This window comes from Rhinolophus ferrumequinum, chromosome 18 (assembly GCF_004115265.2).
Source record: "Rhinolophus ferrumequinum isolate MPI-CBG mRhiFer1 chromosome 18, mRhiFer1_v1.p, whole genome shotgun sequence".
NCBI lineage: Eukaryota > Metazoa > Chordata > Mammalia > Chiroptera > Rhinolophidae > Rhinolophus > Rhinolophus ferrumequinum.
Genome location: NC_046301.1, coordinates 4,395,159 through 4,467,247, shown reverse-complemented (window position 1 = coordinate 4,467,247; position 72,089 = coordinate 4,395,159). Strand labels below are relative to the sequence as shown.

At 43.4% G+C, this 72,089-nt stretch overlaps 1 protein-coding gene and 1 pseudogene across 1 annotated transcript; one reads left to right on the top strand and one right to left on the bottom strand.

Moving 5' to 3' along the window:
- Nucleotides 1-13,476: 13,476 nt before the first annotated feature.
- On the bottom strand, nt 13,477-14,956 carry LOC117037490 (programmed cell death protein 4-like; annotated as a pseudogene).
- Nucleotides 14,957-33,751: 18,795 nt separating this feature from the next.
- On the top strand, nt 33,752-70,033 carry QRFPR (pyroglutamylated RFamide peptide receptor). Its single transcript, XM_033133505.1, has 6 exons — nt 33,752-34,471; nt 58,790-58,948; nt 61,535-61,596; nt 65,348-65,583; nt 67,289-67,386; nt 68,117-70,033. The coding sequence occupies exons 1-6, from the start codon at nt 33,769-33,771 to the stop codon at nt 68,455-68,457; spliced, it is 1,599 nt and encodes a 532-aa protein (XP_032989396.1). The 5' UTR covers nt 33,752-33,768; the 3' UTR covers nt 68,458-70,033.
- The last annotated feature ends 2,056 nt before the right edge of the window (nt 70,034-72,089 follow it).

Below are 72,089 nucleotides of genomic sequence, written 5' to 3'. Positions count from 1 at the left end.
GAAATGGAGTAAACAGAGCCGTGGAAAGGAAAACACACAGTACAACGTCACTGCCAGCCATAGGCGGGGGGTTGGGGGGTAGGGGAGGCGGGGAGCAGCTTCACCACCGGCCCCACCGTGGACAGTAAGAGAAATTCTCTACCACTGTCATCAGAATAAGCAAACTGAAGCCATGAAGGTTTCTTTCTACCCTCTAGGATTTCTAGTGATTCTACGACAAGACATGGCCACCGCACAGAAAGCAGAGGCAAGCTGGCATCATGGAATCCTCCTTCTGGAGAAGAGAAATAGGAAGAGAAGCTTGTTCTACCAGAGAGAACTGAGGCAAGGCACAGGCTCCAAGAGGCCCACAGCCACGTCGTCAGTGAGTGGCAGGGCAGACAGTGGCTTTGGCTTCTTGATATTCTCCCTAACGGGCCACAACAGAAGCCCACTCAGATTTTTTTTGGTATTGAGCAAGTATACAAAGCTAAAGATAAGCTGGCCTCTTGTTTTTACTCTAAACAATTAAAAGACCTCCCCTAATGTATACATGGCTTTCAACCTGATAGAAACAACTCATAGCTACACAGGTAGGTGTTGGCAGTCTTGTCTATTTCCGTCATACTCTTCAGTCATCTCACCTCATACCACTTTCTCCCTCTATATTTTTGTTTCCTTCAGGTTGCTACTGAGAGCTCACTGTATATATTTCATTTAAAAGCTTCCTCTTTTTTATTTTGTTTTTGTTTTTAGGGACTTACATATTTTCCCTTCCAATCTTTAATATGAATCTTCTAATGATTTCATTTACCTGCTACTTTTGTACCATAGTAATGGCCATTTTGTCTTTGGGTCTCCTTCCAGGGAAGAAGATGGTCCCAGATACCCCAGTATAAGCTCCTACACTACCAAAGAGCCTGCGTGTACCCTGCAATGTCAAAGTCACACTCTCAGAGTCCCCACTTACTAAGCTGTAGTGAAGCTGGGACTGTCATAGCCACAGATAATTAAGATGGCACATCTTGCATATTTCTAGCATTTAGAATAATACCTACACCAAAACGGTGCTTGTTAGTTGTTTGCCATCCAGATGCCGCCTCTCATGAAGATTCATTTCGCGTCCTCGTCTGCCTATTTGGCACTGGCTAATTCTTTACTTTCCCAGGACTCGCTGTCATCCTCAAGCCCCTGGCCCTCATGTTCTTCCTGGGTTTTTCTTCTTCTAGACCATTTACACAAACGCTTGGTGGGAATGGCGCAGATGGAACTGGCAGACTCTGCTATTAACATTACAGCATTTAGAAAATTCTCATTTGTTCCTTTTGTATTCGATTTCTTAGACAATGAGAATTCCTGATTAAAACAGCCCAATGCTGATTTTTAAAGGCCTCAATTAGGGAAACTTATCAGATTTTTGAAAGCCTAAATACAATACATAGTCTAGAAGTCACTTGCCCACGTGGATGTTCTTCACATCTCCGCCATGTTAGAATAAGTATGGTGGGAAAATTCCATTGTCACTCACTTGTTACTTTAGATAAGTGAATGACTACTCACAGAAACAACTGAAGAGCAGAGGGACAACATAGCAGGTGTCATATTTTGGGGGGTGACAATTCAATACCATTGCTGTTGATAATTCTTCAGGGAGAATAATCCCAAAGTGTACCATTTTACACAGATTGAGTAGCAACCACTACAGAAATCTACAGAGTTGAGTTATTCAAAGGCATCAAGTACAAAAAAAAAAAAAAAGATATTGTTAAATAAATGCCAAATGATAAAATATAACCACTGTGCCATTTTGAAAGAGCTGTGTGTTTTGATTTTTGAAACTTATAAAAATGAGCCTCTAAATAGAATGCCCCAATGCTCCTACCTTGTATTCAGGGGAAGACAAGACAAGTTCAAAGATAAGAGGAATTATTTTCTCTCTCACTGATAATCATTCAGGCCATAGGTTTGCATCCGTAAGCCCTCTGTGGCTCGTTCTCTCCCTCCCTCATTCCCTCTGTGTCTTTCTTCCTCTCTCTCTCTCTCTCCTTCCCTCTCTCATGCGCATGAATTCACGCACATGTGACCAACATGCTCACACCGTCCCCTCTGCACATAGACACTCTGCCTGTCATTTGATCCCCAAGCCCATCCAGCCAATCCTATTTGATCAATGTGAACCCTGTAACTTGGTCATTTTTTCTGTCAGGAAATCTAACGTCATTTACTTTCCAAAGCTTTCCTAGACCCAAATCACTAGTGTGTGTGAATCAGTGTTTTGAGGCTACACATGTCGTGTATCCCCAAATCATCTCATTCACCCCAATAGGTAGATGTTCCCCAACAATTCTTTGGGAAACATCACCATATTCTGTTTACTCACACATCTCTTAAATTGTGTCTTTCCTGTGAGTTTTAGTGACAAGTAAGGCCCCCCTCAGCTGTTACACCACTGAACCCAGTATTGCCTTCTGGCTCCTTGCCTGCGCTGTTGTCTCACACATTTCTAGGCACGTGCAGGAATGGCCATGGTAACCAGCTGATGCAGTTTCTAACCCGGCACTAAGCAAGTACTCTTTGTGGACACTTTCTAATTATTTAGCATATTTTCCAGCTGCTAGAGGAAACCAAGCAATACAACAACATGGTTAGGCTTAAATAGGATATTCTTTTAAGAATTGCTCTACTTTTAGAAATTAGGTTTTATAGCAATTACCGGGTATCTTTTGTAAAAAAAAAAAAAATTAAGAGCTTGTAATAAACTAAAGACACTATTCGATATCCTTTCGGTAGAATGCTGGGGCCTCCAGGAGATTACTGATGGTGTAAAGGTCTCTGCACCTCCCGTTGCCTTTGAATTATCTTACAGCCCTCTAAACTGTACACAGCTAATAGCAATGCAGCAATTCTTGTAACTGTATCTGGTGGAGCGAGCGGCTCGGGTCCATCTGTAAGTTCATTCCAACACTCCCTTACGTGTTCTTTGAACAGGCTGCAACACTGATCTGCTTACCTCTTTATTTAATGAGTTAAATCAAATCTTTGATATGTTCATTTTACAACTCTGTGAGAGACATGATTTTAGTATCCGCTTTTAAAATTTCTCCTTTAACTGTAGTATGGAAATTTGAAATCGAAGTTTAATATTTTACAAGACTTCCACTGGTGTGGGTGTTTTCTCATCTTAAACTGTAACACTATGAAAACACAGCTGCTAATATCTACTTATTGCCACTATAATTATTACTGTGATTAAACACACCCCCAACACTGTTTTGACCTGCTGGGAATCAAACAAAGAGCCTGATTATTACAATAGCATATAGTGTTTTTCTGAGGAATGTACTGGGTGAGGTGATTCTATCTGTCTTTGTTGTTATTTTACGTGTAGAGACCCTACTCAGAGCAAACTGTTCCCAGGATGTCTGCCACATAAGGCTTCTGTCACACAAGGTGCCCGTCACATGAGCTGTCTGCCACGTGAGGGGCACGTAAGGCAAAGTCACGAGGTGGCGAAGGTTAACTTCACACCCGTTGTTTTCATGCAGCTCCTACCGATACCACCTCTCGCCAAGTAGGGATCTTTTCCTTTCTTTCACTGAAGCCACTTCTCCCAGGCTGATATCTATTAATACCTGCCTGGGAAAAGCGGAAATCAGAAAGAGTTTGTGCTTTCAGGATGCATGGACCGGTTCAAATTCCGGCTATGTCACAGTCATGTGACTCGCAGCTGACAGGGCGGTAGCCTTCAGAGGAGGGGGGTTAGGTTCTGCTCACGGGGTGCCAGCTCAGTCTGGGTGCATCCTCATTCCGCACCCGTGATGCTCACAGTTTATGTTGGAGGGCGCAGCGCCAAGTCCAGTAAGCATGGTTTTGCATATGCAAACTCATCTGGAAATTCCTGTGCACATTCGAGTTAAAAAAACCCTGAAGCAGCAGAGAACGGAATAATAGGGAAACCTACGTGCAGGTTTATGAGGTGCTGAGTGTGACAGGCTCGCCTTGCTAGTGACCACACAGATGATGATGCACACAGATGGTCCAGGGCCACCTGCCCCTCAGCAGGAAGGGGTTGCACAGGTCTCGTGTTCTCTCAGGTCTCCAGATGTTGGGTTGTTGGCACCTAAACCTGCATCGTTCATCCCCCATCTACGCGGCCATCCCCTGCCCATCTTATGAAATGGGAGGATAACAGAGTAGGTTCCTTCCTGGAGCTCTGCTCCTGAGGTGACCTTCTGCTCCCAGCTCGGGCAGACCTCTCTGCATAGTGGGAGGACGGGAGCTCGTGTACCTGCGATTTTTCTGTTCTGGGTTCTGTCCTGTGGTTGTGCAGATATGTCCATGTCCGCTGCAGGACCTCTGGGACGTCTCACCTTCCAGCTTTAAGAGAAGATCGAATTCCGGATTTGTTTGCAGTTTTATCCCATTCTGCTGGGCTGCCACCTCTGTTGCCTTCGTACATGTTCAGTTATTTCTTTTTATAAGAATTCAGTGGGATGATGTATTGGAAAGCACAAGCGCAGGGCCTGGCCCATGGAAAGTGTTCAATAAATATTTGTTGGCAGTAAAACTAAATCTCTTTTTCTTCTTTTTTTTTTTTTTTTAAGATTTTATTGGGGAAGGGGAACAGGACTTTATTGGGGAACAGTGTGTACTTCCAGGCCTTTTTTCCAAGTCAAGTTGTCCTTTCAGTCTTAGGTGGGGAGGGCGCAGCTCAGCTCCAGGTCCAGTTGCCGTTTCTAGTTGCAGGGGGCACAGCTCACCATCCCTTGCGGGAGTTGAACCAGCAACCTTGTAGTTGAGAGGACACGCTCCAACCAACTGAGCCATCTGGGAGCTCAGCAGCAGCTCAGCTCAAGGTGCCGTGTTCAATCTTAGTTGCAGGAGGCGAAGCCCACCATCCCTTGCGGGACTCAAGGAGTTGAGCCGGCAACCTTGTGGTTGAGAGCCCACTGGCCCATGTGGGAATCGAACCGGCAGCCTTCGGAGTTAGGAGCATGGAGCTCTAACCGCCTGAGCCACTGGGCCGGCTCTCTTTTTCTTTATTAGATCCACAAAGCCACGATTTTTTGAAACAGTGGAGTAAAACGGCCACAGCCTTCCTGAATTTGTAGCGTGGCTGTTTTCCATCACTGCCCCTCTGAACAGCTGTCAGTCACACAAGTGGCTCCTCTCTGGGCCCCTGACTGCTCCCAGCCTCCCGCTGCCCAACCCCTGCTGTGCTCCTACCTAGTCTGGAAGGTGTTAAAATCAGTGCTGATAGGTGCCCTGCAAGGTTCTCTGCTCTTAAGTGGAGAAAAAGGCAGGTCTTGCCATTTGTCTTCCCTGGAGAGCCCTAGGAGTTGGCAGTGTTTCCCTCCCACCTCACCCCTGTCACCTGCTATGGGGACAGAGCCAGGAGTGCAGTTTCCAGGCTCTCAGCCTCAGGTGGAAAGGTGCTGGCTCAGGTAGTAAATGGCCATCAACTGTGATTGGATGGCCATCAGCTGTGGCTAGTTGGCCGTCAGCTGTAACCGGTGAGCCATTGGCCTCTAATATAACTGCCTTGGCTATGCTAGCAGCAAATGGGGGCTAGCAAGAAGATGGTGGCTGGCAAGCACGGATTGCAGTTAGCACGGCGGATTGCAGCTAGCAAGAAGAGTTGGTCGGTTGGCAGAAAAGTGGACAGCAGGTCGCATGTCGTGTGAATCCAGCCTCCAGTGAGACTATAGTGGTATGACTACCCTACCTATGGCTCCGTGGGTGTTCCTTTTTGACCTCACCATATCCTGTGTTTTTGTGTGGGGAGCGGGATCACAGACCCTGCATGCTGCCCCGCGTGACACCTGCCTCTTAAGTTAGTAATAGAAAGGTGGACAAAACACAAAAAAATAAACTGGAAAGAGGTAAAGATCCCAGATAGTAGTGAGCTGCTAGTGGATGGAAGTTGGATTCTTCTTCTTTTATTGTTTTTTGAGGCAAAAATACTGAAAACACTCTAAGTTTAAATTATTACCTCAAACACTTATGATTTTTATGGAACATTCAAAACATCTCGCAGATCAGATAGAGAGAGGAATAGGAATATATAATTATTGCTGTTTTTAGATAAAAATGACCCAAACTGAGGAATGACATGTTGCTTTAAAGATGTTTTTGCTTTGACTTTAAAAAATTTTTCATATCTTTAAAGCCATGCATAGCAATGAATGAAAAACCATGAGTTTTTCACCAAAGTATGGATTAATGTGCCAGCTATTCCTTTGGTCTTGAATCTCGATAGAAGTGAATTGTTCCTACAAGAATTCAGGGAGAGAGGGTTTTGACAGACTTCATTTTAGTGTTGTGTCTTTGGATTCTCAAGCATACTTAGCTGTGAATCACATTTTGTCAAACCTGAGTCCCCTTGTGAGAGAAATCAGAGATGATGTAATCATGGCAGTAAATTTCTTCCCACTGAGCCCAAACAAGCCTTTTATTTAATTTCTGATTGCTCTTTTAATAGTCCTTTGCTTTAATAATCTGATTGCTCCTTTAATAGTGCACAGCTTTAAGTACGTTGGAAATACAGTGGAACCCTGATTAACAGCTCTTTTAGGAATAAAATTCATTTATCAAAAAAGTTTAAAAAATAGTTGAACTCAATACATCATTTAAGCAAAGCTGCAGCATCCACAGGCCTGAAAGGCCAAGCTTCCGTGGGTTCTGGTAGCCACACCCAACTGAGGGCTCACGTTTGAACTAGACTGAGTTGTAATTTTCAGATTTTATCTTCTATTTGTACATTTTCTTATCTCAAATTAAAAAAAAAATCATTGCCTGTTTTATGATTTCCTCCACTTTTCTATGGTAAAATACCATTCATTCAAATACTGGCCTTGATTTTCCTCTTGTGTCTGTACAATGCGTGTTGGACATCTACCAGCCAGGAGGGAGGTATTGGATGGGACCGGCGAGATCTACTGTGTCACATTTGTACTGTTAGAGAGCCAGTCCCGGCGGGATAGGTAGCAAATTGCCTGGGATTTGAAATTTGGAGACTTTATTCCCCACCACAGGTCTTTGTTCCCTGCTTCTAGATCTTTTTCACGTCACCTGTGAGCAGGAAGGCTGTGCGGTGAGGTGGGAAGCGCTTTGGGGGCTTGAGCTGGTTATGAGAATCGGTGTTCTCAGCTGAAGAGGAAACCATGCTTTCTAGTTTGAGAGACGGGGAATGTGTGCAAAAACTCTGACATGTTAGAGACACTCAATAAACATCAGCTGTTAGAATTGCACATAACACAGACACTCCTGTACATAACATAACCCATTTCTCCACCCCAAGATTGCCAGCTCACTCTTTGTTTCCGACACTTGATATTAATTCAGTTAGTATTTAGTGCAACTTTTCTGAACCCCTAGAATGTAGTACAAGCTAGTAACATTTTACTTGTAGTAATTAAATTCCTCATCAATAAATGTACTTTTGGGATTATCTTTTCCATGAATAGAGACATGGATGTCTTCACTATTCTTAAACATCGATTGATTATATGAATTCAGTAAACAATAGAGCTTGCTGTCCTGAGCCAGAAAAAGATGATAAAGTATCTTTTGGGAAGAGAGATGAGAAGAGGTTTTTCTTCTCTCGTCCTAGACTGTAGAGCTGGAAGAGATGTTCTACAAACACACATTTTCCCCAGGTGTAGAAATGCAGGTCCCAGGAGCTGAGCTGCCTTCGCTTACAGACCTAGCTGGCAGCAGGCACTGCTCAAGCCGGGCGACCTGACCTTCACTTTGGTCCCAGTAGTAGGGCGACCACAGGCGTCGCCCCGCCTACTGCACAAGGTTCTTTCCCCTGGTTAGCTGCTGGAAGAAAGTTACCAAGTGTGACCTAGAGATCAAGGTGAAGGTTATCTGTAGTCCATCTCTGACCCTGATCTTGGTGGTCTGCCCCCAAATTGCACGTGGTCACCCTTCACCTCTTGGAGAATCGGAGATTAATTTCTCTATTTGGGAAACCTAAGAACTCACTGGTGTCCATTTGCTCCTGCAGAGCTGTTTGTTTTTACCTTCTCTCATCCCTGGTTGCCTTGATTATTCTTTTAGCCAAATGTCATGGCACGTGTGGTTACTTGTGAGTGCGAGAATGTTCTTTACTGTTTTGGCCAAGAATGGTGATATTTGCTTTAGTATTTTGACATTTATTAGTGGGCTGCCAGATCGAAACTGAGCTCACTATTGCACCTACAAATCTTCCAGAGAAAACACAACTGTTTCTTAGGGTAAATGTAGCTGGATATGTAGTTTCCCTTTTTCTGTTCACAAAAGGCTAACTGTAAGTCTCACATCTAGCATAAGACATAAAAATCTCTGGAGTCCACAGAAATATCAAGAGCAATGACAGAAACAGATTCCTATGAGGTGGAAGACCCAGGTTCTAGTAGTCTTATCTTTTTTTCTGTGATCTTATTCTGTGTAATATCTGGGTTTCATCAGAAAACAAGGTGACTACACTTAGTAAGTTATTGTCAAACTTGTTCAGACAGCCACGTTTCTGGAAATTGGTGTAATTTTGTGGAATAAGAATCTATTTAACAACAGGTAACACATTTACAATTAGGTTATAGAATAATAAATCATGACCACTAAAAGCAGTTTTATGCATCCAATTAATCATAGCATAAACACTTAATAGTAGATGAAGAAACGATAACTTGACCAAAGGTTTATGAAAAAATGATTGAAAAAAAGCTTAACATTCCAAATATTTTATCCTCTAAGTATTTTCTTTACCTTGAAGGAATTGCAGTGCCCAACGCTCGACGTAAACCCCTAGGTCTGCCCAACGTGTTGAGTACGGGGGTGCTAAAAAAGCACCTCAGGGCTGTCTCTCAAAGCCCTGAAATGTCTGAAATGCATCCTGATCAGATTTTACTTGTTCTGATTCTAATCAGATATCTGCAGTTTGCAGATACCAAGTAGCATTTTTATAGCTTTCTGTAAACACTAATTGAAAGCTTTGAATGGAATAACCGTTCAGAGTGGAAATTCAGGTTCAAATTATGCTCTGGACCAAAGCTTCTGGAACACAGTGCTATCTTCTCTGCTGCTCAGATGTCTCCATGGAAACACTGCTTCCCACACAGGCTAGTAAAGGTGCACCCCAGGGTCTGGGTATTCTGAAGCCCATTACAGATGCATAGTATCTTCAGAATTTGGATACCATTTTTGGGAATTATGTAAAAACTTATAAAAATTGTTTAATGCTTATCACCAGGAAAAGTGCCCTGCAGACGGAACTGAATTCAGCTGGCTGTACTCCTCCCGAGACTGTTCCTCTGGGTGTGTGTGTGGGGGGGAGGTGCACATCTCAGATGTACCAGCCGCCTCGGGGCTCAGGGCCCCCTTTTCTCCGTCTAGAATGGACCTGCCATCAAAATACTGCTTCAAGGACAGAGAACTTCAGTTCACCTCCAATAAGAAAAACAGTAGCTACTGACTGATTTTTGGGAGCAGGGAAAATGAAAAATAAAATTTTGATAAATGTTAGGTTTTGTGTCCAAATGAAACACTTAGTTGCCTGTAACCAAGCATTGACTCGGTTCCTAAGTGACTGATTATATGCATAACCCCAGGCTGCCATTTTCAGTGGCAATGGAAATATAAAGTTATTTTTCCAAATCAGGAGAAGCCTCTGTTTTATGATGCCTGAGCCCTGGGTGAAAGGAAACTGGTAAAAGACACAAAAAGGGAGACGTGGGGGGAAGTGCATGTAAATGTGTGTTCTCTTTTCCGAGGTAGGACATATAAGGCAACCTGAGCCACTACTGAAATATATTAAACCTCCCTAAGACATTTCTGAGTATTCAGGTAGTTGAAGTGACAGCTACACCTATATTTTGAATTAGTTAATTACCTCGTTTTCATTTTGCTTTCATTGTTCAGATCACCATCAGCTGTCTAAGATATATTGTCTTATTTACAACAAAAGGAGAAGGGGAAATGAAGGAGGAAATCCCCTATTTATCTGTTTTGCAAGTTAAGATTAAATTAACAGACATATAAGGAAATGTATGTCCTAGATTAATATACCTCTATCATCACCCAAAATCTCTCGCCTCTTTGGCCTTTTAAGGGAACTATTCTTTCATTATTTATACAGGTCTATAAGATGAAGCCCCATCCCTCTGGAAGTGAACATACCTGGGTGGGAAAGAGCACACACAACGCCAGGTAGTGGTTGTGCTACGTACAAACAGGGCAGGATAAGGTGATGGAGAGTGCCAGGTGAGGGTGTAGAAAGAGAAGTCCAAGAGCATCTCTTTAAGGCATGCAACCCTCAACGTTGGTTTTGGCAATGAGTTCATAGATTTGACACCAAAACTAAAGGAAATGAATGCCAATGTAAACAAGTGGGGCCACACCAAACCAGAAAGCTCTGTACAGCAAAGGAAGCCGCTGACAAAATGAAAAGGCAACCAATGGAACATGAGAAATACTTGCAAATCACACTTGATAGAGAGTTAATGTTCAAAATATATGAAGAACTCCCACAACTCTAGCAAAAAAAAAAATCTGTATTTAAAAATAGGCAGAAGATCTGAATAGATATTTTCCCAAGTATAGATACTTTGGGAAAATATCTATATCTTGACATATATATGGTCAAGAGGTACATGAAAAGATGCTCAACATCACTAATCAAGAGGAAAATGCAAATCAAAACCACAGTGAGACACCACCTCACACCAGTCAGAATGGCTATTATCAAAAAGACAAGAAATAACTTGTGTTGGCAAGATGTGGAGAAAAGGGAACGCTTATGCACTGCTGTTGGGAATGTAATTGGTACAGCCACTATGGAAAACCATGTGGAGGTTCCTTGAAACATTAAAAATAGAACCACCATATAATCTAGCAATTCTACTGGCTATTTATATTAAGAAAATAAAATCACTATCTAGAAAAAATATCTGCACCCCTGAGTTCATTGTAGTATTATTCACAGTAGCCAAGACATGGAGACAAGTGTCCACTGAGAGATGAATGGATAAAGATGGATACATATACAATGGAATATTATTCGTCATAAAAGAGAAGGAAACCTGCCATTGTGACACCAGGGATGGGCTTTGAAGCTGAGATGTCAGACAGAGAAAGATAAATAGTATATGATCTCACTTTTATGTGGAATCTAAAACAAAAACACAAAATCCCACCAAACTCAGAGATGGCTGCCAGAAATGGTGGTGGAGGAAAGATAGAGTGGGGGCAAAACGGGTGAAGGTGATCCAAAGAAACAAACTTCCAGTTGCCATTCCTGGGGATGTAATGTAAACCAATGAAGACATGCTACTTGAGAGCAACCAGGAAGGGAGGGGAGAACCTGGTGGAGATCTGGAGGGTGGGAGGATGTTTCTGGCTCCGGAGACACACCTGGTGAGGTAGGAAGAGCGAGACAGTGCTGTGACAGCAACAGAACGAGCCCAAGGCTTGGGGAAGGAGCTGAGCATGAGGGGTGGGCAGGCCTCGAATTTGTTGTAAGTGCAATGGGAAAAGATGGGAGAAAACCGCGGTGGGAGCAGATGTGGTCCTACCTGCATCTTCAGAGACCACCTTGGTCACTGTGTAGACAATAGACCGTGGAGAAGCAGAAGCAGGGGACTGTTATGCAGCTGTGCGGAGTCTGGACAGGATCTGATGGTAGTGTGAGCTGGACTGGAAGCGGTGAGCATGGTGATTTGGGATATATTTGAAAGTAGAGGCCACAGAGGAGTTGTGGGGATTGAATGGTGGCCCCTAAAAAAGCTATGTCTCCATCCTAGCCCTGGAACCTGTGAATATGACCTTATTTGGGAAGGGGTCTTTGCAGACGTGTTTAGTTAGTATCTCTAGGTGAGATCATTCTGGATTCTCCGGGCATGCCCGAAATCTGCTGACAAGTGGGACAGAAGCCACAGACACAGGCGAGAAGAGGGGAGGCCCAGTGAGGGGGGGAGCAGAGCCCCAAGCCCAGGGACACCTGCAGTCAGCAGATGCTGGAGGAGACCTGGAAGGATGTCCCCCAGGCCTTCAGAGGGCATGTGGCTGGCCAGCACCCTGATGTCAGACTTCTGGCCTCCACACCTGGGAGGCAATTTCTGCGGTGTTCAGCCAGCAAGTGAGTGGTCATTTGGTCGAGCAGCCTTCGAAACAGGCTGGTGAGTTGAATGCAGTGTGTAGGTGAGTCTAGCTCAGCACTGGAGATGGATGCCTGATGACGGCCTGTGTATCATCATCGAAGGCCACGGCTCTGAAAGCAGTCAGCAGGGAATTACTGCAGACACGAGAGGGGAGGGCAGCACGCCCGTTCCTGGGGCACTTCCACGTGCAGCAGCCAGGAGAGCAGCAGCCCTCCCAGGAGTTGGTGGGGGGACCACCCAGGGAAGGAGCCATGTCACTGAAGCTAGAGTGCCAGGGGTAGATGGGCCAGCTTTGTAAAATGCTGCCGACAGGCTGAGAGGCATGAGGACCGACACTTGACCACTGGGTTTGCTGAGGTGGAGATGGGCCATGACCTTGCCAAGGATGGCTTCAGTGGCGAGGCAGAAAAGCATTTTAAGAGACTTCCCAAGGTCACCCAGCGAGAGGAGTTGCAGAGCTCAGAGAGAGAGAAACGTTTAAACATTGATCGCTTCCTTCTGCTTTGTTACGTGGCTTGAAAAGGGGCGTTCACAAGTAGAATTGGGATAAATGCTACTTAACGCCGTTTATTGATACAATAGTAATCATTGTCATAGCTGCACTTTATTGAATATTTATGTGCTAAGCCGTGTTTTTAATGATATAAACATATGCGTATGTAATTTTCTTTTTCTTTAAAGAATCAACACTGCTTCACATGTTTTATTTTGTCATACGTTCTTCTAGAACCAGGTTCATTTTCCCAGTTTTGTAGAACAGATGTTCCAGCCACCATTCACTTAACTGTCTAGTCTTTAAGACCAATCAGTATGTTGCCTGGAAAGATGAATAAGTCTCATGACTGGCTCATTTTCTTAAAATTCTTTAAGACAAAGCAATTACTTTTTTTTCTTTTACTCCCAAAGCACAGTATTTCAACAGCAGCAGCCAACATGGGGTTTTAGCAGCTTAACTTTACCCCCTAAATAAAGCTTTGTATCAACCAGTGATTTTTCTACAAAAACACTGTCCTTGAAAGGAAGGAGTGGCAGTCAGACATCAATGCAAAACTGGGAATGATTAGGTCATAAACAGGGCACTTACAAAATGTAGCTTATGAGACTATTCCACTTAAGAAGTGGTTACTTTTCTGTTTTCTGTCCCTCTTTTATACCCTCAAAAAAAAAAAAAAAAAAAAAAGAAAAGAAAAGAAAAGAAAAGAAAAGAAAGAAAGAAAACAAAAACACTTCCTTTAAAAATTCCCCTTAAATGTAAGTCTATAAAACTTCAGAAATGCCTTGTACCCAAAACAAGTGCTTTAAAAAAGAACAAACAAAATAAAACACCTGTGCTAACAACTCTTACATTTCAGATAAATGTATTTTTTTTATAACATCTAAGACTGCAAGAGTTCTTATAATCAGTAGCTCTCTGGTTTAAGATGACCTCCATCTCCTTCACTTACAAAAACGTTTTCTGCCCCTTGAAGGACAAAGATCTCTGAGGTGTTTGGAAACTGTTCCAGCCTGAAAACATTCTTCTACAAACCGCTCAAGCACAGAGTATGAACGTGGGACATCCAGATTAAAGTCCATAATTTCACTATAAATTCTCTCATAATGTCTTTTCATTTGGTCTAAAGTAATGGTAGAAGATTTCCAAAGGGATTTTAATAAATCCAAAATCATCTTAAATGTATTTTCTCCGGTTGACTCCAAAACCATTACAGTGGCTTCATATACTAGCTTATGGTGAAAATGAGGTATTTCCAGTTCCTTAAGGCAATGTTCAGCTTCAGATATGTCTCCAGAGAGTAAATACTCTTTCAGCAGCATGTCAGTCTCTTTAAGAAGGTGATTAACAGATTGCTGCTCCCCTCCGGAGCCCCACACGCTTGCTGTCTTTCCCCTTCCCACCTTTAGACACACTCAGGAGCACAGTAACTTGTGCAGAGCAGCTCTAGCCTGTACACAATCTACAGTTCCTTTGTGACTATCAATATAGGTCTTACATAAAATTCAGTCTCCGACAGCTCTAGCAATAAACTCGCCCACCAACTGTGGTGCTCTACGAGTATCCAATGCTAATTCACATAGATCTTTCAACAATTTATCAAATGATTTCTCTACATCATTTGTGCTCATTACTGTCTGACAAAGGTCAGAAAGCAGCTTAGATGTCATTGCTCTGAGACTAGCCTTTCCCTCCAATGCTAAGGACACTGTCAACACTGGTATTCCACCTTTCATTTCACCGAGGTTTGAATCTCTTAGCATTTCCGCAACTTCGTGAATATCTCCATGCTCAAAATATTCCTGTATGATTGGTGTTAAACAGTCTTCTCCAATGCCGTTTCGTCCAAAGGCAAAACTATGGTTCCCTAAACACAGTTCTCCTGGTCATCTTCGTACTTAGGATCTTTCACGTCCACCTCCTCCACATCATACACAAGCCCAGGTGTGCCCCAGACACCTTTGTCTCCTGCACCACCTTTCTTTGGTAGTCCCCCTCCTTTCCCAGGTCTGGACCGCCTATCTAGCAACCTTCCCTTTGGACGGGTTGGTACAGTTACTCCACTTCTAAGGGCTTCGCTTCCATTATCATTGACTGAATCGTCTCTGCCAGAGTCCTGGGATGAGTTTTTCTGTAGTCACCTTTTTGCCTTGGCATCAATTCAAGCTTCATTAATGGAGGATGCTGAAATCCAGTTTCCATTTATCTCATTCTTTATACCCTCAGTCGCAGCATTTTCTTCATCGCCAGAAAAGAGGGAGTCGCTTAAGTTATCAGGATCTGTGGAGTTTACATTCAGTATCTGCTCATTTTCTACATCCATTGCTTCTTAATTTCACTTGCACTGATTAAATTACCAAACATAAGTCTTCCTTTGGTGTCTATTTCCCTTGGACAGCCACCGCCGCGTGGCTGGACAATGGCCTAACCCCAGTCCTTAGCCTCTGCGCTGCCTCTGAGAGTCTCCGGCCTATAATTTTATTTTTCCATCAGCTTTGAGAAGTAGGCTTCATTTGAATTTTACAGTTAAGGAAAAAAAATTATCTTTGGGGATTCATGCTTTATCATAGTCAGAACCTCAACCATCAAATGACTCCATACTGGTATTTAGGATGTAGACACTTCACATTACTTTGGGTTAGGAAACTGTTACAGTATCTCTTGTTGGAGAGACAGAGAGATGCTTTACTTCTTTTACGTTTACACCTGGGATTTCTGTAACTGCAGAACAAAGACACTGCAGGTCAAGGCATACCTGAAATTTGTGCTGCTCTCCTGGTAGGTGACACGTTGACAAGATGCCAAAACCCACCAGGAGAAAAAAATGTTATGGAGTCCTTCTATGCCAGGCCTTGTGACAGACATTTACATGCATGAATTAATATTAGATTGGTGCAAAAGTAATTGCAGATTTTGCAATTCTTTTTAACCTTTTCAACCACAGTTACTTTGCACCAGCTTAATAGGTGTAACCAATGCTCAGAGAGGCTCAGGGTACTTAAGTGGTGCAGCCAAGAACCCATCTTTAATAGCCAAGACGAAGATTTGAATCGACATGGCTCTAGTTTTAAAATCTGTCCCCTTAACCACAACTACTTAAATATGCTACCCGTGGGAATATTGCTTGTTACCATGGGAAGAGTGCACGCATTGGTGGGGAACCTATATCTGGTCTTATCTTACCTTCCTAGCTTTGTGTGTAGGTTCCCTGAATGTTCCCCGTGTTTTAGAGAAATGCCTCACATTTTCCTGCCTGTTAAGGTTCTGCTCACCGTCATTCTTTTTGTTTTAAAATTCGATGTATCTTTGAAAAACTAGTACCAACTCCTGTATGTAGCAGTCTGTGACCTCTGAGCGGCCCTCCCTTGGTGGTCCTACTTCTCGTGCAGACATCATCCCTAACTGCCTATTAGTGGGGTCATAACCCATGTGTTTTTCTTTCTTGTTCTGGTTTGTAGTGTTCCTTAGAAGCAAAGGCTGTCTTCTTCATCTGTATATTGCCACCAACCATGTCTTCCATTTAAACGATAATTTGTAAACTTTTAGTTTCAAAAAGAATTCTGACTCTTTCATAAGTTGTAATTAAATGTACTCATGCTTCAACAGACACAGTTTTTATGGAGTTAACCATGCAGTCCGCTCTTTCAAGAACAGATTACACCAGCGACCTGCAGATTTGAACTTGCGTAGCAGTGCACTGTGGATCTTGTTAAAAATGCAGATTCTGATGCTGGGACTTGAGGTTTTGTATTTTCAACAAACTCTCAGATGATGTCAAGGCTGCTGATTTACAGACCCCCATTTGAATAATGAAGGATTTCATCCTAACGAAGCACAATAAACCACTGCTGACAATTCAGGATGCTGCAGCTACCTGACTAGGTAATAAATACCCAACGTCCAGACAGGCTACTAACCAAATTCCGTTTTGCTTCCATGGCGACCTATACCTAGATAAGGAAAAAAAAAAGAAAAAAGAAAAAAAAACCAAAACAGGTCATTATTTATTTATTTTTTTAAATTAAAGTTTATTGAGGTGACAATTGTTAGTAAAGTTACATAAATTTCAGGTATACAATTCTGTATTACATCCTCTATAAATCACATTGTGTGTTCACCCCCCAGAGTTAGTTCTCCTTCCATAACCATATATTTGATCCCCTTTACCCTCATCTACCAACCCTCTGGTAACTACTAAAGTACTGTCTGTGTCTATGAGTTTTTGTTTCTCATTTGCTTGTCTTGTTCTTTTGTTTTTGGTTTATATCCCACATATCAGTGAAATCATATGGTTGTCTACTTTTTCTGTCTGACTTATTTAGCTTAGCATTATAATCTCAAGATCCATCCATGTTGTCACAAATGGTCCTATTTCATCTTTTCTTACTGCCGAATAGTATTCCATTGTGTATATATACCACAACTTCTTTATCCATTCATTCATCGAAGGACACTTTGGTTGTTTCCATGTCTTGGCCACCGTAAATAAAGCTGCAATGAACATTGGAGCACACTTGTCTTTATGGATAAATGTTTTCAGATTTTTGGGGTAGATACCCAGGAGAGGGATTACTGGGTCATATGGTAATTCTTTTCGTAATTTTTTGAGTAATCTCCACACTGCCTTCCATAGTGGCTACACCAGTCTGCATTCCCACCAACATTGTTTGAGGGTTCCTTTTTCTCCACAGCCTCTCCAACACTTGTTACTATTTGTCTTGTTGATGATAGCCATTCTAACTGGGGTGAAGTGATATCTCATTGTGGTTTTTATTTGCATTTCTCTGATGATTAGTGATGTTGAGCATTTTTTCATATGTCTATTTGCCCCTTGTATGTTCTCTTTGGAGAAATGTCTCTTCAGATCCTCTGCCCATTTTTCAATTGGGTTGTTTGTTTTTTTGTTGTTGAGTTATATGAATTCCTTGTATATTTTGGATATTAACCCCTTATAGGAGGCACTGTTTGTAAAAATCTTCTCCCATTCAGTTGGTTGCCTCTTTATTTTGTCGATGGTTTCTTTTGCTGTGCAGAAGCTTTTTAGTTTGATATAGTCCCATTCATTTATTTTAGCTTTTACTTTCCTTGCCTTTGGAGTCAAATTCATAAAATGCTCTTTGAATCCAAGGTCCATAAGTTTAGTACCTATGTTTTCTTCTATGCAGTTTATTGTTTCAGGTCTTATGCTTAAGTCTTTAATCCATTTTGAATTAATTTTGGTACATGGTGACAGATAGCAGTCCAGTATCATTCTTTTGCACATGGCCTTCCAATTCTCCCAGCAGCATTTATTGAAAAGATTGTCTTTTCTCCATTGTATGTTTTTTGCTTCTTTGTCAAAAATTATCTGTCCAGATTTATGTGGGTTTATTTCTGGGTTTTCCAATTCTATTCCATTGGTTTATGTGTCTGTTTTTCTGCCGATACCATGCTGTTTTGATTATTGTTGCCCTGTAGTACAAGCTAAAGTCAGGGAGTATGATACCTCCAGCATTGTTCTTTTTTCTTAGGATTGCTTTGGCTATTCGGGGTCTTTTGTGGTTCCAAACAAATCTGATGATTTTTTGTTCTATTTCTTTTAAAAATGCCATTGGCATTTTGATAGGGATCACATTAAATCTGTATATTGCTTTGGGTAATATGGCCATTTGAACTATGTTGATTCTTCCAATCCATTAGCATGGACTGTCTTTCCATTTCTTTGTGTCTTCTTCAATTTCTTTGAAAAATGTCTTATAGTTTCAGCATATAGGTCCTTCACATCCTTGGTTAAGTTTATTCACAGGTATTTTATTCTTTTTGCTGCAATTGCAAAAGGAATTTTTTTTTTTTATTTCTTTTTCTGAGATTTCATTGTTAGTATATAGGAATGCAATGGACTTTTGTATGTTGATTTTGTAGCCAGCAACTTTACTGTATTCATTTACTGTTTCTAAGAGCTTTTCGGTGGAGTCTTTAGGGTTTTCTATATATAACATCATGTCATCTGCAAAGAGTGACAATTCAACTTCTTCATTCCCAGCTTGGATGCCTTTTATTTCTTTCTCTTGCCTGATTGCTCTGGCAAGGACTTCCAACACTATGTTGAAAAGCAGAGGTGATAGGGGACAGCCCTGTCTTGTTCCTGAACGTAGAGCAAAGGGCTGCAGTTTTTCACCAAAACAGGTCATTATTAATCCACTGAGTAGATGTTCAGTAACTACATGGAGGACTTTAATAGGGGAAAAAAAAATCCTTTCTCCCCTGACTTAGGACCTCTTAATTTGTGTGTCCACTGTATTTTCATCTTTGGAATAAGAACAATTAATTCACCTTAGAAAATTTTTTAAATCTTGGATTAAGGTAACTAATAAAGTTTTATGAGTTAAAAGGATTTGAAATTTAAAAATTTATATAGTGTTTAATGATAGATACTAGGTATTATATGTTTCTCAATTTTAACATTAGAAAGGCATAATTGAAGTTTTCTAAAAGTTTACCTGAATCCTAAAATGCTTGTAAGACTGTCCTTTCTTTCAGGTCTGCTATCCTGGCAAATGACAGCCTTCTCAGGAATCTCGCAGATTTCTTTTCCCTGGCATGATGGTCCTAGTGACTGACAAAGACTGGCAAGGCATTTTGTGCTGTTCAGTGCAATGAAGTAAAATGGCGATACGTACGATGAACAAAAACCTAGACAACATTCAGTCAAACTGTATCTCTTCTATTTTAATTTTCTCTAATTAAAAAAGTTATCCCTAGGGGCCTCTAAACCAACTATATTCTGGGAATACTGCACATAATTTTGCTTAGTTCTTAAATGTAATAGCTTTTAAATATATTTTTAATATATAAGAGTGTTTAAGATAGCACTTCCATATCAAACGTGCAATGTTTTAAAAGATACATAGAATTGCAGTGTTTCTATCTCATATTTGTAACTGAGGGTAAGATAAAATAGGATTCATGGCAGATGCCGAAACGTGAATCTTCCTCCTCGTGCTCTCTCATTCTGAAGACAGCCTATAGCCTCATAAATAGGTCACTTGCAGCATAATTAAGAAAAAAATTTTAAAACTTGATATTTAAAGGGGAAATAATGGTCCAAGAGCAGCCGAGCTGGCTGTGGAGCTGAGAGCACTGTGAAGTCGAGTGGGAAATGCACAGAAGAGAGAATGCAGGGGAACGGGTCATGGTGGCAGTGGGATAAAGATAGCATCCATTAGGGGTCGCCTCCAACAGGACAAGGTCCACCTCAAGCTGGGAGAGCCTGGAAACAGATGTAAGCCCCGGGGATGTGAGAAAGGACTGCTTAGGAGTCAGAAGGAGGGAGCTTGGGAACTGCGTGCGTGGAACCAGAGCAGCAGCCCTGAGAAGCACTTGCAGTGCATTTCCAGGGGTGGCCATAACCACTCTCCCAGGCCCCATGCCTTTTTTTTTTTTTTTTTTTTGCAATGTGACTTTGACATTCCTCTTATTAAAGGATGGTGTCCTGCGTCTGGGTTCCCACAGTGACTTACTTTGAGAAACAGAATGTGGAGGAAGTGAGACTATGTAACTTCTGAGGCTTGGCCTGGAGAGACCCTGACACTCGCATCTGTGCCCTGGTGGAGCTGTGAGCCCTTGTACAGAAGTCCAGCTACCCTATTGGAAACTGCATGAGGACAAGAAGGGCCTGAAGTTGGAAGGTCATTAGAGGAGAGAATTTCTGGAAGATAAAGTGTCACAAGGGGAAATAGTCGCCAGCATTCCAGTGATCCTAGCTGCTGCCTCTGGTTCCATGCCAAAGAAAAAGACATGTCTTACTCAGCAGGCCACGTACGTACTGTGTGCATGGTTTATTAGTAGTGTTTATTGCCAATGAGACTGGCTGGTTCTGATGGGTCACTCCACTCTATCATGAAAACAAGACTATGGGAATTGTATGCTAAAGAAACTTAAAGTTCAATGTATGGAGATTCCTCAAAAAATTAAAAATAAAGCTCTAATACAACCCAGAAATATCACTTCTGCGTATTTATCCTAAGAAAACAAAAATGCTAATTTGAAAAGACATCTGTACCCCTTTGTTCATGCAGCATTATTTACAATAGCAAAGACATGGAAACAACCTGAGTGTCCATCGACAGGCATTTGGATAACAAAGATGTGGTACATGTACAGTGGTACCTTGGTTTTTGAACGTCTCCACTGACGAACATTTCGGTTTACGAATGCCATAAATTTTATGGATCTATGGTATTATTAGATAGTAAAAGTCATGCTAAATTTGCAGTTTTAGGGGTCGATTTTAAAGGTTTAGAACAGATTAATCCATTTTGCGATACTTTTTATGGGGAAACCGTGCCTCAGTTTTCGAATGTTTCAGAACTTGAACGGTCTTCCAGAATGGATTACATTAGAAAACCGAGGTACCACCGTATATACACAATGGAACATAACTCAGCAATAAAAAGCAATTAAATCTTGCATTTGTGACAACATGGATGGACCTAGAAGGTATGAGACTGAGTGAAATAAATCAGACAAAGACAAATACTGTGTGATTTCACTTACGTGTGGAATCTAAAAAACACAAATGAACAAGCAAAACAGGAACAGATCCCATAGATACAGAGAGCCAGCTCATTGTTGCCAAAGGGGCGGGGGTGATGAGTTAAAAAAAAAGAAAAAGGAAAAAAAAACTTCCTTCAGCAGCAAAAAATTAAATACATGAATAATAAACATGCTCAGTACCATTCTCTGAGTGTTCATCAGAGCCCACAGAGCACTCTCCTAATTCTCTTAAATTAGGAGGAAAAAAATAATGTCCAGGTGGACTATAAAAGGAAGTAGGAAATCTTTGTGCCTAAGACATTGCCACAGGTGCTCTCTGAAATCCAATCAGGAAGGAAGCGTCTGTCTGCAGTTGGATGTGTGCAGGATCGAGATGCAAAAACAGATGGAACAAGTCTCGGAACTGCGGGACTGAAGTCTCCAAACTCTGCCTCCTACCCCAAGGTGACAACCCTGCCAGGTTCAGAAGTTTTACACTGTATCCAATTAAACTCTAAAGTCTTCATTCTTTCAGGAGCCCTGAAAGCAAATAGAAGTGGGTTCACCTGAGGCTGCTTCGAAATGTAACAAAGGCCGGAAGTGTTTGAAAACTTTCTGTTTCTCTGCAATCTTTATTCTCCTCTTGCTCCTGACAGTTACTCAGAACAACCTTCCCAAATTAGAAATCTATGTCTTCAGATTCAGTTTCAACCAGGAGCAGGTTTGGACAGCAGTGGAGCCTGAAAGAGCTCTCTGTCCAAGCCACCTGGTCCCTCCTCTGCCTACAGAGAACCCCTTGGAGGCAGGGAGCAGGCACAGAGCAGCTCCTGTGGAAGTTACAGGGTGTGATCCGTGCTTTCCCACTCCGAGAACCCAACAGTGATGAGCAGAACCAGCCCAGGGGATTCTAAAGCCCAGGACAACAAGCAGCCAATTGGCGTCACTACAAAAGACCAGTCTTAGGTGGGAACCTGGAAATGGGAGAAGGAGGGCAAGTGGAGAGAGGAAGTGGAGAAGCCCAGGGTCCCGAGATTGTCAGCCACAGAGGGGCCTTGGGCCTCCTTAGTGGTTGGAGGTCTCCAGGGCGAAGGATTGGACACCAGATACCGAGAACACCTACAAAATTGGGATTAGGTTGGTGCAACACTAATTGCGGTTTAAAAGGTTAAAAAGAATTGCAAAAACCGCAATAACTTTTGCACCAACCTAATAAAATAACCAGAATAGTGGGAATAAACTTTCCTTTAACTGAAATTAGGGTCACTTCATTTCCCTGTGTCTTCCTGAATGAGCGTGAGCGTGCGCATGTGTGCTCACACAGAGAGGTGTTTTAAGCATCTAAACTCAGTTCTGCCTTGGCTGTTCAACATGAACATCGAAAAACTTGAAGTTTTCTGCTGATGATTTGTGTTCATCTTGGGGATCACTGGCCTGAACCCAGAACAATTCACAGACAGATGCATTGGTGAGAGCAAAAGCACGGGAAGACTCTCTGGCGTGGCTGGTGGGGCTGGCTACACCCACCCAACCCCAGTTCCTCAGAGAAGGTTTTGTTTTAGGTGGGGAGAGGCAGATAACAGCCTCCGTCTTCTGACACTATTTGCTTGGTAGAATTAATATTTTGTATTTAATTTAATTGGCTTCCTAAGGTTTATAATAAAAAATTCAAACTTTGTACAGAAGTATACAATTCAAAGTAAAGGCTTCTCTTTGCTCCTCATTCCCACTTGTGAGCAGTAAGTGCTAACTTCTATATATAAAGCAATAAGACATAGAATGTTTTAAAAGTAGTACATTAAAATTTAGATAAAATTATACTGCAGCCACAACTGAGAAAAGAAGTGTTTTAAAAAATCCAAAATTAACTTTGTATATTGTGAGTACAAAGTCAACTTTAAAAATAAGTACAGCCATACAGAAGGAAACCAGCATTTGTACTTTGGGGACTCAAAGAATGAGGGATGAAATTTGGAGAGAAGGCACTTTAGACTTGGCGTCCAGGCCCCGTTTCCCTAATTAACACCATTGCTAGTAAATCACTCTCTGGATCTCAGTTTCCACAGTTTTAAATAGCAGCAGCTGACGTTTGTGGAGTGTTCATGCTGGGTCAGGCCCTGAACAGAGACTTCATATGAAATAACTCAGTATCCTATGAGGCAGATACTGTTCGTTTCCATTTTGTGATCAGGAGAGAGTAAGGGACAGAGGGATGAAACAACCTGCTCAAATTTCACAGCAAGTAAACGACAGCCAAGATGTGAGCCCTGGTGATGCGACTTCGTACCCGAATGGCTACGCAGCAAAGGTAGAGAGCACCTGACTGTCCCCTTACACAGCAGCTATGACGACAAAAAGAACAGTGTGTATGAAGGCAGTTCAAACACTGAAAGCAAGCAACTCAAGTACCACGGAAGGTACTGGGGGAGTCATGCAGAACCCCAAAATTTCAGTGAATGCTGAAGATGAGCGATGCTTAATCACTGTGTTCCAGAACACCCTGGGAGAATCAAGACATATTTTAAAATGTTAGCTGATGTACATATATTTGAGTTAAATATGCATATATCATAATGGCTGGAAGCTAGTAACTCCATACAATGTTGCACATGGAATACTTAGCTGCTTTGTGAAGTGAAATATAAAATTAGGATAAAAAGCACGTTCTTGTGCAAATATTTTCCACTGTATTTCGGTCCACACACACAAACTGATGTCCTCTAAAAAACGGGAGCTTGTAATTTAGGATGCTGATGGTTTGTTTGGGAGTCAGGAGCGAGGCTGGGAGCATAACATAAAAATGAATGTGTTGCATCTTCCTGTTGGATTTGTGACTACCCCAGGCAAGAAAACGGACAGTGGCCGTGACCTACAGGGAAGTTCTGTATGCAGAGAATGAAAGTTAATGAGGTGGGTTAGGCAATCAGGCCAACACAGCCTCCAATTCACCTGAGTCCACAAACATTCTGTCCACTTTGGGGTAACTCGGTGGACTGTGTGGCACGGCCCCCTGAAAGCCACCAAGGCGTCATTCACAGCTCAGACTTGAAAAGCCACGGGTGGTTTATAATATAAAGTAAATTTTTTAGCTGTTTTGTTAGTATAATTTCCATTTTCCAAGTGACTTTTAACACAAATCTACCCTGCAAATCTAGCTGGAAAGGGAAGAGCAATGGGGGCAAAGGAGGTGCAGTCTGCAGCACTGGGCCTCCAGGCCAAAGGCTCTTCTGGAAAGGTCCCTAGAAATCCTGAGATCCGTGTGGACTCAGCTTCCTGTGACACTCATATACATTAAAAAGGATGAAAACTTAACCCGCGTGGGAGAGTGCCACCTGCTTATGACACCAGAATCCATGGTGCTGCCATGCATTCCTTTGCCACCTCTCCAGGCAGGTGTGGCCAGAGGAGCTGTGCGGGCCATCTTCCTCAGCCATTTCTAAGGGACGGTGTCAGCAGTGTCTTCCCACTAACCCTGCTGAGACAGTCACTCGCCCACCTGAGACAAGGCTTGTAGCCAGTGAACCGAGCGCTTTTGGGGCACAATGTGCCCCGGGAAGTTCTGTGGACCCTCCACCCCAAGCTGCAGACCCAGGTGAATGGGGACTTCCGCTTCTATGTGATACAGAAATACGGGCCCCTAGGACTCTGAGGCCCCAGCCACAAGTTAGCTTTTTTGGTGGACCCAGAATTGACAAAGCTGCCTCTGCCCCGAGCATGGCCAACCCCAGAAAACTGTCAGAAGCACTGGCTTCTGTAATTTCATGCCTCTTCTCCAGACTGTAAAAAAGCTGACCACAAAAACTACAAGTAAATTAGCAAACCGACCAATGAGCCAAACACGGGCTGACACCAGAGAGTGCTGAGGATGACAGGATGGCTCTCAGGTGCTCTTTGGGGTTCTGGAAATCCAAGAAAGGTTATTTACAGCCTATTTACTGATGCGAAAATAACAGGCAGAAGGTGCCTTAAACTGCCACTGTCACCCCGACACCCTCGGACTGGCTACTGTAGCACCGTCGTGGTTCAGGTAGAGAGGCTCTTCTGAAGGAAGCACTGCTGCTCTTTGCTCCCCTCCTGAGTGCCAGGCTTGGGACTAGTTACCAGGCAGGGCGCTCCTGCTTCAGAGGTCTACACAAGGTCAGAAGGGCGATGCCGCGTGGAGGCGGGATGAGATTTCCTTATGGAAGAAGCATTTCTAGGGCTGTGTGAAGGCATGCGTCCTGGGGGTCTACAAACATGCATTTTCTGAGAGAAGGTACTTTGAAGGTCTCTGTCTCACAGAGGAAGACAGTTTCCCCAGCGGGCACATGGCGGAGCAGGCCTGACATCTGGACAGTCTGCATGGGTCCTGCCCACTACTCTGGGGGCCCTCATGTGGGCGGGAGCCTGGCTGCACACACCTTCTGTGCTGGGAATGAGCCATTCAGTGACACACGCGATGCACAAGTCACACGGCAGGTGTGGCCGGCCTCCACCTCCTCCCTAAGGAACCGCCCAGCCTCTGACCGCACGTCAGTGCCACCCCACGCGCTTCAGAGTCCCCGGCACAATTCATGGAGATCTTCTCTGCCTCTGTTCATTGTTCCACATTTGGTCTTGAAGCAGCGTGCATTGCATTTCTTCAGAAAATGTTGCTTCCTTCCAAAACACTGCACGAAATGCTGGCTGGCTGCCTGCCGTGTCACCAACCTCAGGAACTCTGCAGCCCCCAGCCCTCTCATCGCAACGCCCGCGTGGAGGCGCTGTTTCACGTTTGTGATCTCCCTGCAACCATCGGCTTCTGCTGTGCTAGTGAGTGACACAAACACTTTAATCTCCCTTCAGCCAAAAGAAAGATTTGCTACTCAGACCCTGAAATAATAACTGATTTCCCATTCCATGACAGTCTGGCATTTCCTGGAAAATGCAGCGTCAGTAACTATTTTTGAGGCACCTCCGCAGTGGCCCTCGGGTGGGGTGGGGTGTGTGTGTTAAACCAGAAGCACGTGGGCTATGCTAGTCCAGGAGCACCTGCAGTGACCACCATCAGGCGACCCGCGCCAATAACGAGGGCTTCTGAGTGCAGGCTCTGCGTGAGCTCACACACTGCTCTGTGGACAGAGCACGTCCCCCTCGGGACTCCCCTGCCAACAAAGCCGCGGCTTAACTGATCCCTCCGTCCATCACTCTGGAGTTGTTTATTGGTTTGCGTGGTTTGCATGCTCAGCCTCGGATAGGAGGACCCGTAAAACAAGCACTGTGGACTTCAACCTAGCACCTCCCAAATCTGGGTCCCAGAGCTTATTCATCCCAGTTGGTTCCACATCTGCAGTTTGATTAGCTGTCATTAGCGGATAGTTTGGTTCATTTATTATAAAAATGACCTAGTTAAAAAAAATTATTACTTAAAGCAAGGGAGTGATGATTCACATTCATGATTCTCAAACTTGATTATGTATTAGTCACCTAGGAGCTTTCACCCTACTTGATGCCCAGGCTACATCTAGATTAGTTATGATGGTGTCTCAGGGGTGGTGCAGAGGGACCCAGGGATCATACACCGTAAAGTTGCCTGGGAGACTCCATCGTGCAGCAGAGTTTGAGGACTGCTGATTTACAGGGAGGTTTATAAAAACGGTGATATTCAATTAGACTTGTCACAATAGGGAACACTGCCAGAAGCATTGTATGAATATAAACTCATTTCACCCTCACTACGACCTTATCGTTTCCACCATGTTACAGTTGATGGACATAAGGGACAGAAATCCAGTGACTGGTCCAAGTCACCCATGTTGTAAGTGGCAGAGACATGACTTTTGGCTGCCAGCTTGGCTCGTCACCCTTACAGAGTCCTCCCTCCTGTTAGGTTTTTCTGCTCTTAGGAGAGCGTTGTCACAGCTGTGGCAGCAACACACCCTCCCAGGCACACCTCTCAGTGCTGTACACACAGACACACTGATGAGGACGCAAAAGTTCTGAATAAACGCCAGCTCTTAACAGGAAGTGCTTGGTCTACTCTCAGAACAAACCTCTTTTTCCAAAGTTTACACGACTTTAATCAAACCACATACTATGTACCTGGGTCTTTAGCTTAAAACCATTTGTTAACATTGACAATGTACTTTGCCATGAAGTCTTCTTAATACAATTGTCCCGCTTTTCATTTTCTTAAGCAAACATGTGATTCTTCCCCAAAATACAGACAAACCAACCTACGGCCCCTCTTGCTCTCCCCTGCTGCCTCGCTTTCACAGAGCCTGTCGGTGTTCCCTGCAGCCCTCTCCTAAGGGGCAGGCTCTCTCACCATGTGCTAGCCATCTCCCCAACTTTCCTGAGTCACCCCTTTCAGCTTTCGTGACCCTAGTTCCGCACAGAAACAACGTGCTCGTGGACCCGCCATACTCATGAGGAGAACTTGACCACGAGAATTACTCTGATTTATCATATTATTCCTATACATCAAATAGCATGTGGCACATCCTGGGAACAATATGTGTTTGAGGAATGAACAAATGGGTATTCTGATACTCTTTTTCCTAAGGCTGGAGGCTGTGATTCCTGCCTACCAAAGCCAACTGGCTAGAAAATGTAAACAGACACATTCCAAGCATGTTCACATCCAAAATTAAAAATTTTAGATTTTGACATTCCTGATCACTCTACTTTTTAAAATATTTTGCTATTTTATATATATTTATTGTAGGAAAAAATAGAAAATACTTCTCACTAAAACAAAGCAACTAAAACACAGGTACTTACACCACCCAGAAATACCCACTGTTAGGCATCATCTCTTCGTTTACTATGCACGTGCATTCTTGCATCTGTTAAATTGAATCATGCTTGACTCAGGGAGCCATATATCGTGTGAAATCATAGTTTTATTAGAACACTTGTGGACAAGTCAGCTACACATTAGGGAGGTCAAACGAAAAGCTCCCTCGAGGGACCCTCAGACCTTTCTAATATTCAGATCTGGTGCTCCATCAGTGGTTGAATCCTTAATTAACATTTGTGTTTGAAAGAATGAACCCTAGAAAACCATGAAATAGAGAAAGTTACTCTCCAGTGACTATATATAGGGACAAAAAAAAAGTTTAACAAAAATGAGAACATTTCCTGAGGGTTTTGAGTCTTCAACTCCTAATTCTTTTAAACCTATGCTTGCTGTTTTATTTTGACAGAACAAAATCATAATAACTAATGTTTATCAACCACTTTCATTGGGCGCAGTGCTAAACAATTTGCATGAATTATTATTATTTTTTACTGCTCACAATAGAATCATCAGGTAGGTATTACACTCCCAGGTTGTAGTCACGGAAACGGATGCTTAGAAAGAAGAAGAAAGTCTGCTGGCTCTGCATTGAGTGACAGAGCTGGGGCTCATGGGTAAACAGGTTATATCCTGACCACAGTGTCCTGCTGGTACTCTAGCAACACTTCTTAAAAATGTCGTCCTTGAACAAAACTTGTTTTTACTAAAAACCTGTGCTGAAAAGCTCCCTTTCTGTATTGAGTCCCTCTAGAATTTTACTGGAGCTGGCCCCCATTTTCCATCTTGGGGAAATTGAGAATTTACCCATGTCTAGTCTACACTGTTTGTCTTGGTCTTCTGATTTCCTAAAGGTTTTCAGGGGCGGTTCTTCAGCTACGTTGGTTAAGCTAGTTCTGTTTTGCGGTGCCACCATCTGTTGCTGACCTGGTCTGACCTGGAGCGTCCACTGGACAGCAGGCAGTGCAGCTGAACCCGTGAACTAGCTGGTAGATACGCTGTGTCCAGAACACACAGCAACAGCACAAATTTTCAGTCAACAGCAGAAAAGACCATTTTTCTCAGTGTAGAGCCATTTCCTATACGGCTCCTGTCCAAAGCCCGCCAAAGATGGTTGGGATTCAGGGCTGGTCGTTTTCGAGGCGTGAGTGGTTGGTTATATCTTCCCTAAGCCTCTCCTCTTGAGTCAAATCACTAGAAAGCAGCACACCTGCGTTTTACATTTTATTATAGTGGCTCTTCGTTTTATAGAACTGTGACATGAATTTTGCCATCAGCTTGCATCAAGTTTGCCATTACAAAGGGCTGTGTGCAGAAGGTCCACTGCAATTGAAGACACCATGTATTGTATGCTTCAGGGTTTCTCATAAAAACGAATATGGTAAATTCCTCCCAGAGCTCAGAGCCAGCAAAAGGCTGTCTCTTCCGACCTACCAGTACGCTTGCTTGCTTTTCTTAAGTAGTGCTCCTTTATCTTTTTCTTTTGGCCCTGGCACTTTCCTTGTCAGGAAGCTGGTGGCTGAGTAACCTTCTTCGCTGCTGCAGCTCCCGGTAACCTACGTTTGCTGGTACAAACACCTGCTCAACTAACTGCCTTCATTGCCAACCTCCTGCCTCCATCACTCCCCACCCTCCTTCTTTTTGGTTTGTGCCAGTAGGTTTACAGCTTTTTGCTAGGTAGTCAAGACAGTGTGGGCTTAGAGTCTAACTGCCTGGAATTTTGAGAAACAAACCAACAGTTCTTAGCTGTGTGACCTTGAGCGAGTTTCAGAGTATTCTCTATGCCTCCCTTTTCCATTTATAAAAAGAGGATAATAAAAGCACCTGTCTCAGATGGTCATTGTGAAAATTAAATAAAATGATGCCAGTAAAGCACGATTCAAAGATGTTATTATTACTGCAATTTTTTCCCTTTTTTAAAAAAAGTCGTGGTAAGATAACATAAAATTTACTACGTTAACCATTTCTAAGCGTACAGTTCAGCAGTAAGTACATTCACGTTGTCATGGAATCTCCAGAACTCTTTTCATCTTGCAAAACGGAAGCTCTACACCTATTAAACAGTAACTCCCCTGACGCTGCTCCCTGCAGCCCTGGCACCGCCATCTACTTTTATCTCTGTGGATTTGACTACTCGAGGTGCCTCAGATAAGTGGAACCATACTGTATGTGTCCTTTTGTGATTGGCTTATTTCACTGAGCAAAGTGTCCTCAACGTTCATCCATGTTGTAGCCCGTGTCAGCGTTTCCTTCCTTTTTAAGGCTGAGTGATACTTAGTGGTGTGGATAGACCACATTTGGTTCATTTGCGATGGACACGAGCTGTGTCTGCCTCTTGGCTGTGGTGAAGATACTGCTGTGACCGTGGATGTGTATCGATGCTATGTGTCCTGATGGTGTTCTGTGCCTGCTTCTTCCTGTCTTTTCTCATTGTGAGACTCGCCTACTATGCGTGAGAAATCTAAATTTTAGATCTTTTCAAACCTCCTTAGCCAGTCTCTATTTTAGAAACTCAGGCCAAGAAATCCTGTGGACCTTTCTAAACATCACTGTCTTGTTTCTTGAAGTTAAGCGTCTCTGTCTGACTGCAGATAGCATGTCCTACCTCAGCTCATACTCAATCTTCTCAAACTTCCTGCCACTCCCACCACGCCATCAACACTGGTCAGAATTAGAAATTAGATTTAGAAACAGAACATCAGTTCTACCAGACACTCCTTCCTGCTGCGTGACAAAAGTCCCAGCAAGGGAAGAAAACATTTACCACTTATTACACTTTTAGATTACTTACACCTCCAGCCAACGTCTAGTTAACCCCCTTGTAATCTTTTCTAAGGAAGACTTGTGACTGGCAAGATAAACTCTAGAACATTCCCATAAGAGTACCGCTTGCCTCTTCTTTGACGTTTATCCAAATACTTTGTCCCATATTCCTCCCCTCCAGGGTAGAAAGCTCTCCAGTGCTTCTCTTTCACTCACTCAGCTTGTTTCTTTTGGAAGAGGGACCCTCTTTCCCTGCTGTCCTCTCGTCATGAGTGTTGGCAAGTATCAGAAGCCAATCCTGCCTTCCTGCCTTGTATTTCCCAGCACTCCTAGCGTAGTCGTTGCTACCTGAGTACCTCTGCGGAGCTGTACCCTCCATGTGAAATAAGTGCCCTTACTTTCATCTCTACCCTTCCTTCGAGGCCCGAGTCACGCTCTGCTTTCTCTCTGCAGCATTTGCCGATCTGTCTTTGCTTGCATTTTGAGAACGTGTCTTTTCTTTGTATGGATGTGGCACTTACCGCCTTGCTTTGGACTGTGGATATCTGTGTCCATTCTGCCTCTCCAACAAGATCAGGGGTTGGCAAACTTTTTTTGCACAGAGTCAGATAGTAAATATTTTCTGCTTTGAGGGCCATACAGTCTCTGTCGCAAACGTGCAACTCTGCTATTGCAGCGTCAAAGCAGCCATAACACCGTATAAACAAATGAGGATGACGCTGTTCCAATCCAACTTATTCTCATAGACACTGAAATTTGAATTCCACACAATTTCCATGTGTCACACAACATATTCTCCTTAGGATTATTTTTCAACCATTTGAAAATGTAGAAACCATTCTTTGCTCCTGAGCTGTACAAAAACAAGTAGTGGACCTTTTGTGGCCAGGCTGTGGTTTGCTGATCCCTGGACAAGAATGCGCTGCCCAGAGGGTGGGCTGTGTTCCGTGCCCGTGTGCAGGCCACGGTGCTCTGCCACCTGGAGGTGCCTCTTCCAGGCAGGGCTGCGGCATACACCTGCCCGCTTCTCAGATGACATGATTGTCTATGTAGAACATCCCAAGAAATCTACAACAAAAACAACAAAATGCCAGACTCCTCCCAAAACTAATAAGTGAATTCTGCAACATTGTCGGTTTCAAGACCAACATACAAAAGGAATCACATTTCTACATACTAGCAGTGAACATGTGGACCTGAAAATTAGGGATACAATACCATGTACACATACTGCAAAAAAGGTAATACTTAGGTAATGCGATCTAACAAAATGTACAGGACTTTGTGCTGAAAACTACAAAATGCTGATGAAAGAAATCAAAGATCTCAACATATGCTGAATATAATAGTCACAGATCTGAAGCCTCAACTTAGTAAAAATGTCCATTGCTATCAAAATGCCAGCAAGGCTTTCTGTAGACACAGACACGTTTATTGTAAGGTTTATCCAGATAGGCACAGGCCCTAGAATACCTAGAATAATTTTGGAAAAGCAGAATAAAGTGGGGGAAATCTCTACCTGATTTCAAGACTTATGGCTACAGTGCTGTTTGGTATTGGAGGACAAACACACACAGATCAGTGGGACAGGATAGAGAGATCAAAATGTTAAACATAAAACCATAAAACTTTTAGAAAAAGACATAGGAGGAAATTTGGGGAACATAGGATTTGGTGAAGAGTTAGACTGGACATCAAAAGTATAATCAGGGCAGCCGGATGGTCTCAGTTGCTTAGAGTGTGAGCTCTCAGCAAGGTTGCCAGTTCAATTCCCACATGGTCTGGTGGGCTGCGCCCCCTGCAACTAAAGATTGAAAACGGCGACTGGACTTGGCGCTGAGCTGCGCCCTCCATGACTAGATTGAAGGACAACGACTTGAAGCGGATGGGCCCTGGAGAAACACAGTGTTCCACAATATTCCCCAATAAAATTTTTTTTAAAAAAGTATAGTCAATAAAAGGAAAAACTGATAAACTACTTCCTTGAAATTAGAAACTTTGATCTGTGAGAGACACTTTAAGAGGACAAATAACAAGGTAACAGAAGAAAATATTTGCAAATCACTTAAAGAACTGGTATCTGGCATATAAAAGTCCCCTTAAAACTCAACAGCAAATAAACCAAACAATTCAATTAGAAAATGGGCAAAATACAAGGAAAGATCTGGAATGGCTGGTAAGCACATGAGAAGGGGTTCAACATCATTAGCTGTTAGAGAAATGTGAGTTAAAACTCAGTGAGATATCACTACACACTAGAAATGCTAAAAACCAAAACAGAATAAAACAGTGACATTACCAAACGCTGGCAAGGACCCGGAGAAACTGAGTCTCATACTTTGCTGGTGGAAATGTAAAATGGTACAGCCACGCTGGAAAACAGTTTGACAATTTCTTAACCTAAATACATCAACCATAGACTCAATGACCAAACATGTTGGCATTTCCCAGAGAAATGAAAATACATGTCCACACAAAAACCTGGACATTATTCTTCTGAGCAGCTTTATTTGTCATAGCCCCAGACTGGAAATAACCAACGCGTCCTATCTGTGAATGGTTCAACAAACTGTGGCTCATCCTCAGAGGGGAAAAAAAAAAAAAAAAAAAGAGCTACAGCTGTACCTAAGCTCTGAAGGGTGTCATGCTGAGTGAAAAACAGCCAACACCCAATGGTTATTTACTGTATGGTTCCACTTACACAACTGTCTGTCAACAGTACGAACATGCATTAGCCATGGGCAGGGCTTAGAGGCTGTGGGGAAGGTTCTGCGAATGACTTAAGGGGTCGCAGGCGGGAGATGGTGGCGACAGTTTTCTGCCTCGATTTTGGTGATGGTGATGGGAATAAGCGCTTGGGATCAAATGACACAGACCCCCCTCCCCCCCTCCCCCACACACACACTTCTTGTACCAGGTCAAGGTCCTGGTTTTGTATTGTACCGCCGCAGTGAAGATGGAATGGGGAGAAACCAGGAGAAGGAATCGCGGGACCTCTCTATACTATCTTTGCAATTTCCTGCGTGTTGCAATTATTTTTAAAATTACAGAAAAGAAAGTGCCTCACATTATTTCCTAAGAGGAGAAACCGAGAGATGGTGGAAAAGCCCAGTGCTGGCTTTTACATGCGCACAACCTGGGGCAAAAGCAAGGCGAGGCGGGCGGAGCGGGAGCGGGTGGCTCGGTCTCGGAGGGTGGGAGGCGGCGTCTGCGCGCCGAGTGCAGCCCCACCCTCGCGCGTGGGGCAGAGCCTGGGCGCCACAGGCCGGGACCGTCGGGCGGCGCCCCGGCACTGCTGCGGAAGAGCGGGAGCCGCACTTTGTTGGAGTCGCGGACGTTTGGGTCAGGGGGACAGCCTCCGCGCTCTGGCTTCCCGCCTCTTGGCGGCGGGTCTGCTTGCTCCGACCCGCTTCCCGTCCCCGCACCTGCCGCGCGCAGCCTGCGCCCCCAGTCGGAGCCCAGCTGGTCCCCGCGGCGCGCGGAGCACCATGCAGTCGCTGAACATCACCCCGGAGCAGTTCTCCCGGCTGCTGCGGGACCACAACCTGACGCGGGAGCACTTCATCGCTCTGTACGGGCTGCGGCCGCTCGTCTACACGCCCGAGCTGCCCGGACGCGCGAAGCTGGCCTTCGTGCTCACCGGCGGGCTCATCTTCGCGCTGGCGCTCTTTGGCAACGCGCTGGTGGTCTACGTGGTGACCCGCAGCAAGGCCATGCGCACCGTCACCAACATCTTCATCTGCTCCCTGGCGCTCAGCGACCTGCTCATCGCCTTCTTCTGCATCCCGGTCACGATGCTCCAAAACATCTCGGACAACTGGCTGGGGGGTGAGTCCGCCCGCTTCACCTGGTCCCGGCCTTCCCGGGGACCCCTCCCCCCGCTCGCACGCACCCTGTGCCTCTGACTTCTGACATTCCTTCTCCGGCCCAGGGATCCGCGCCCTTAGAACTTCCTCACCTGCGCTCCCTGGGAGCTAAGTTCTTTGCCGCTTGGGTCGAGCGGTTTTCTTCTTGTGTCTGAGAGACGCGGGTTGGGGAACCGCCTAGGAAAGGTCCGGGGCCCAGAGGGAGGGAGTCGCGCCGCTCTTCAGTCATTTCAGCTCCCTTTTCCATAATTACCAGGACTTTTCCTATTTTTATATAAAAGTGAGACAATTATTTCAAACAATAAAAGCCCCAACATCCCGTCACTGCCTCAAGGGCCAGGTCCACTCCCCACGTGCCTGTGTGGCTTCCAGGCAGTTATCTGTGGACCAAGATCATGTATGGACTTAAAACTTTTGAAAAACAAGTAGAATACATTTGCAGAAGAAAAATATCTTGGACCCGTCCTTCTTTTTAAAAATTGGATTAGCCGACTCACGTAGGGAGAAGGAATGCAGAAAAGACATGCCCTCCTGACTGGTAAAGAGGAGTAATTTCTCCTCCTTCCTTAGAACGGAGCAGGAAAGGCAGGGAAGACACCTGAAGTCACTGAGTTGGAGCAGGGTGTGGCGGTTGGGAGAGAAAAGACACTGCTCTTCCCTAAATGATCCAGTCCTTACACACACACACACACACACACACACACACACACACACACACACACAGGAGAGTTTGTCCCGTCAGCCATCAGCGGAGTGCGATGTGTTCTCACCACTGCCTACCGTGTCCCTTGGGGAGGATACATGGGTGTACCCGCATTTTCAGGGGTGGGTGTATTCTTGTGGCCACATCAAAATTCTTAGAAAGTGGTGAGAAATATAGAGAAAATCTGAGAGAAAGGGATCATTACACCTCCAAGCCCTGCCATTTCCACCTCCTTGCTAATTCCATTTAATCTCGTGGAAAGTGCTTCTTTCATCCCACCAGTACCGATCTGAGATCTGCAGTTTATCTCCCTGTCATTACTTTTTCCCCATTAATTTGCACTGAGTTTAGTGTTAGTCAGGTTTAGGGTCAGGATGCTAAAACCTGTGATTCACAGCTCATCTATAATGTGATTATTTCCCCAAATGCACAAAAAAGTGACACATAATACTAAGAGGTGTAAATTGGTTTATGGATTATAGATTTTCTTATGCACGTGGAAAAAATCATTGTACTTGGGCATTTTCAAGTTACCCAGTGCAACCGAGTCCATAAAATTAATGGGACAACTTTTGATCATCCTATGTAACTTATTTTTTGAGGAAGAGGCACAGGAGTTATTTCTAAATGTTTGTGAGGACAGATTTAGGAAGCATACTTATATTGCTGGATGATTATAGCTCCATATTTAAAGGAAAACATCATTAAGCAAAGTGGGATCTTATGCTGGGAAACAAAAGACCCAGATTCCTACTTTGGCTCTAATACATGTTAATTCCACATGTCTGGACCTTAGATTTTCAATAAAATATTAGGGATTGTAGAAGCTTGGAAGCAGAATGACACATATCTTTAACCCCTGGCTGTGCTGGAGAATAATGGGTGGGTGAGACCGCATGGTGTGTTACCCTGCCCGAGGACGTAGGTGAGCACTGCAAAGGTTTTTCTCAAACTTTGTTTCCTTGCTTCCCAGTTCATGGAGGACAGACATTTCACTTTAATTCTAAATGCTGAAAAAGGGTCATGAGTTGCTTATGTGTTTTATAGGGTTAGTGTGAGAATAGAGTGTGTTAGTAAAAGTGCTTTGAAAAAAATGGATCACTCCATGAAAATGTAAGCTATTAATTCTGTTAAGGAGTGATTAATTAGAACTGGCCTGTATTTACCTGGAACCAGATTTGTAGAATAAATATTCTTATAAGTTGGGTAGGCAACACCAAAATTGAAGTTTGGGAGAGAGGAGAGAGCTTACAGAGGTACTGGAGATAGTGATGCAAAGAGAATTAGACTGTACTTTATAGGCAGTCTGAAAATAATTGCAAAACTGCATCGATAAATTAACCAAAAGGAAGTTCAAGGCGATGTAGTGTGAGTTGAAAATGAATTTGCAGTTCCATTATTTCATGAAACTCCTGCGGGTCTCCTTTGTGGAAAAGCATTCTACCTTGGGAATCCAAAAATGAATAAAGCTCATCTATGCCTTTTTGGACCTCAGAGAGTAGGAAATACCCCCAAAATGAGCCACAGTAGGACTTGATGGAGAGGAAGCACTCGCTGTGGGAGTGTGAATGAGGTGAAAGGTTTCACCAGGGTGGGGTGTTCGAGCTGGATCGTGAAGAATAATTCAGACCGTTGCCAGCAGAGAAAGGATGATGGAGTGTGTTCTAGGACAGGGTCAACCCAAAGTTTGCAGGAGAGAAAGAAGGTCAAGTATTTCAAGAACTCCGTCTAAGGCATTTCAAGAATATACAGTCTATCTGTGGGGAATGGTGGGAAATGAGACAGAAAGGTAGGTGAGTGCAACGGGGGAAGGAAAAGTACGTTGAAAGTTATATAAAACCTAAAATATGAATTCCCCTCAAATTCCTTCAGGGAGGCAGGGAACATAAACAGAGCAAGTGGGAGACCCCCGTGAAGCACCAGGGGCAAGACTGCTGCAGGCAGGGGTGTGTGCCCAGTACTGCCACTTCTTCTTTTGCTGCTGTTATCACTCTTACTATTTTTTCCAGGGAAGCTAGGAATACATATTTTCATGAGGTTGGCATTTAATTCAAATTTAAAAAGTAACATGCAGTTGGGTGAAAGCAAACCTCTCTGAGTTTGGCTACAAATAATTCACGGACCTCATTGGTGACTTCCCAACAAAGTGTCTCTCTCAAACGCTTCTGACCTTTCGGACGATGGCAGGCCTGGGAATGACCAACTGACTTTTTTTCTCCTTTTTGGGGGCCGCTCACCTGCCTTGCTAGGGAGCAACAGCATCGTGAGTCAGAGCCTGCGTTTTCACATGCTCCCCCTAGCCGGTGATTCACACTAAAGTCTGACATGCACGATGCTCAGTAATGGTTCTCAGACCTGGCTGCACAGACTGTCCTGAGAGGCTTCTAAAACCCATCTGTGCCAGCCCCAGACTACTGACTAGTCCGGACCAGTTCTATCTGACTCTGGAGCCAGCTCTCACCCTCTGTGCACAACTCTACATAGTTCCTCGTTCAGGGACATCATGCTGCTGGCCTGAAATAGGTCATGTGGGAGTTTACACTGTGGAAATCGGCAGCTACAAATTAGGACTTTAAAAACAAACCTGAGACCGTTGGTTTCCAGCATACTGCTCAGCAAAGAAATTGGCCTTCCTTTTGTACCTTGATGGCACCAGGGGAGACCAGGTGTATCCATAAACATTTAGCTTTTTCCATGAATTACACTCGTCAGAAGGAGATACAGGGTCCTCAGCAGCTAAGCTGCCAGCCCAGAGGCAAGCTGCCATGCAATCGCTTTTACACGGCTGCATTGCCGTCCTAATCTCATCTACCTGTGGTCCACCGGGTGGCTCACTTCCACACTACTCCCCAGACCTTGTTCCAACATGGAGTTAGCAGAAGAGGGGCTCTTTGCCCCAAGAATAAGGAATAGCATTTGCTTATGACTTTTATCACTCATGTGAGGATGGCGTTGTGTTCCCATAGCAGTTACGAGTCCGGCCCTGAAGCTCTGTGCCCTTCTGATCATCTCTGATCTATTTGGTCAAACTCCAGCAATGAACTTGCCCCTCGTGCTCTTGGTCAATGGAATTTCCCTCTCCTTTTCTGCAGCATGTTCTTCCTCCTTTTATCTGTTTCTTCACAATATATAAAAATTCCTCGAAATTCATTCACTGAACATGCTTTGTTTCTTCCAGGTCAACTCAGTAACCATAGATTTGGTTTCTGAACAGACATTTTGCTCCCTTCTAGAAGATTCCATAAACATCTCTTCCTTCTTTCTTTGTTTTCTTTATGTCTCCATCTCTTTCTTTATGTTCTGCCTTGATGGTTCTCACACTTCTGGTTACTTTTAAGAGTGTGTCCACTGAAGCCTCGTATGCAATCTCTTCTCTTTCCTCATTCATTTCTGCACAAAGGCTGCAGTCAGGACTCTCATCTCTTTGCTGATGATGCTGAAATCACTATCTAATCATTATTGTAAGCCACAGTCTCTCCCTGATCCGAAGATGAGGCATTTATTTGCACGTGGCTCTCTTATTGGCATCCGACGTTCTCCCCTCTGCCCAGGGTCTACACTATTGTTAGTAGGCCTACAAGTCGCCCTTGCATTTGCCATTTCTGAGGTATCTGCTATGTGTGTGGGGTATCATAGGTGTGGAGAAATCTGTGTCCTTGTGGAATAGACAGGTGTCAGTCAGAGCAAGAAGGGGAAGGAAGCATTCAAAGAAAAGATGGGGGATGCAGGGGTTCCAGAGTGCACAGAGGGGACACAGTGGGAGTGTGGGGAGTGGGGTCTTAAATAAGAGTGGGGGATATGCAGAGCCTGGATTAGGTCCAGGGGTGAGGGAGGGTCTGGGAGAATGGGGCTCATGGTGACTGAGATAATGTGAACTTCAGACATGGGAGGATGTATTCCGAAGACCTCCCAGAAGGCGGTAGAAAGTCAGTTCAAACTCCAGCCTCCTTCTGGCTCTCAGCATCAACAAGGTGGGATGGGGAGTGTGGGGGAGGGGGTAGATGACAGCCTGGTAGGAACCTCAGGACTCTGTGCCCACCTCCATCCAGCTGTGGGTGTGGCCACAGCCAAGGGACATGATGGTCTCCCCATGTCCCTTGCAATCCCACTGAGGGTGGTGAAAATAATTTTCTAATGGTGGCTGGCAAATTGACTAAAGCAATCCCAAGAAAGGAGTTCCCAAAATGCCTAAGTGTTGGCAGCATCGTTAGGAGACGGGCATATCCACACATGTACTGCACTCAGCCAAAGACCACTCGCTTGGGTAAGGAAATGTAAAATTAATTTTCTCGGCAGCTGATATGAAAATTCCTCTTAGGGCCATGATGCTCCATCTTGGCAGCACACAGGAATCACATGGGGAGTTTTCAAAACCATGCCTGGTTCCTACCCCTACAGATTCTGATTTAATTGGTCTGAGTGTGATACCCGGCTATCAGATTTTCAGAAGAAAAGAATTTGCTGCCAAGGTTGAGAACCACTGATGTAGTCTGAGTGCTGACAGCGCCGAGGCTTGGGCTGTAATGAGGGTTAAAAGAAATAATGGATGCAAAGTGCTCAAATAGCAGAGGGCCTGCCACGTATACCGGTGAAATGTACTTATTATGTTTTTTTAAAAACAGGCATTGAAGTCAGAATGCTTGGAAGACGCAGAAGTAGGTTGCATAAATGGAGTCCAACATGGGTGGCTGAAACAATTCTTTCATTGTACGCGGCCAATTACACTTTTACTAAAGCCCTTTATCTTGTTGGCGTCTTTCTAGATGGATTTGGAAAGAAGTCAAAAATGATGAAAAGGTGGGGATAGAAGAAATACAAAGAAAGATAAGAAGAACTGTTCTCTCGCCTGGGGAACAGGAGCCTAGTCCTAAATTAGCACGCCTTACGACAAGGTTTTACCCAGAGTCCAGTGCCTGGTGAGGGTGGGAGGCAGGCTGCCCAGGTCCAGGCTGCATCACAACAGGTCCCTTCTCTCTTTTTAACAGATAGAGTTTGCATACGTTTTAATATGAAAAAAAAATAAGGATTTTACTGGGAGGAGGAACCGGAAGGGGAGATGGAGGAAAAGAAAAAGCAGTCATGGCACACAGCATGAAAGATTTAAGTGAGTTTATAGAGATTTCGAGCTGGTACGTTGTGAAATGGGTTATTAAAGGAAGTTGGTGAACAGATCCGAACTCTTTGGGTCAGCTAAGAGCAGAGGGAGTAGACTGGAACTTCTGTTTTATTATTTGGTTAGTGGTTAGAAATTTTCACTTATACTTGTTATAATGATTTTCTATGACACGTCAGAAAGTTTAGGGTTTCTGGGAAATTTTAAATATAGTGAAGTTAATAAATAAAAAATCAACAGTATTGGGAGCTTAAAAAATCTTTTACCAGGAATGTTGAAAATTATTGGCAAAGAAGACTCTCATTAAAACAGAGAAGTGTATTTAAAAAAAAAATAAAGAAAAGAAATCAAAGGGAGGCCCAACAGCGACAGTAGTTTGGAAGTAAAACAGAAAGCTGTACCCTGGGCTAGACCCTGGGTGAGTTCCCTAGAATCAGATATGTACACACTTTGAGAAGGAAAGATGCCATAGGTCGATTTTCTCCGGAGGTGGGAAGTGGCAGTAGCCCCAAAAGCATTTATATAGATTCTCTCTACGTAGGACAAGAGCATTTTACAGTTAAAATAAGGGCAGGCAGGGATTTAGCAATGAGAATGTTTGAAAAATGGCACTGTGTGCCTAGGCGGCACAAAAAGAATGCCCTTTTAAATTTGCTTTCTCCACAACACAGCTCAGTTCTTTAACCAGTGGTCGGTTTATTAGGATTCTTATTTGCAAGTAGAGAAGGCCAACGTAAACTAACTCAGGGGAAGGGGGGACTATTCTGCCTTGTGGAACTGCAAGTCTCAGGGTTAGAGCTAGCTTCAGGCACGGCTGGATCTAGGTTCTCCAACGATGAGTCCAAGGCTTTGCCACCCTCCCTCTCTGTGCTCAGCTCTGTTCTTTCTAGCCTGTGGTTTCATTCCTGGGCTGTCTTGTCAGGTGGTGTGAGATGCTTCCCGGAGCTATAGGCTCACGTTTTCTTTAAAACTCCCTACCTCAACTCAAGTGACTATCCCCAGATGAACAGATAAGCAAAATGTGATATAGACACATAACAGAATGTCACTCACCCATAACAAAGAATGAAGATATTAAACACTGTGCTAAGTGAAATAAGCCAGACACAAAAAGACAAATTTTATGATTCCACCATGGACTATCTAGAACAGGCAAATTCATAGGGACAGAAAGTAGATTAGACATTACCCCGGGCTGACGGAAAAAAGAGAGGATCCTTCCTGGTAGCTACAGAAAATCCTGGAGGATTCCGGGCAGCTTGTCATTGTTCTCTTACGCATAGAACCAATCACTGTGGCCTTAGCTCTGAAATCTTCTGCTCAGGCCTCAGTCATGTGCCCCAGGCTGGTGGGAAGGTGGAGGTCGGGAGGTCTGGGTCACCCCCTCCTGAATGACTTGGGGGAAATTCAGGGGGACGGCTCCACCATGCTGGTCTCCCCATAGGTCATGTAGGCAAGACCTCACCACCGTCTGACCGCCCTGGCAGAATGCCTGGAGCTCCTGCCTGAGCAGGAGGGGAAAGCGGGGTGAGTAGCCAGCATCAGGCAGTTTCTTCCCCGGTCTCCTGGGAGACCGGCTGCTTCTCCTCCATCGCCCTAGTTTGGCTTCAGCCGAGCCCAGGACTTCCCACTGGGCTGCCACTTAAGGTCCAGCCACAGGCTGTTGTGTAAACCTTGCCCTGCTGCAGTTTAAGGTGGGCGCCTCCTCTCAGAGGGAGCTGTTGCCCACGCGGTGGTCACCTGTCCCTTCAGGTTCGGTGTCTTCCTCTGGGGCCAGGGACACGGGGAGCTGACACAGTGCCGGGGAGCTGACACCGGGCCTATCTTGCTTTGCTGTCTGTGTAATGAACTTCATTGTCTCCGCACCGACTGAATCTGGAAGTATGACAGGCCAGCTGCAGTAGGAACACGTGTGGCCCCGTTAGTGCCCGCGCTGCTGCTCGGTCAGGCTCCGCACTGCACAGGAAGGGCCGCTGGAGGAAGGCACGCAGGGCAGACAGACATGTTCGGTCGAGTTGCCCAGTTCGGTCTGCTGGACCGAGTTCAACCCGGGGGATTCGAAGCTCTTGAACACACGTTGTGTTTGAATTCTTTGGCGTCCTCCCAGGGGCCCAAGCCCTAGACTAGGTTACTCAGCATCACGCTGGACCAGAGTTTTGAATAGCCTCTCCCGTCCACCTCTCCTGGTCTGGGCTGGGTGTGGCCATCTCCTCCTCTGATGCTCCCGCCAAGCGCACACAGTTCTCCAGGGACCGGCCTGCCGGCTGCTGTCCTTGGTGCTGGACGTTTGACGCCTCCTTTGCTAAGGAGCTAGTGAGGGCGGTGAACGCAGTCTGAGAGCTTCATCTCGGCAGTTCCCGCTCAGTCTGTGTCTCTAAAAAACGATTCAGCAGAGCTGAACTTCTTGTTTCCTTTCCTGTCTCAAAACTAAGGCTTTCTAATAATGACTTGGAAGTGCTCAAGTGTTTGTTGTTTTTAATCTATCTATGCAAAACGATATTTGTTCTTTTTGTGGCTGGGATTCTGAGAAATACATCATCCATTGTACCAGAAAGATTGCAGATTATTAAGGACTAACGGAAACCTCCTTAAAAGATAACATGTCCTCATATGCTGGGAGAAACAAGAGAGTTTGGTGCAGTGAAAACGAACGTGTACTTGAGAGTCAGACAGCCTTGGTTCTGATTCTGCTCTAACACTTATTAACCACATTGTAAGTTACGTTTCCTTGCACTATGTCTGCCCCTATTTGGAGGCCAAGCAGAGAAGTTGCACAGCAGTTATGCTGCTGTCCCACTATGGTGGGTGGACAGCAGAAAATACAACAAAGATGTAGTTTTACATCATGCTGTGTTTTAACAAAAATATTAATACATATCCAGTTCTTAGGGTCTCTCCTTGGATTTCAATATGGAGCATACTATGTACATATTTTCCTAAAAACCCTTCCACCAGTAAAACTTGAAAGACCCTTTCAATACATGTATGAAAAAACATTATTAAGAAAAAACCAAAAAACCTTTTCCTTGTGAAATTGAGATGCATTTAATACCTGCAATTGATACAGGTTGGTAAACACAGTGTTGGACATTGGGACAATTATTTTAATATCTCTTTTCTGTAGTTTCTTCATCTGCAAGTTTGGGAAAATCTATGTCTACCTCATGGGGCTGCTGGTAGAATGACTGACCCGTGTAAAGGACCTGACACTTAGTGGATTCTCAATGAAAGGAAACTTGTTCACAACTGTGAAGTATCACAATTTAAAAAGATAGATACATTTGTGGGTAGAATAGATTTATAGACAATAAGGATTTCAGAGTTTTAAAAAAAGACTAATTACAATATTAGTTATGTCTCAAATACTTATGATACACATTTGTATAAAACAATTGTAAATAGTCATGTCCAGTTATAGGTTATTTTTGGTTGATGAAATCTTGAATAAGTACCCTGAAGCTATTTCCTCCTATAATCAAATGAAGAAAATTCAAACTATTCATTTGTGCTCGGAAATAGAAGAGTGCTTGCTTTCATTTGCCTCAGAAGCATAACACCTTCCTGGAGGAGAATGAAGTGGTAAAACATTCGTGGGGGCTCATAGAGGTTCTGTAATTCCTTGCAAGGCTCCTGTGTCTTTCTAGGCCACCCCAGACTGGAGGCACAATGTCATCAGCATTAATACACAGCCGTCCCACTGACCTGTGCCCCTTCTAGTAATGTGGGACCTCACGGCCCCTCAGCTTCTTTGTGCCAAACTCCCCATCCTACCCCAACAGAGCCTCCCTTGATCACATGCTACCAAGTACTTTTGGGTATTCTTGCTGTCTAGCTCATGGACTGGCTCAGTTTGGCCAGTGGGCTTGGGGCCACTGTGAGACAGTGACGTCATTTCCATGACTGCCGTCCTTTGAGCCTCCCGTGTTGCTGGCACCGATTTGCTGGGATCTGGGCAATGCTGGGTGCTCTGCACCAGAGAGAAGGAGGAATAACAATGAGGAAATGGATATCAAACTCTTAATATAGAGTTTCTATGTGACAAACATACCATTACCCGGATTTTACAGAGGACAAAAGGGAGGCACAAAGAGATGGTGTCTGTGTATCAGTTACCTATTCTGCTATACTCAGAACTTCATGCCTCAGAGACCACTGTTTTATTTGCTCACATTTCAGTGGGTCAACAATGCTGGCTTGGCTCAACCGGGCAGTTCTTTTGCTGCTCTCACCTGGGGTCACTCATGAGACTATATTCATCTCGTGGCCTGATAGAAGCTTGTTATTTTAGATGATCTGAGCAGGGACAGGTGATCTCTGTCCTAACTGGTTTCCCCTCCCAAGACCCAAGATCGGAAATTGCATAAATGTCACTTCTATGATAACGCTTCTATGATCACTGGGCCTCAGACGGGGTAAATAGACCCCTCCAATAGACAAGAGAGGTGACAGTTACATTGATAAAGGGGGGGAACTGGGGATAAATTTGCAGCCCCCACCCCTCCCTTTTTTTAACCATCTATCTCATTAAGTATTAAATTGCCCAAGCTCATGCAGATGGGAAGGGATGGTGACAGGATTTGAGCCCAAGAAGTCCGCTCAGTGTTGGGTTTTTTTAACCACACTGGTTAGATGGGCTAGTCTACACATGAAGCAACATGCTTGGCTTTTAAAATATTCCTCTATTGCAATATCCATGACCAATAAAGGGTTAATTCGTACTGGGAAGCATTTTATTGCATCAAAATCTAATCTAAGTATCCATATGAACCTGATCCAACCAGTGATTACCTTAATGGGTTCTGAGGTAGAAGCAGTGGTAATGAGTTTGAAAAGAACAGTTTTACTTTTCTCAAGAGCAGAGTGGTGGCGCCTTGGAAATTAACTCTGGGCTAGTGCTTAGGACAAATTAAGTGAGGACTTAATGAAGTAAGACCACATTTTGGGCAAGATGTAGGTCCTGTTAAAATTTTCTATTACCTATAAATAGACTCTCTAGGTCTAAAGTATAGATCTTCACTGTGTTAGCAAGATGCAAAAGCAGCTCGTTAAACCAGCGAGCACATTATTCAAATTAGATTTTTACTGTTGGGGAACTAATGCGTCTGAGTTGTATGACGCTAAAGACACAATTTATTTGCCTGTTTTTGGTCTCCTCCAGTAGAGTATAGGCTCCCAAGGTCAAAGCGTCATCTCTCTTGTCTCTTCAGCACACAGATTGTTGCCCAGAAACGGAACAGTCTCAGCCGCACACAGGAAGTTCTCAGTAAGTAGTTTTGAATGAATTAATGGGTAGCGCCTTCTTTGTCACTGCAACAGTGTTTGAGGCTTTTACGGAATCGGTTGTATTTATTTTTGTGATGTGCAGGAGAATGAGATTGTATTTGTCTTTTGTACATATTGTATTTTTGCTGTTTTGGTTGCAAGGAAGGAAAATTCAGTTTACCTTAAATAATTGGAGTTATGGCAAGGCTCTTTTTTAGCCATAAAGGAGAGGGTGGGTCACTTTTAAATTGAAGGACAGTTTAACAGGCAGGTCTCATGGAATCGAAGTGGGACCCAAAGGAGCAGTTGTGTGCAGCTCAGCAGGAAGAATGAACATCCAGGGCTCAGCCACGACTGTGATTTTGTCCCTGTCCAACAGTGGACGCTGGCCTGCTGGTGAAGTCTGACTGCTTTTCGTGACCGACCACAGGCTTTCATCTTTGGGTTTATTAATTCTTTTTACTATCTCATTTCTTCTGTCTTCCGCTTTACTCCTGGAAGGCAAAATAAATCCTAGCGTTCCAGGTACAGTGTTCAAACAAAACAAACAGCCAGGGACCAACGCTAATGGTTTCTCACGAAAACCCCTTTCTTCCATTCCACTGGGACTCTTCTGTTATATGCAGTAGTGTCCCACAAAACTTTTCTCACCTTGCAAGGCTCAGGAGTCTATTTGGGCCACCCAGGTTGTAGACACAATGTTGCCACACTGGGATTAATACAAAACTGCCCCACTGCCTGGCATCTCCGACTTCTTTGTGCCAAATGGCCCGTCCCACCCCAGGGAACCTCTTTTGACCTTGACGGTGTCCTGTCAACTATCTTGTGGACATTCCTGCTGTCTGGTCCCTCCCCCCCAACCCTCCTCAGCCTTTTCTCTTTTCCTCTTCTTCATCTTCTGCCTTCTTCAACTTTCTCTCTATTCCGATTCTCCATCTCTCTCAATCTCATTCATGCAAATAGCCCATCTTGACATCTTCCCGCACTTATCTACACAATAGGGTTAGTGAAATGGCTCGAGGAGGGAAATACCCAGCAAGCATTGTCCTTAGTGAAGGGGTAAGGGTGGAGGAAAGAAAGAAGCTAGAACACTCTTCTGTTTCATCCCTGTTATATTTGTCTTTAAGTTTTCTACTTTCCCCGCAACCTGGTGGCCCCCCTCTTACTTGTGACTTATGTGAATATTGTTTGGCTTCATCTCTCACTGTATCCTTAGTCTGTTTCCTAGGTCTTAGCCCAAAGAGGAGGCATCTGACTGGCAGAGACTTGGGGTCCGATATGGTCTAATCAGCAATGGGCTGGTGGAGGGGTGGGGTCACGTGACCCACCAGGGCCTCCCGCTGGGCAGCCTCTACAAGAAAGAGCCGCGTTAGGCTGGGGGCGGTGGGCCCAGGAAGCCGGATGTATTTTTGGCTCCTTCCTTAGGAAATTGTTGGGGGCTGTGAACCGCGGTCGGCTTGCATGACTCCGAGAGGTTCAGGGACTCATTTGTTTCTTTTAAATGTACCTGTGAAATGCTCAGGTTGCTTGCAGAGCAGTTCTCTGAGGGAGAGTTGCAGTTATTTCAGGAACAGTGATGAGGCTGCCCTCCCTCGCTCTGTGCCCGGGACACGCAGACCAGGTGTGCGCGCGTCTCCCGTGTTCGCGCCGGACCTGGTAGGTAGGCTGTGGCCCAGAAGGACCCCAGGGCCTCTTGCTGCAGGACGACTTCCTCGCGGAGCTCTCAGTGGCCCACAGCGCCGCCGCCGAGGGCCCAGCCCGTCTTTTGAACAACGGGGACGCGTGCGCAGACCTGGCGAGCACCTTCCCAGACCGAGGACCTGTCAGGTTCAAGATGAAGTCCGGGGATGTAGCGTCCTCTCTCCAGAAAGGAAACAACGACCACTGGACCGTCCACACAGACGATGACACCGGTGCTGTGCAGTCCTCCCGTGGCCTCCGGCCCTCCACGGCACCTGTGCCGACAGCCGCGCCTCCGTGTTTGCCCGCAGCCCCGACGGCCTGCCCCCAGAAGTGCAGGCAATCGCGAGGCGCAGGCAGGAGCTGTGCCTGGCCAGGCAGCACGGGCTGAGTGTGCACAGTGGCTCCTGCGACCACAGTGCCCAAGGAAACCTTTTGTGGCGACATCGAGGGTGTCGTTTCGTGTGAAAACTTCCCACTAACTCTCACTCAGCCTTCAACTCTACTTAGTTTAGTTTGGGCCTCTCCTCCCTTTTCCTCAGGAGACATACAACCTTCAGTACACATAAAAATATGTGTAGGAATAAGTGAATCAGTTTGCAGTCAAATGTATGTCTTTACTGGGGTTTCCCAAGGAATCAATTGAGGCTTAGGATTCCGGACTTTGATTTATTAAAGTATAGTCACCTGTTTCCTAAAAAAAAAAAAAAAAAAAAAAAAAAAAGTAGCAATGATGAGAATTTCATGTTAGGTAAGTGTGAACCTTGGTTAGTTATCTAAATTCGATTTGCTTTCTGTCCTTGGCAGACTTCATTTTACGTTGTCTTTCTTGTAGTAGACATGTCAAAGAAAGACTTTTTTCTGTAGTTAAAACAACTCTATACATGTAGCCCCCCTTTTTTCTTTCTGGAAAAGGTTATATAGCAAGTAAACAAAACCCTCTTTAAAAACAGGAGAAAGCTGGAAGAAAAACCCCCACATTTTTCTATTATTGTCAGAAAATCTTGACTTACAGATGTTACTGACAGATGGGAAAGCTGCCTATGAGAGTGGGATTTGATTCTTTTCCACTAAAACTCTTAAAGGAATCTCAAACAGAAAAAAAAAAATTACGTGGGTGGCATATGACCCAGAATTGTGTACTGAGCTCTGCGTGTCCTTTATATATCTTTACAACATGCTCCAGTTCTAGAGAGTGGCCGGCAAGGCAGAGAATTGCAGACAATTGAAGTTATTAGGCTTCTTTAAAGTTCCTGATACAAAGAGGTAAATAAAAATTTCCTGCTTCGGGGGTAAGTAGAAGATACTTTATTTTGGAACAAACAGTACTGGTTCCCTCGAGGAGTTCAGTGTGGGGGAAGCAGAGGTCGCTTTGGTGAAAACATTCTTCTACCAGCGCTTTAGGTCATTGGGTGAGGGGGTCACAGGACCCACTTGGGGTCTGGTTACCATGGTAACAAAAAATATTGAAGTCAGGAAGTAATGTTCCCTTGGAACAAAATAGAAAGTCTTCACTATATTGTGCGTTTTCCTTGCTACTTGGAGTCTGGTCCATGGACCAGCAATGTCAGCTGACCTGGAGCTGTGCTAGAAAGAGCCCCAGGCCCACCCCAGACAGAATTCCCGATGTGGTCCATATGCACAAGAAAGTTTGAGACCCACTCGGAGAGATTCTGATTTATGGAGTATGAGTGGAGCCTTAGGATTTAAAAAGGTTCCAGGAGGTTTTAACATACAGCAGTTTGAGTACTACTGGGCTAGAGACTGGATTTGAGAGCGAGCCTTCACTTGCTATGTATGGATGTTTAGTCTTCCATATATATTTAAAACCAAGTTTGTCAACTGCCTGGACTTTTGGTTGGTATTGTATTCAATTTAAAAATACCGTTTTGGAGATAACTGACATCTTTGTGATGTTAAATCACTGTGCAATATTAAGTCATATTAATTGTGTGTGATAAGACAGAAGAGTAGCCACTGAAGGATGTTCATTCACATCCTGATCTCCGCAGCCTGTGGTTGGAGGTAGGGAGGTGATCCCGGATTATCTGGGTGGGCCCAGTGAGTCACAAGGGTACTTACAGGAGGGGTCAGCAGTCAGAGGCAGACAACTGTGTCAGATGTCGGAGTGAGGCAGGCTGGAGCCAAGGAATGCAGGAAGTTCTCTAGAAACCAGAAAAGGCAAAGAAACAGAGTCTCTTGAGCCTTCGGAAGGACCACAGCCCTGCTGACCGGTTTTAACTGACTTCCAGACTTGGAAGGTCTAAATCTGTGTTGCTTTAAGCCACTAAGTGTGTGGCAATTTGTTATACGGCACCAGGAAGCGAATGCACGTAGCACGAGCCTCCATGTATTTAGTCTTTTTCAACGCTAACGGAAACCTGACATGTTCAAGCGCTGGGTGGGCGTGTTCTCTAGGGAAGGTCAGGACCCCGTCTCAGCTCTAGGTCTTGGATTTCATTCATTTAGGCCCATATTTTAAGTTTTACTCTCCTTGTAATGATGAGTGTCAAAACAGGCATGCAGCCCATTTTAGCCACGGGCTCTGAGGTTTTTCTCACTTCCGCAAGAAAGTGAAAGTATATACAGGCGTACCTTGTTTGTTGGGCTCTGCAAATATTGCATTCTTTACAAACTGAAGGTTTGTGGTAACCCTGCATGGAGTGTCTTATTGGCACCATTTTTCCAACAGGCTGAGGTGATGGTGAGCATTTTTTTAGCAATAAAGTACTTTTTAAGTAAGGTATGTACATTGATTTTTAGATATAATGCTTACCATACTTAATAGATTACAGTATAGTAGGGTAAACAAAACTTTTATATGCACTGGGAAAACAAAAATTTTGTGTGACTCACTTTATCGTGACACTGGTTCTATTGCTGTGGTTTGGAACCGAACTCTCAGTATCTCTGAGATATGCCTGTACTTTCCTTTCCTCTTTGGGTCTTTGAACGTGGTTAGAGATGCAATGATTGCACTATTATTTGCACAGAGGGACAATCCTAAGAACAAAAGCAAACCCGGGAGATGGCCACTTCCCCCCAATCCTGGTGAAATCATCCAGCTGTGGAATCTACCACCCTCTTATCATCCAACCCTAGAATTCCTTTGATGTGAAATAATACATCTCCCGTATTGTTTCAGCCACTTGAGTTGGATTTTACTTTACTTGCAGTCCAAACCATCCTAATTAATATGTAGAACAAAATATATATAAAGAAAATAAAATTATTTTTTCCAACATTCAAAGATAATTACGAGGATCATCTTAGCATGTTACATTTTAGTTTTTTCCTACTTATTTTTTTTGGCAAAATAGCAACCTTGTAGTGTTTGGGTATGTGAGTGTGTGTATGTGTGTGTGCGTGTATATATCATTTGTTTGTTGCTGGGTTTTGGTTCGTTTTCTGTTTCATTTTAAAACATCCACAGAAAGATGATTATAATAATTTACATTATATTCATATATAATTTAGCCGTTCTGCTATTTTTTGACATTAGTTTATACTAATTCGAGTTTACTATATGTTTGATTCACAACTGAGTACATAAATTATGTAAATATTTCTAAAATTTTATTAAAATTTTATTTCTAAAATTTTATTTCTGGGGAAGGACATGTGAAAATGCATTATGTTAACTGATAATCTTCATATTCAAGAATTTTTTTTTTCAATGCAAAACCTGACCCTCAATGTTTCTTCCCTAGTACAAAAAATCCCTCCGGTATGACTTGACATTGAGTCATTTTAACATTTTGAACATAATGAAACAACATTATTGCTGCTTTCTTCTTTCTTACCCTAATGTTTAACCTGGGCTCTTTTTATTCTATTTTTTGAAAGTCTAATTATTGCCATTAGAGTAAAAATCCAATTCAATTATTTTTCTAAAATAGTTTTTGTAGCTATTGGAATAATGAAATGTAGAAGAAAATACCAGGGAAAAAACAACGTAATTTCACTCGGGTAAACTTGTTTTCTTGCACAAATGTATACCCAGAAGGTTCTTATAATAGTAACTGAAGGACGTACTCTGAGGAGAACTACAGAATTAGTATGAGTTTTGGCTCCACAGAGAAAATCCTAAGTTCTGCACTTTGTAGGGCCCACACTGGAGGCCTACTCATTCCAAGGTCCTCCTGGGGACACTGCATTCCAAGGTCCAGCCCCTGTACACAGAAGCCAGGTGTCTGCCATGTTGCCTCATTCTCACATCTGTGAAGACAACCAAGGAAGTGGAAGAAAGTTTGCAGAACGAAAGGGAAAAAGACAAACTGATAAATGAAACCTGTAAGACATGGATTATTTATAAATTAATTTAGAAATAAACTCGAAGAAGTATTTTCATATTTACAGAATATCCTGAAGAATGTCTTCTAATATTTTCCCAGTGGAATTCCGATTGGTTCTTAAGTCTCAAACTTCTGCAATAAGTCTATCATCCAACAAACCAATTTTTTAGTTGATGTTTACGTAAGAAAAATGTATGTCTCCAAACTTAATAAAACATTCTAAACAAAATAATATACAGGAAGAGTCCCGAACCATATTCTAAAGCAGTTGATACAACATCCAAATCACAAGTAGGTGTTTTGAAAAACTGGCCTGTGTGTGCTCAACGGCGCTGACGCGGAGAGAAGCGTCACATCTGTCCACTTATTCTTTGCGACTGCTGCTCTTGCAAAGAAGACTGACTCTGAGAACAGATCAGTGAAAAAGATGGTGAAGATTTAAAATGTCACGCTGAGAAATTAAGAAGTATTGAGGTTGTTCAGAATAACAGTCTGAGAAAAGCCAAATCACAGTGATAACCTGGAAATCACTTGTGGGCTGCACAGAGACCATGGTGAATATTAATCCTGAACGCAGTGGAGATGTTGTTGCTGATATTTCTCACAGCACCGTGCAAAGAATTCTATAAACACAAAATATAGTAAGTGTTCTACAGTTTTTCATCTGTAAGTGTCAGCCACCTCCACTGAAGATACACTCAGGAGTCCCTACCCCATAGAGAAAGTGATAAAGAATCTCAGCTAGTTTCTCAGTTTTACAGTTTGCCTGAAATGGCCCTTTTGTAACCCAGCTCACCCATGATACCACTTTCTACAACCAGTGACGGTGATAGCACTTCAGCCCTCCTTGCCTTTCAACTTTCTACAAGGTTCCAGTCTGCTTCTTTCTTAATGATAGCAGCTCATCCCAGGTAATTGCCTTGTTTTTGTTGTGGATTTTACCTGCGTTTTCTAACATATTTACTAATTTCTGTGTGTCAGTTGCTATGCCATGTTTAAAACAAAATTCATGATCTGCCATGAAAACACAGCATACAGAGCAGTGTGCATACAAACAATTTGTAACAATCAATCTAATTGCTTTGCAATAGGGAGCAATATTTTAAAGCCTTTTACATACTAAGTGGTGGTCTTACGGTGTTTTAGTTACACTTAAGGAATTCTGAGGGGAGTTTAATTTGGCATTTTAAATAATGGGAAGTAGGCTTCCAGCTCACGTTTTCACACAGAATGTCTCGTTCTCATGAATGAGTTACTGCTGTCAAATGGGAGATGTCTGGATTTAAGAAGACACCGACTTCATAGGCCAAGAGAAAGCTTCACAGAAAAGACACCTTTTCACAATAAGGAAAACATCTTAAAAGTAAAAATATGATTGCTGAACTTACAAATTACAAGAGCTGGAAAGCAAAGACAAGAGAATCTCCATAATGTGGAGCAAGTAGACGAAGAGAATTTATAAGTAGAAAAGTATATAAACAAAGATATAAACACAGAAGGAGCAGTCCAGGAATTCCAACAGCTGGCTAAAAGGAGATCCACAAAAAATTCTTCTCCCCTAAGTCCAGCAGGAATTCTGGAGAAAAATGGCTCATCTTCCTTGCTGTCCGTTTTCTACTGCAATCTCTCTGCTGAGTCTTCCTCTTGGCACCTGGCCGCTCTAGAACCTTCCTCCGACCCTCCGCTCTGCAGGATCTCAGCCATTTCCACCTCCTCATAGCCTCTTTGTTGTTCCAGCCAGGCTCCTTCTGGGCTCACTTCTTTCCTGCTACACAAATGCAGCATTAGCAGAAAGTTCACAAATCATAGGATAATTATTAGAGTGACTGTGCTAAACAGGCCTAATTATCAGGAGGGCTGAGATTCTAGGAGAGAAGGGCCTCATATCCCTTGTTAAGGGTTTAGCAGCTATGGTTCTCCTCAGTCTCTACAGTTAAAATTGGCAGGTGTTCCAGTGTGGCTTGTGTAAGTCCACTTTGGGGTATAACTTCTTTAAAATTCGATGTCTTACATGCTAGAACCCCAACAAATGAAGCTAGATATGGGTGGAGCCGCTCCAGCTGAAGGAGGACTGGGGCTCGGCTCCCCGTCTCCTTCCTGCTGTGGCTGGCCTGCCCCTTACTCTCCTGGGCAGCTCCTAGAGCAACCCTGCAGAAACACGGGGCTCTGGGGGACACTGGTGGAAAGCCTGCAGCCGGCGGGGGTCCTCTCTGGGGGGCCTTCCTGCTGGGGAGGCCCATGGCTCTGAGCCTGTGTTCTCAGCCACAGCTGGTCTAACAATTCTGAGTTTGACTAATTGTTCCCCACTCTCCTACTATAGGATGTGATTGAGGGGAATGAGGTAGGATTCAGGAGTTGGTAAATTTGGTCATTAGCAGCTGCTGAAGAAACACGTTGGACAAAGCTAGAAACTTCCAGACTAATTTGGGACAGGGTGTATCAGCTGTTTGAATATGACTTGGTTGTTTGGTACCGGAAGTTAAGGTAATTTAATTATGTGCCAGATTCTTTGATAACATGTTAAATCATTGTTTCAAGTAGTGGATGTACAAAGTAGCCTTTCCTTTATAAAACTGCAAATGTCTTTCACATTTTTTGTTTGTTTGTTTTGCCAAACTTGGAACAAATTCTTCACAGAGTGGTTATCATCATTAGATACTTTTATGCAATTATAGCTCATTATACCATTTTCTAAATTAATAAAAGAATGCTTTCAGTCTTTTGTACATATGAATACTCTGTTCTTTTTACTCTGACCTTTTCACTTGGATCCTTTTGAAAGTCACTGTTGCACTAGGGTGAAAGCAAATACTGGCAAATTGTTTTCAATTTCCAAGCATCATTTTCAGGAATAATGAGATCTTGTTTCTATTTGGATCATTGAGACCTGCACTGTGTGTGATAAGTGGTGAGGGCGGGTGGGTCACGATGACAGTGGACACCATTCGTGTCCAGAGCAAGAAGTTCATATTCTGGAAAATAAAACTGTATAAACAAGTCAAGGTTGGATAGAGAAGCCATGATATTAAGCCAAAGCATTTGTTTTGAGTCCAGTGGGCAAAGGAGAATTATTGTAGTTTTCTATGCAGGAGTCAGACGTAGAGGCAATGGGAGCAGTGATGGAGACAGACTGTAGAGCAGGATTAGGATTGAATCATTTTAGAGTTCACAGGACACACAGAAGGGACATTGATCAGTGTATCCTGCATTTTAGGAAATCCACCTTCCAAAGAAAAGGTAATGAAAGTGAAGTATGTCAAGTACGTTTCCTTGGTTACGAGCAACATTGATGATTGAGTAGCCTAAGAGAAGGGAATGTACTGGAAGCATGTTTGTGGCTCGCAGGATCAGTGTGAAGCTGGAGGAACAGGCAGGCAGGCACCAAGGGTGCTCAGAGGTCAGCGGCAGTAAATGTGCTGTGGTCTGTGAACACTCACAATCTAATGAGCTGGGGCCGCACCACCTCCAGCCTTCCTTCCATGTTCACTGCACCTTTCCAGCACTGGAAGACCTGGCCCTGGCCCTGCCTTGTCTGCCCTAGCAGGGCTCTAACCTCACCTCCCCACATGGGGGACAGTTTTCGCGCCAGAGGAAATTGTGTTGATAGTAGGAAATGCAGGTGGATGATGGACAATCAAAATGAGAAGTGGCCATTCCAGGCAGACTCTGAGAAACACAACTCTGACATTAAAACCAGATAAGTTCCTCCAGCTTCACACAGAGGAAAAGGGAAGGACATCCCAAGAAAACAATGCCTTATACAGGGAATTCTAGGTTTAGCTCAGTTTTGAATTGTCACTCATGGGAAGAAATGTCACAAAGGGCACGTTCTTGCAAAAGAGCGTGGATCTGTACAGTTCACACTGGGCTGGCTCAAGTGTGGAAGGAGAGTTATCAGAGAGATTATCAGAACAAGAAGTTCAAAAAGGAAGGTCGGAGAGAGAAATTTAATAAAGGGCAGAGAAAAATCCCAAACTCTTCAACGCCTGTTTTGCTTCAGTTTTCCAGACCTTGAAAAGTGATCTCCATAATTAAAAGCATAAAGCAAAGATAATTAGAATGAAAACAAAGATCCACAATAAGTGAGTAGAGAGCAAAAGAACATCTATCGATTTTTAAAAGAACTCAGATCCTCAGCCCAGATAAATTACATGCCATAATATTGACAAAACTTGGAGAATGTGATCAAGGAAACACTTAGGGATTTCTTAGAAAGTTGGTTGGAGAAATGTCAGAAGTGATGATCTGGGCAGATGCTGCCTGGATTCATACAAAGCGTGAGGTGACCGATTATAGAACGACGGCTTGGTGCAACAGTCCCAAGTGGATTATTCTCAAGTGGATTATTAAACAGATGGTTCATGAGCATGTAGACAAGAAAACGGTCACACGGCCTGGGTCTATCAAGATAAGTGAGGCTGAGGCAGTGGAAAGAGCCGGTAGTGGAAAGAGTCAGATGAGCTGGGCGCAAGGCCTCACTCCGTCCGTACACAGCTGTGTGCACTTGAGCAAATCACTGAACCCCTCTGAGCGGCAGTATCTTTATCAGCGAACCCAGGCTATAGAACTGGATGTCCTTTAATAGGCAATTTAACCTCAAACAATCGGTTAGCTTCAAATGTACCAAATTCCCCTCAGTTCTTTTAGTCAGTCTGTCCGATGATAAAAGAGCTGCCGTGTATAAAGAACGCATGCCGTACTGGGTGCTGTGTCCTTGTGTGATGTGCTCACGTGACGGGTGGGCACTGTTAATCTCTCTTCACAAATGATGAAATGGAGGTTCGAAGGGACTAACCAGTCGATCAGATGAACCAGGCTCAGGGTGTGCCCTGATATCGGGGAATCAGGTAAGCAATCCCCCGTACTATTACCATACACAGGGTCAATATGTAAGGATGGACAACGCTGCACTGAGCAAACGATAATCATTCTTATGTGTTTGGATAGTTATGCCTAAAATGTGTTGATAATGGATCCATGTCCATTTCATGGAAAGTTTTTTTCTGGTGTTCCTTTAACCTTGGCCTGTGCAACGTTTTTTGAAAAATATATAAACAATTTGGTTGAAAGAACAGAAGAAATTCTGATCAAATTTTCAAGGAAAAGGAGAACTACCCAGATGAATAATTTATTCACGTATTTATTTATTTAAGTATCACATCCTGAGGTAAGCTAATTCATTCACGGTATGATCAATATTCAAACAGTGAAATACCGGGGATGCCAAATAAATGTATACAAGTGGACACTTTGGTCAACGTTGCTGAAGCAGTAGTTCGCCGTAATGAGAAGTATCTGGATGCTGATGGTAACCACTTTGAGACCCTCTTGTAAATGTAGAAGTCAAACGTGACTTGTATTCATCTTTTGTTTTTGGTATATATTGAGTATATATTTAAGTATTTCTTAAAATGTGTATACTTTTTTTGGGCACCCTCTGTATATTAGTATTGAAAGCAAAACCCTACACTTAGTATCTGAACTATCTTGCTGGACTAGAAAGGGCCTTGACTCTGAGCGGGATTGGGTTTGGGGGAACTAGAACAGAGGATGGCAGTGGGTGTGACTGGCTCTTGAGTTGCCATTTGGGGCTTCCAAGAAGGATCGGAAAGACACTATCTGGAGTGATATCTAGGTACGTTTTTTTTTCCCCTTAGTCACAGAATTTTTCCATTAAATGGACCCAGTTCATTTCAAGTTGATTTCAAGTTCAATGGTATCAACCATTTGAAACGTCTACTACAAAATACTGATGTAAGTTACAGTCACAGAAGAGGGTGTTCAGACCCCAGCAGACAACACAGTCCTCTAAGGCCTGCGTCCGCCAGACCACATCCTAAGTGTGACGGGTTCGCACTGCATCGTGTCCAGTGAGAGGCCGCTGGGGCAACTGGAAAAGACGTAGCAGTGAGGAACATGAAAGCTGCTTTCACGTACCTGAAGAGCTGCTGTTTGGAAAAGGTGGTTGATCGGTTCTGAAACTGAAAGGAAAGCTAGAGGAAGTGGGTGGAAGTATTGAAAAGCACTGTTTCCAGTGACAGCCTCTCAGAGTTGCATGGAGGCACTTTTAGAGGTTAAGAGCCTCCTAGTCACTCATTCCCTCCAATTAAATGACTATTGAGCGCCTTCTGTGTGCCACTGCAAATGCGTGGGGTACCTCAGGGAAGACAACAAAAATCCTTGCTCTTGGAATATTTATATTCTCGTAGGTGTGGGGACACTGTGTAAGTTGGCCTTGTTGAGAAGTGACATCTGTGAGAGATTTCAGAGGGGAGGGGAGGGGGTTACTTGGGGAAGACCATTCCAAGCAGAAGGAAAAGCCACGCAAAGGCCCGAGGTGGGAGCATGCCAGAAGGGAGCCTCGTCTGCAGAGATTGGTGGAGCAATTGTGAGAGAAGGTGAAGGGAGGATTTCTGTTTTGGTGACAGCTTGGACTATATGACCTCTGAGGCCTCTGCCAACTTTTCATATTCCCGGAGCTAATGATTCTCTCATAGTTCAGATCAAGTAATTCGGTGGCAGTGAGGAGGTTGGATTCTAGAGCAGACATGTCATAACAGCTCACAAATGTTCATACAGATGGTGAAGGCGCAAGTCAGAGAATATAAACATTGTAAAATACTGGCAGTGATGTTCAGATAAAAAAATATGACGGTCACCACACGAGGCATGTCTGCAGACCACATCTTGCCCAGGGGCCACCAGCTTGACACCTCTGTATTAAAGAACCTAAAATTGGTTCAGAGTGGTATGGTGTAATCCAGACGTCAAGTCTTGGACAGGAAGTCCAAGGAGAATAAAAGATAAAAGAAGAAATGTGGGTGCCTCGGATGAGAATGACTCCTTTGTTATCATTTGACAGGGAATCAAGAAGAAAGGAAGAATTAAAAGATTACCCTGTTAGTTTAGATCCCAGGAGACGTGTTCACACTGACTTTGCTTTTTCTCAATCAATGGTCACATTGGTTTTGTTTTCTGCCTATTATCAATGGTCAGATGCTTACTTGTCCTCTCGTTGTCCTATTATACATAATTATATGTAATTCAGGAACTCAGAATCCACTCGGAGAGAAAATATCAGCCAGTGCAACTTTTCTCAATTATTTTGTGTCTAAATGTATTTAAAGACATAAAACTTTTGAACTCAGAATTAACTGCAATAATTACAAAGAGACATAAAGAAATTCTTATTTTGGATGCTTAAGTTGTCCTGTTTCCTCACTGCAGGTCCCTTCATTTGCAAGATGGTGCCATTTGTCCAGTCTACTGCCATTGTGACCGAAATCCTCACTATGACCTGCATTGCTGTGGAAAGGCACCAGGGACTCGTGCATCCTTTCAAAATGAAGTGGCAGTACACCACCCGGAGGGCTTTCACGGTGCTGGGTGAGGATGTGCCCGCGGGAGGGTGAATGCCGTTCTTCAGGGCAGAGCAGAGAGAATTCGTGCCAAGTGAAGCTCATTTATACACTCGGGGAAGTAGCTTCTGGTCTAGTGGGTGCTGGGTGTGATTTAAAGGGTTCGGTCCTCCTCCCATTTCCCCGCCACCCTCAGCCCATCTCTCCTTTAGGCCTACTTTAGCACCGAAGAGCTCTCATTTCAGACTGACTTCTTCAGTTTACGTCTTAAGCTTTTAAGCACGAATTTCAGCTGATCTAAGGTAGCCCGTCGGTGGCACCGCCACAGTGACATTTATTAGGTAAGAGACCTTTAATCCAAGGTGCCCTTGTTAGGGGACCCACAGGAAAGGTGTTCTTAGAAGAATGGAGAATGGAGGGGGCCCTTGAGGGTGAGTCCACGATGGCAGGAGGCCTCAGGGCCCGCGAGCACACTGGTGCCGAGATGCCTGACAGAGGCACGTCCCATCCTCTTCACAATTTGGCTTCAGGCATTCCGGAATCCTCCGCTGCTGGAATCGGTCCTGAGGAGCAAGTACCTCGTGATAAGTGGTAAACTTGAAGCAGTGTCCTAAGGCCCGGCACGGCAAAACGGAACAGTTTCTCCATTTGATATTTATAATCGAGCCATTTAAAAACTTTAATGTGCCTCACCGTGGTTTGAATGTATTGCAGCCAAATAATCAGAGGTGTAGGAAGCAACTAATGCAATAATCAAAGAGAACACGTTTTACTAACCTCTCACTTGAGAGCAATGAGGAAACATTTCTTTCTGCTGTAAGAATGTAGCCAGCATGGGTTCGTAGAATGACAGAACAAACTCCCAAAAGCTTTACAATGCCAAACTCATTTAAAATAGTTTGAAATGCATAGATAAACTAGTTGAGAGGACATGGTCAGTTTTAGTTAGTTTCAAATTTATGTCACATCCTTCCTGTAGAGAATTCAAAGACCTCTTGGCTTTTAATAATTGACCTTCCACCATCAGTTGAAAGCTGAAAACAAGCAGGTGATTATGGAAGGAGGGTGAGGAAAGGAATACTTGAAGGAAAGGAATTTTTTTTTAAAAAAAAAAAAAGGAAGAAAAGCAGAGGGAGTCTCCAGATCTGAAAGCAAAGTTGAGAATAGACAACCAAGGCAGTATGTACTCCAAAAAGTCATAGGAGACAGGCAGGTTTTTAAATCAAGTAGACATCTTCGTGGGGCTCTGTGCGTGGTCGTCTAATGTCTCCCTGAAGCTGTCACACTGTGAACCTCCTTCCAGCGGAGACTGCCTGCCCCTGGTCCCCAGCCAGCAAGAGCCGCTAGCCTTTCTTGCCCAGAGGTGGTCACAGTTCCCAGCAGTAATGTTCACCCAATGGTAGCACTTTTATCCTTGAACAGGCAGTGGACTCACAGAACTGGCAATGAGCTAAGCCAATTCGGCTCAGCTCCTCCAGAACTTCTACTAAAGACTGGACAAGTGATTGAACAGAAGAGAACACAGTAAGATAATCATTGGACTAGAGTAGATATCCATGGCAATGGAGACAGGGACATTTGTGAGCCTCAGAATTATCTTGGATCACCGAGTCATAAACACTTTCTATAGGCAGTGCCAGTTCATGTGTTACTTTATAATAAACCCCAATTACGGCTTAAGTGAATCTCAGTTCCTTGAAACCGAAGGCAATACACTGTTTTCTCAATACACTCAGTACAGAAAAAACAAGCCGAGTTTGAGCTGGGATTTTTTTCCCCTCAAAATCAATGTTGGGGCTCTTGGTTCTGGCCTCGTCCTAGGCTGTTAGAATTCTCTTTTGTTCCTTGCTACGGACGCATCACTAGAGCAATTCACTCAACAGACTCTCTGGTTTCTGATGTTGTATTTGTTTTGTAAGTGAAAAATTAATGCCTATATTATGATGGTTGAAACAAATGTACTTTCAATTTTAAGAAGAAATTTCAGAGGGTGATCTATATCTTGTTCAAATTACTCATCCATTTTTGCTGATCAAGCACCTACTGAGGGCCAGGAATTTTCCTGGGAAAATTCAGGTGGTCAGTTTTACCTGGAAAGCTTTCAAAGCTCTCCTGGAGATGGTGACTTCTGTGTCAAATCCTGGAAAAGGAGGCCACAAGTGGACCCTGGGGATAGGGTGCCAAAGCAGGGTATCAGCCTGGAGGCATGGGGCTGCACAAAGTACTCTGGGATGTGGGCACTGAAACCAACTCTGTCAGGTCCTCAGCAGAGGACTCGGTGTGAAGAACTTAGACTGAAATATAAGGTGGGAGAGAGAGCAAATGAGCTTGTAGAGAGCCTCAGGGACCATGGTAGGAAGTTGGATTTTATCTTCTAGGCAATGGAACATTATTAAAGAGTTTTAAATGTTTGGAACATGTTTTGGGAAGACATTACAGCAGCAATTTTGAGGGCAGTGAGAGGGTGGAGACGAGAACACACGCGGAGACCACTACACTGCCCCAGGGTGGAGGAGGCTGGGTGCACTGCATATAAGCAGCCTGATGGTTAGAGAATTAAGCGGGACGTATTTGCTGAGCTCAGTCATATTCTGATGATGTTACCACTTCACAGGTGTGGTCTGGCTGGTGGCAGTCATCGTAGGATCCCCCATGTGGCACGTGCAACGACTTGAGGTACATTTGGGGCTGGGATTGATAATTACAATATAGCAATGTCTTCACATCCCGTCGATTATTTTTTTCCCCTACCTGCAAGAGGAAAGCAGCAAATTTGTATGATTTCTGTTATATCATTGGAGGTTTTTCAAGTGGAATCAAATGATTTGTTTTCAGATTTTTTTCCCTTCTGTTTTATCTAGTATGTTCTTGATCTTCTATTGGGAAGACTTTAATGATTAAAATACAGTTTACCGGGGTCCCTTTGTACATTTTCCTGCCCGCTGAACATGGCTTTCCTAGCGTTCGCCAGCGTCTCGATACATTGTAAAAGCCCAGTGGTTGCTCCAAGTTTTTCTTTCAAGTCACATGAAAAAAAATCTGTAATTGAGTGTTTATTTATCAGTTGATGCTCTTGCCTAAGTCCTTTCTTACCTGGCTCCCATTCAGCGACATGTCACAGATGGAATTAGAAACATGTGAGGGCATCATCTTATCCCCTCTCTCGTCCCCCATCCTTTGTCAGGTGGCCCAGCATTGCCTGGATAGTCACCGTGAGGGGTACTGTGCTGCTCTTCAGTGGCCCAGTGCGTCCAGTGGGATGAACTGTCACGCGTCCTTCACAGGGGCTCGGCTCAGACAGTGCAGGCTGCACACATACACTTTCTAAACTGTGTATCCTCTCGTACCTCTGCAAATCGACATAGGCAAACGTGGGACTCTGCTGGGCCTTGTCCATTGGCCAGGATACCAGACGAGCCCTCAGGCAAGGGGACATTTAAAAAGTGGCTTAGTTCCTGATGTCCCTGGTGTGTTGAAGGAGCTGGACTCCATAGGTGAGCACAGCTGGCACTTTTATTCCTTCCCTTGCTACCTATAAAAATGCCGTCTGAGGACTTCCCAGCCCTCTGATGAGACGCCACGGGGAAAGCCTTGAGTGGGACCATATAACGTAACTCTTCCAGTCATTCAGATAAGTAAACTCCTCTGGTACTTCCAGTCCCAAGAACAGTGTTAGTTCCGTTATGGAAATGTCCAGTCCTGTGTCGGTCACCTAAGTCTGCATTCTTAGTCAGTTTCAAATGTCTCCATCTCCCAGCTCGAGCCGTTCTTAGGTCTGGAATCCAGCCGTCTGGAGGGGGGTGTGACCCCTTTCTCCTCGGCTTCCTCACTCTGTTTCTCTTTCCCTGTCCCCATCCAGCTGGCTGCCTCTGGCTCCGTGGGAGCTGGTGGGGAGAGGGAGAGGATGGGGCAGGTGTCCTCTGGTCTCGGTGTCCTCTGTGTGTGACTTTGGCTGGTGACTGATTCTTTACTTCATGGGTGGTTTCAAAGATACCAGCACCACGGTTCCGCCTGCTGCCCCTTCTCTAGCCATCTGCTCGTAACGACCCTTCCACCCCTGTACACACCTCTTGGTGACCAGCTCCTTCCTTCAAGGCTGCGCTTTCCTCCAGCAGGAAGCCCACGCATACGGGCGGGGGGGGGGGGCCCTTTTAGAAATGACCCAACCCTGTTTCCGTGTGCAGTCCAATTCGGGCCCATACAACACAAGATTTGTCTACTTTTTAAAAATAGAATTATTTTATCATGTGCTCTAAATATATTTTCAGTACATAACTCATTTAGTTTGTAGAAAATGCATATAAGCTAATTGGCTAGGCTAGTCCTCACTGTCAGATCAGCCAAATCAGATTTGTTTTCTGTCAGGAAAAAGTATGAGATCATTTTCCAAATCAAATCCATGTATTTAGAGGCATCCACGGCTCCCTCCTTGTTCCGAATCTGTTAGCGACGGTGCGTTTCAGTGTGACCCACGACTGCATTTCCCTCCTGGGTGAAACAAAGCACCACTGACTTCGTCATCTCCACCCATGTCCTCTGTGCTCTGCTCTCACTGGGCTCTCGCTCAGGAGTGATCTATTTGACAATTTTCACGGGGTGGAAGCAACGAGGTGATTAAATTAAAATTGTCATCACTTCTGCCCCTACACTGTAGGAAAAATGTGAATTCACAGCATCTCAACACCTGTCAAAATATCTTTTTTCTAATGCCAAGCTACTTTGAATAGAAATAGATTTAATATTGGGAAATGCACAAAGCCCTGTCTGGATTTATGGGACCTGGATCAGGTGGTTCCACTGGCGTCGGTAATTTGAACCATGTCTTTCTTAGGTCTCCCAAGATTTGGGTTGGGTGAGACTCGGACTTGTATGAGTTGGGAGAAGGGTGATTATGAGAGAAGAGCTGGGATTGTGGACCCAGCGCGACGCTTCAACCTCAGCCGTTCTCTTAGGCAGGGGAACTGAAGAGAAGTGTATGTTTGGAAATAGGAGTTCTGAAGCTGGGTTTCATAAAACCATCTGAGCGCGATCTCAGAGAGTCTTTGTTGTTTGTCCCCAGAACAACGGCAGCTCTTTGGAGATGGCCAGTCCAGCCTTGTGGTTTAGGATGTGTCATTGTGTGTCTCCCCCTCCCCCCATGGTTGTTGGCCCTGGTACGCTCTGTCTGCATGGAGTCAGAATGAATTTCATTTTAATATCCTGTTTCCAGGGAGTCTGTATTCACTGAGTGTTTTCATTTCTAGTTGTATCTGTAAATAACACCTAGATCAGAACTTGAAGTTTCTTGCCTTTGGTGAGTATACCAAAAGCTCCCCCACCCCTTCAATTGGCATTGAAGATTGGTGATAAAATCTGCTGGGATTGGAGAAATATGTCTAAGACCTAAATGTTTTTCGTCTGGAAAGCTATAGGGTGACTAAAATGACAATAGTTTTTATAGATTCTCTAACTTTTATTTCTATAATCTAGAAAACTGACATTTGAATATACTTTAAATGTTTAGTTTGTCCCTTATTAGCTTTTGCTATTTTTTATTAATGTTGTTATTAATAATATAGTTGAACTCATGAGTCTGTTAGAAATAGTATTAATAAATATAAAATATACACAGAGGGTGCCAAAAAATGTATACACATTTTAAGAAAGGAAGGAACTATTGAAAGTACGCTGACGGTAACCACTTTGAGCCCCTCTTATAATTGCAGAAGTCAAACGTGACTTGTATTCATCTTTTGTTATTGGTATATATTGAATATTACAACTTTAATACAGTGTTTTCCTTTCTTAAAATGTGTATACATTTTTTTTTGGCATTCTCTGTATATACCTGTAAGACTTATAATTGAGCCTGAATATTTGTGGATTAGCAATAGTTTGAATCCCAATTTCTCATTCATCTCAGAATTTAAAAGCTACCGGTTGCCTTTCTGAAATTTCTGCTAGTGACCTGATCACTGCAATCTGAAATAGCAAAATACAGACTGGTTCTTAGCCATTGGGAGAAGTCTGATGCCTTGTCAAACCTGTTGCAACGATTGAGGAAGCAAAATAATGTAACATTAAACTAGTTGGCACGAAGTACAAAATACTGTTTTTGTAATACTTTGGTCACTGAAGTGCTCTTTCACCCAACTAAAAACTTAGGACTGGAGGGTAAAAAGTTGAGAAACATAAGTGAGCAGGCCTTGGACCTCAATTCCATTTAAAACAGAAAAGAAAGTATAAAACACTTAAGAATTTAAGCAGTGAAGTGGAAAAACCACTCTTCACAACAAAAGCACAATCAAAATTGGATACCATTTGAGAGATGTTCCCCTGGTAAATATGTAAGGATCTGAAAAACACTGCATTACCCTAGCACTCGGCTGCTCTCTGTGCTGTGATGCTAAACACCGGCTCTCCTAACGGAATAATTCTTATTTTCAAGATCAAGTATGACTTCTTATATGAAAAAGAACACGTCTGCTGCTTGGAAGAGTGGGCCAGCCCTGTACACCAGAAAATCTACACCACCTTTATCCTTGTAATTCTCTTCCTCTTGCCTCTGGTGGTGATGCTTAGCCTGTACAGTAAAATCGGTTATGAACTCTGGATCAGTAAGAGAGTGGGGGACAGCTCCGTGCTTCGGACCATTCATGGAAAAGAAATGTCAAAAATAGCCAGGTTGGTTTAATGAGATATTTATCTCTGTTCAAAATATTTGTAATTCTTTGGAAGGGACAGTTACCAGGGATCTCAGAACCGCTGCGTGAGTCAAAATGTCATTTATCATTCACATGTAGGGTGTGGGCTGCTTTCAACTTTTGAGATTTTATGTATGGCAGGAAGAAAGAGAGATCACCAGCTCCCAAATCAAAGGGGGAAGCCACCGTTACAGATAGAAACTTACTTGGAATTTAGAAATTGCTATGATTTCATCTGTACTGGGGGTGCCAAAAAAATGTCTACAAGTGGACACTTTGGTCAATGTTGCTCAAGTAGCAGTTCACCGTCATCAGAAGTGTCTGGACGCTGATGGTAACCACTCTGAGCTCCTCTTGTAATTGCAGAAGTCAAACGTGACTTGTATTCATCTTTTATTATCGGTATATATTGGGTATTACAATTTAATACAGTTTTCCTTTCTTAAAACGTGTATGCATTTTTGTGGCATCCTCTGTTATGTCATTTCAATATGGTAGGAAGAGCTGTGGACTCTCTCCTGCCTGCCCCTCACCAGCCACATGATGTGGGGAAGTCTTACTCCTACAGCATGTACCAGGGAGCATAGCAACATCCGTCCTTACTTCCTCCCACTCAAGGATGATGCTACCTACGTGAGCTGACATGCTGGAAAATCCTTTGGAAACTAGAGCATGTTGTTCACTTTGAATAATTAATGATTGATATAGTTTATTTTCAACTAAGGGCTTTGCTTTCTGATCACACTCATTAATAGAAAATTTAAAACACGATTTACTGCTATGGTACTTGTAGTTCATATGGTTTATTTCATAATCTATTTGGAGTGACCGTTAAAAACAAAAGTACAATCTGATAAGAAGTAGCTGAGTGGTTTGATGAGATTTGATCATTTCTTCAAGTGAGCAGCGACCCCTAGTGCCCAGTTTGTGTAATGACATCCCCGTTCTCTGCACAGCACCTTGGAACTTACTGCTGCTTTGGCTCTCCTACTTCCTCAGAAGAAAGGGCTACCAGGTTGAAATAAGGAATAATGAATATGACCTTTTATATATGTATAGCACCATGCAAATGTGTAGATCCCTTACAGCTGTTAATGTCCTTTACAGGACTAATGGAGAAAACTAGTTTGAAATCCTGGTTAATCATGTTATTTAGAGACACGGTAAAGGATTCCATTTTAATTGTATCCTTTAAACATAGGGCTTCCCATAGCTCATAAATATTGATAGTTTTTTATCACAGGCATGCGTGCTCTTCAATATAAAATGAGCAGGACTGTCTAGCCCTTATGAGCTTAAATCCCTCACTAGCTAACTGACTTTGCCAGTTACTTCCCCTTCTCTGTGCCTCAGCTTCTGCATTTGCCAAACGGCTTGTTGGGAGGATCAATGACATGAGTGAGGCCGAGCACCCAGCAGAGTGCTGGACCCACGATGAGTACACGTCACCGGGGTGTTTATAATGTGAGGAATATGTTTATTATGTTTATTATGTTTATAATGCGGGAATACGAGGGGAAAGATGACGGACAGCCCATGTTTAACTGTCACGAGCTTCACCAAGGTTTGAAAAATCTTGATTGAGAGGTCTAGGCTCAAATTTTATTTAATAGCTTTGCCGTCAGTGTGATACACTTGCCAAGGAGAAGTTAATTAACACAATGAATGTGTCCTTGTGCGTCCAGGAAGAAGAAGCGAGCTGTCATTATGATGGTGACAGTGGTGGCTCTGTTCGCCGTGTGCTGGGCTCCTTTCCACATCGTTCACATGATGATTGAATACAGTGAGTGCCTGTCATTCTCATTTGACAGAAGTTCTAGTTTATTTCCTGCCAGAATGGACACTGAACCCTTGAAATTTGTCGTGATTCACTTGGGTAATCAAATATCAACTAGTAGATTTCTTTCATGTTTTTGACACCACTAGGTCATTCCGTGGTAGGTAATTATGTACGACGCTGACTGAATCTTTAATAATTACAGGAGATCAAGACGAGCTTCTGAGTCTTCTTCCATGCTCCGCCTCTGTTCTCCTTGTTGTTTCAGTATTGGGACAGCAGTGACATCCTGTGAGCGTTCCCTACTGAACCCTGGATTGGACCCCCTGAATTTAATGATGCTTAGCGTTTCACCCAGCCCCTCAGTGAATTCTCTCTAATAATCTGAGGCGTCACGTGGTTCTCAGGTTACTGTTTCTATAACACAAGTGAACATTTGCAGAGTCGCTGCTGCTCCCCATTTCCATGAAGCCTGAAATCAAGTTGAAAGGCAGTGAGTCCCGATATGTGCAGGGCACCGGGCTATGCCTGTAAGCCTCGGTTCTCTAAGAAGGAAGACTCGTCACAAGGTTACTTTTCTTCAGACATCAATGGCTCTCCCCAAATCATCTTGAGAATTTTTCTCACCTTGAATCACTTGTCCAAGTGTGTTTGGTAAAGATTGACGGTAAACAGAAATTTAATTTTATGCTCATCAAAACAAATATCCATTCTCAAGCATGTCTTTTCATTTCAGGCAATTTTGAAAAGGAACAGGATGATGTCACAATCAAGATGATTTTTGCCATCGTGCAAATAATTGGGTTTTCCAATTCCATCTGTAATCCCATTGTTTATGCCTTTATGAATGAAAACTTCAAAAAAAACTTCTTATCTGCGGTTTGTTACTGCGTGGTCAGAGAAACCTTCTCTCCCGCCCGGAGACGTGGAAACTCGGGAATGACAATGACGCAGAAGAAAGCAGTGCTTTGCTGGAGAGAGACCCCTGTGGAGGAGACCAGAGGAGAAGCGTTCAGTGAGGGCAACATCGAAGTCCGGTTGTGTGAGCAGCCGGAGGAGAAGAAGCGTCTCAAGTGACAGCTACCCGTTCATTCCGAATGTCTAAGACGCGCTTCAGGCTGTGGGCGCTAATTATAACATTTCTGCATAATTAATACCATTCAGATCCTAACCTGAAGAGAAAATGATTTTGAGGAAAGGTCAAAGACTTTTTATTTGTAGAATGAGGAAAAGAAGGCATCTTAAATCAGTTCCCATAAAAACATGACATTATACATGAAATTACAGTTTTGAAAAATTAGTGAACCATCCTTGTACTTTACAAAAGTGGAGTTTTAAAAAACCTTGTACAGAAACAGATGTTTTTGGCTATTTTTTCCCCCAGCCAGTCAATTGTACTGTGGCTTTTTGTGTATTGTTAAGTTGGATGAGAAATAAGTTAAAAACTATATCGTCTGTCTTGAATAAGTTTAATAGTTGAATGCTGTAACATCGTTTTTAGTGCATTGCTGAAGCTTGGTGATAAATTCTCTTGCAAATGAGGTCTGTCCAATGATTATAAAGTCAAAGAAGATGCAGAAGCAGCGAAATGACAGATGGGTGGGATTTGGAGGCAGATGCCTGCCTAGGCTTGAGCTCCAGTTCCCACATAGGCCCGCTGTGCCCGCCACTGTGACCACTGGCCACCACGACCTTCTTTAAGCCTCCATTCCTTCCTGTGGGAAGTGGGGCGGCATCTCTACCCACAAGTCACTGCCAGAACGTGTGAGCCAGGAGCAGGAAGGCGCTTTTACTCCAACGCCCCCTCGAGTTCCAAAGCATTGTCGTAGCTCCTTACGTCTCAGATCTCTCCATCTGTTCCGTTTTCCTTTCTGAGATTTGTCCTCAGCCCTGCCCAACCTTCAGCGTGGGCCTATTTTGTAACTGGTTTCTCTACTCAAAAGAAGAAAGATTCTGGGATCCTCCTTTATAGGTTGAGTGACATAAACAGACCAATCTATCTCAAATATTTACGTTTTTAAGCTCTGCATTTTCACTAGTGGGATGAAAGCTTTTTGGGGACGTAAAAGGGCTGGTAGGTGCAGTTAGATGAGAGCATCAATCCCGAGCCCATGAACTTTCACTGACCCCCACGAGAGATGGGTCAGGAAGAGCAGTAGAGCTCCCCACTCCTACTCACCTAAATCTCCCTCCAACGCAGCTCCTCACTTCTCAGTCTTCCCCTCTTACCCCCCGGTGTCCTGGAGCCAGTGGGCAGCATTCCAGGGCTCTGTTGCTTCCCCTTCAACATCTGAGATTCCCAAAGTCCAGACACAGCCTTGTGGCCAAAGTGTTTCTTCTATCTCCAGTTTTCAGGCCAGAAAGAAAAGGGAGCTCAGGAACGCTCAGGTTATTTCATTTGTAAAGCTTTAAGGTTTGGGACCAGAGAACTCAGAACATGGGGGTCTTTCAAGATACAGACATTTCATTGTACATGTTTGTTAATGTAAGCAAGGAAGAAAAAAGAGATGAAACAGTGTGTGGTATTAGGAAAAAGATGTCTATACGACACAGGAAAATTAACAAAGTTGAGAGAGGAAAGCTGATGATTTGGTTTGTGTTGAAATGGACTCATTATGGCTTATTTATGTACCCTGTCCTGTTATGCCTAGTTAACCTGTAGCAAAACAATGATTATCATTAACTCATTAAACCATTAAAAATGAATCAGATTCATTGATTTTGGTTATTCTTATTTAATCAGCAAATATCCATATGAAGCTTCCTAAATTTGGTGTATATGAGTATATGCTCCAAATGTGAGTTAATGAGAAACAGATGAATCAACACTGTTACTAACCATTTAATTATCAAGATTAGAGTTTTTAAAAATTCTTAATCATTGCGGAGCTTGATCCAAAACATTGAGATATTAGATACTAATTGAAATATTTACTGTAAAATTTCTAGGCAGCTTGTGAAAGCTTTTTCTTTTTCTTTTTTCTTTTCTTTTCTTTTCTTCTTCTTTTTTTTTTTTTTGGTTCACATTGTACTAACATTGTTTCAGAAATAAAAAATAGTGTTAGCACATTTCTTGTCCTGTAAACATAATCCTTTTGCACTGGTATAAAAGTTTGGAAGAGAAGTTCTGGTCCAATCCATTACAGAGAAACTCCTGCTATTAGCCAAAGAGCTCTGAGTCCTGAGATGGTGGAACACAGCTGATGAGTCTATCAAGAGTTCGCCTTGCATTTGTGAAAAGAACACTAGTTTGGGCCTTTCTTTCTCTTTTCCCTGACTTCACAGTCCCCTTCCAGATTCCCTTAAATCCTTTGGTCTTGCACCTAGAGATTTGCTTCCCCTCTCTTTTCTCTCTCATTTTATTCCATCTGATTTTCCCCTATCTGGTGCTTAGAGTGAGATATGAAAAGGTCTCTTTGGATCCATCCAGGAGGTATGGTTGAGGAGAGGTACAGAAAACTAGTCTTATATTTATCATCATTTTGGTAAAATGCCTATGAAATCAGTGAAATGATACGTATCACTGTTCAGACCTCTAAGCACTTTATTTCATTATGGATCATTTTGCCAAAAAGTATCTTTTCTTCCATTCTATCAAAGAACACCCATTTATTATGGATCAGGACACTGTTGTTTTGCATGCCAGTTTGACTTAAGACTATTTTCTAAATCAAAAACAATTTTAAAAGGAAGGACCAAGTTGCAGGGTTTATATATCTTATCTGAAGACTTACTGTAAGTTACAATAATCAAGAGAGTGTGGCATTGGCCCAGGGATAGAGATATACAAAAATGCAAAACAATAGCAATACCAGAAGTAGACGCACAGATACATGGTCAACTTATTTTGACCAAGGAGAAAGCATAATTCAGTGGAGAAAGGAAAATCTTTCAAACAAATGGTTCTGGAACAATTGGATATCCAAATACCAAAAATAGGCCCTTGATCCTTTTACGACATATAAAAAATTCACTCATAATGCACTATAGACTTAAATATGAGAGCTGAATCTGTAAAACTTCTAGAATAAGACATGGAAGAAAATTTTTGTACCCTGGATTAGGCGAGGCAAAGATTTCATAGACAGGGCACTAAATTCAGGAAGCTTAAAAGAAAGAACTGGTAAAATAAACTCCATCAAAAACAAACAAAAAGCCAAAAACCAAACAAAAAAGATCTGTGCATAGCAGCTTAATTCAAAATAACTAAAAAACTGGTAAGAACCCAAATGTTTATCAACTAGTGAATGAACAAGCAAATTGTGTTAAAGCTATTCAACTGAAAAGAGCTCAGCAATAAAAAGAATTAACTATTGCAACACCAAAGGTTAGTTTCAAAAGTATTGTGCTATGTGAAAGAAGCCAGACACTCTGTGATTGCACTTACATGCAATTCCAGAAAAGGCAAAACTACAAGGATAAACATCAGGCCTGTGGTTGCTAAGGGGCTGACTAAATTTAGGCAATTGAATAAAGAGGGCATGAGAGACTATTTTAGATGATAGAAACGTTCCGTATCTTGATTCTGGTTGTGGTTACTTCACTTTACACATTTGTTAAAATTCATTGCATTGTATACTTTAAAAGGATGAATTTGTTGTGAGCAAATTATGCTTCAATTTAAAAAAATGCATAACAGAATTTTCATTTTGTAATGCAAAAATTCCAAACCCTTATTTTGGTTCCTTGACCTTTAGAGTAAGATCAAT

Excerpts from the sequence above, each read along its gene's own strand:
- QRFPR (XM_033133505.1), top strand. The coding sequence starts at position 33,769 with ATGCGCACAACCTGGGGCAAAAGCAAGGCGAGGCGGGCGGAGCGGGAG. Across the intron at positions 34,472-58,789 it reads CTCGGACAACTGGCTGGGGG|GTCCCTTCATTTGCAAGATG; the intron begins GTGAGTCCGCCC and ends TCCTCACTGCAG. Across the intron at positions 65,584-67,288 it reads GAAATGTCAAAAATAGCCAG|GAAGAAGAAGCGAGCTGTCA; the intron begins GTTGGTTTAATG and ends TTGTGCGTCCAG.